Raw genomic sequence first — 72,089 nt, 5'->3', positions numbered from 1 at the left:
GTACACTTCTTGAAACCCACTCATAGATGCACTTGTGAAAGGGGATGGTGTATTCTCTGGTCACTACCTCGTTGATGGCAGAACAACCCTTCTTCTTCTCCCCACCCTTCTTCGTGGGAGCCATTCTGCTGGGCCCTGGTTGGAAAGAAAGCACAATGTACATATAGTCTTAAATTTTTTTTGGAAGTCAAAACATTTCCAAGTACGAAAGCATGTCCAATTTCATGGTTCTGAATCCAACTAAAAAATATTTTAATAGTTACAAAGGTTTTTTTTCTTGTGATGAGAACTTTTTAAGATTTGCTCTTTCAGTGAATTTGAAATATGCAATACAGTATTATTAACTATAGTCATCACGCTGTTACATTATATTTTTATTTAGGAATGGCAAAGGAAGATGTCTGTTTCAAGATAAACGGAATCAAACAATTTACTTTGATTCTTGAGCATCAGTTAACATCTGCAGAGTAAGATGTAGTAGATGTATTACTATTAAGAACCAATGTGTGGTCCTACCTCTGGGAAGACAGGAGTTTGTTGAGAAAAGGGGTGATGGGCACATACCAACAAGGAGACACACTTACTTCTAAGATTTTGAGTCCCTGCACTTCACCAGCCTTGCTCATACTTTTCCATTTATAAGTGGCAAAAAGACCCTTCACTTGAATGTCTGTTTGGCAATTAAAAAAAAAAAAACTACAAACAAAACTCAAGATAACTATTAAAAAGGACAAAGTCATAAAAATCATTTAGAAAACCAAACACTAATAGAGTATTATATGTACTTGGTGCTTTTGCATACGTGATCTTGTTAATCCTTCAGTAAACCTCATTAGATATAAAGATCATGGACAATATCCCCAATTTTTCTGTCAAGGAAACAGCATCAGGGATGTTTAATGACTTGCTGAGGCTGCACAGCTTCTCATTTGCAGGGTAAGAATCTAAACTTAAAATTCAAGTGTTCTGACCAGTTGCCTCTCTTACGCTACATGGCATTGAGATGACCTTCTGTCCACTAATCTAGACCATAAAACGTGTTGCAGAACACATCCAGACTGAAGTAAAGCTCAGCTAAAAAGGTGTAGAAATGGTTTCTTACCTGGAGACCAGAAGCTTGACTGCAGAGTCAGATCAGGTCTATGTAATTCAGACATTTATATGTATCAGCGTGAGCATTTTACAAAAGGATCCTTTTTGAGTGCCCGAACTTACATTCAACTATGGAGAAGTGGAAATAATCGACAGACATATAAAATGAACAAACATGCAATAGGTTCTGATATCAGTCTTCAGTTTTTACTCGTAAAGGGGTTGCTGATAATTTGTCACTCGTGACCGAGATTTGTCAGCAGCTGGTCCTGTGGACCCTCCAGTGTACTCCAGGGAATTCCACTCCTGGCAGTGTGGTTGGCACAGTTCCAGGGCATTTGACTAAGTTTCAGTATTGACTTTTGCAATGGACCCAACTACAGAGAATTGAGTACTGGGTCTTGATCAGTGGACTCCTACAACAGTGACATACACAATGGCAGCATGCATTTATTCCCTATCATGTCCTAAATTGTGTGGTTTATGTTCACAATTGTCCTTCAACCCGTTAGCCAAGATAGAATGACTTACGGACCCTCCTCTCAGCTTGTCTGTGTATTCTCTTATGTCCTAACCAAAGAAAGCTCACCTGGGATTTTTGCCCTAGCAAAGATGTATTGACATACAAAAATACCTCCCTTTCTTCTCTTCTTTCTCTTTTTCACATAGACTTTTTGGCTTAGCTGTGCTTATAATAGACTTCTCCTTGCTTTTACTTTGAATACTTCTCTGCAGGAAGGATGTTTCCGGTCACTGCAGTCAGGCTGTACTGAGAAAATTATCTCTGGGGGCTCTAAGTGGGTCATTACACCTGAGGAAGAAGTTCCTTTTGCCATTCTGAAGTCAGTTTGCTTTTTAATATATTTTATAGGATTCTAAGCCCATCTTAGACACTCAGTTTCTATTTTTTATTCAGTTTTTCACTAAGAATATATTCACCATTAAATAACTTTTTTGTTCCTAGGAACTTTCTAAATTTCCAAATGCCATGCTTTACAATTAAAGATGAAGTAGAAACTGAGACATACACATTTTTCCCCCCTCCTCAAAATGATAGCGGGAGAGTACCCACTAGAGGGTGTCGTTGAGCTGTAATGGCCTGCTATGGCCCGCACCCACAGAGGGCTCACTGCCTGGCAGTCTTGCCTCTCTGGAATGGAGAATGTGGATAGCCCTGCTTGCGAGAGACGAAGTGATGGTTCACAGATATCTAAGCTTCTAAGTGTCCAGATGGAAACAAAGAGAGGGGTTTGCATATATTTTAAATTTGATGAACAAACTCAGAAGATAAATCATTGTTCACAAACAAGCACACACACACACAGAGGCACACACACACAGACACACCTTCTAAAACAAAACTTCACAAAAATCTAAAGATATTTGGCTTTAGTAGAGATAATACTTTCTCTGGAACTTAATGAACTTAAGACCTGAAGTATTGCTTTTGATCACGCAGACAGATGCTCGTTTTACAAGGAAGATTCATGGAACGAAACATTTCCCTGAGCTTTACGGTGTGTTACTTACTGTTACATCACTGGGTTTGAGTGTAGAAATGCCAGTCTAGATGAGCAACAGTGTCGGATCAGCCCAACACTCACGGGACACTGAGATGCCATATAAACATTACCACAGGCTCTTTAAAGGTTTGCATTCAAGACGCCAGTTTGTTATTTTTCTCTTGATCTTTGAGGGCTGTTGGATGTTATAATGATTCAGGGTCAATGCAGTTAAGTAGGTGCTAGCCTGAGCTCTTTTAAGCATCTTAGCCTGCTTCCTTTCATTCTATTTTCAAATAAAATGAAGTCAGCTGCTGTTCTTTACAAAGGTGTCACTTTTGCCCACCACTGCTTTTGCACTAATATAGTGAAAAAGGCAAATATGTTCATGTCTTAGCGATATTATTTAAATAGACCTTGTGAGTTTCCTGAAAGTGTCTCAGAGAACACTCGAGGTCAGTGGACCACACTTTGGGAAGTCTTGCACTGATGCAAAACCCTTTCCTGAGACCTAGACCCATATTTTCCATGGTCTACTAGATATCTTATAGGCACCGTGAACTCAAGAATCTTAATTGGATAGTGGCCACATTTCCTTCCTTTCTTCCAAGCTGCTTCTCTTTCATTCTCCAAGTCACTTAATCAGAAACCTAGGAACCCTCCTTGATTTTTATTTCCCTTTAACCTCTTTGTATTAATTAGTCACTAAGTCCAATTTCTCAAATACACTTCCCATCCAACCATATCAAGATTGTGTTAGTTCAAACCTTTTGTAACTCAGACAACTGCCTGTAGCTAGTATGACCCTAAACAAGTCTTACTCTTCTGTCCACCCTCCATATGCCTTCTAGAGTTAGCTTTGAAAAAAATAAAACTAGATAATGCAAACATGACCTTGGCTCTCTGTGTTAGAATAAAACATTGTAAAACAATTTTTTTTTTTTTTTTACATTTGGCTGAAAAGATAGTTGGATCACATAGCCTGGCATATAGCAAGTTCTTAATAAAGATTTTTTAAAGCAACTCTCCTTCCAAGGCCCTTAACATTTTACTATAAGCTTTAGGTGATATAGTCTTTAACTTATTCCTTTGTTTTATTCCCAGGGCATAGCACAATGTCTGAAACATAGTTGATGATTAATAATTATTGACTTAATGAAGAAAAGTTTAATCTGAATTATCTGTAAATGTAGACTTTCTTAGTTTTATTACCTTTCACATTTTCAGTGTCTTAATTCTTGAAGATGCTACTAATTACCAGATGAAAATATAACATAGTAGTTTAAAATATATTATCTAAACTATAAAAAAGGATTAACCTGTGAACATATTGCCCTCAAGTTGGCAAAATCCCTAGCTCCTATTTCTTCTGAGGTCCTAAAGGAACCCTTCTATGAATAAAATCTGGACTGTGACTTAATGATTTTATTTATTGGCTCTTGTTCAGGGGTCAGGTACTTGAGTACCTGTCTTAACTTGCCTATGGGTGAGCATGAGGAGGGGTGGGCAAAGTCCCTGAAAACTCCTGAAATTATTCACCATATTCAGTGTATGCATTTTTTTTTTTTGGCAGTAAAAGTAAGGAGGGAGGATCCATTGCTTTTGTCAGATTCTCAAAAGAGATTTGTGGTCCAGACAAGTAATAACCACTGTTACAGAAGATGGTAAGCAGCATAGTACCAGGGGTCACCAGGTTCCAGCAAAAACTACAGGGATGTATCTTTCAGCAGGGAAAATTTTTAGAAGATGTCAATTCACACAATGAAGGCAATTGTCCTATACTTAGGACTGAACTTTGAAAATAAATTATCTGAAGTCCATGACCTTGAACTCAAGTACCTGACCCCTGAACAAGAGCCAATAAATAAAATCATTAAGTCACAGTCCAGATTTTATTCATGCTTCTTCAGAGTGTCCCCTGGGTTTGCTGTCTACACTGCCGACAGAACCTGTCATGATCATAACCTTGGGTTTCATTTCTTTGGTTAAGTCTCCTGACTTTTTCTTTCATTCTTTACATTGTTCTCAATGTGATGCCTTTTATTTTTTATTTTTAGAATAGAGATCAGAATAGATCTAAAAGTGGAACATCGTGGCTTCCCCTTTTTAAAAAGCCTGAGTTGAAAAAAAGGAGCTGTTCTATGACCTTACGACATCTTTTGAAAACATGTTTGTTACTAGAATTTTTTATGATGTTCCTTTTGAACTTTGAATTGACTATGTGGATAGTTTAGCTAAAACTTAGTAAAATATTGTAAGATCCCTTGGATGAAATATAGAGTCTAAATATAAGATCATAGCCAGAGAGGACAGGAATGTGTAAAAAGCCTAGAAACAATGAGGAGAATTCCTAAACTACCCAGAGTGGAAGTTTTACCTGGTGCCTTTGATCTAAAGTTTCATATGCATTGTTTGGGGGTACCAGGCTCGGTTAGGATCGGGGATCCAGTCCCCTCTGTATTGGGTAACCGTATGTCTCCGTTTGCCCTAGACAATTCCAGTTTCTACCCACTGCCCTGCAATCTTGGTGGTTCCTTTTACACCCTCAAAAGTACCTCAATTTGGACATGCTATTGCCGGCAGTGTGGAGTCGACTGATGCCTCTAGAATTAGGTACTGGTTAAAACCAAAAGTGAGATGTGGAGATGGCATTATGCTCTTTTTTTGTAGATGCAGAGACTCTTAGCCTAGGGAAAAGGCCATAGATTGTGTTGCCTTACGATTCAGCATTATGTTGGAGACATGAAGCATGACCGCACAGAATAACCTGACCTCATCGTTCAGTGTGTTTTTGGTGGACAGCCCTTGGCTCAGTGGTCTGTGTAACAGGGTTATGATCAAGATCTTGTCAACAGAAAATGGAGAAATGCCTCAATGGATACTATGGTCGGCCTTTTCTCATGTGATGTATTTCATTACCACATGTGTGCAAGTTTGCTGAATTAACCCACACGAACTGGGGCTTTTTTCTTTCTTGGTTGCTCTGGTTTGTGAGTGTCCTTTGTTCCGCTTCTCCCTGTGATGACACTTGTCCCTCAGCTACTCCTGCCGCATGAGGCGGACAAGTAGGTGAGAAAGAAGGATGTGGCTTCTCCTCTGCTGGAAACTCATTCTAAGACCCACTTTACGTGTTTTCTTTTCTCCCCTGTGAAACTGGAAACAAAATGGATGCTTCACTTCAGTGGAGCTCTATGTCTCAGAATGTCAGGCAAGCTTCCTCCCTTCTTTTTTATTTTTTTATTTTTTTGAAGAAAGAAATATCTCTAGACTCAGTGTGTGTGTGTGTGTGTGTGTGTGTGTATGTGTGTTACTGTCACTGGAGTTCACGTACACTGAAATTTAGGTTCTTTGCAGTAAATCCTAGGCACAGACTTTTCAGAAACAAACTACTTTCTGACACAGAGCTTCTGGCTATAGGACTAGATTTTAAAAACAGCTTTTAAAATGGTTTGATTTAAATACCGGTTTTGAGCAGATTTAATGCAGTTTTATGATAAATACTTTGTTTTCTTGAGGTATTCTCTGTATACTTCATACCCTGCCAACAGCCAGGAGTATATTCCTTTCTTTTCTTTTGCTTTAGCCCCACTTATTCATTCTATGCAATACGTTATGGCTGTAAAGTTTGTGACTTAGCATTGTCCTCATATGCAAAGTGTTTCAGGAATAGAAGAATCTTGAGGAAAAGAACAGTGAAATGTAGGAAATATTGAATGATACTTAGTTACATGTGTTCTTTTAGTGAAAGACGGGTTAATGCACATTGAGAAACGCTAAGAGGTGGAGGGGATGCTACACAGGCTTCCCTTGTATATTTGCCCACAGGAATCTTGTCCATGGGATATTTCTCTGGCTTCGAATATTTCATGAGAACAGGGGCCCATGGTAGAGATTTTGGGAAATGCTGTGTTTGTCCTATTGATTGAAAACAGATGTGGTTGCATACGTGTGACTACTTCGGCATGTATCAGTAGTGGCCGTGTGTGTCCGTGCGTGCATATATATATCGATAATAAATGTCTGGCCGTGGGAGGCACTATTGTATCGGAACCCTATCTGTACATGTGGATTGATGTCTGCGTGCGGTGTGTGTCTGTCACTCCATGGAGTGGGGATGCAGGTGGGTGGAGATGAATATACTTTATGTCAGTAGTTCCTGGGTAAGACAAGGTGAGAATCAGTTTTCAGCATGACTGGTTTCAGGCCAGCATAAGATGGTGCCTGGCATTTGGCCAAGATGACGATTTCCTTACCAAATTACATCTACACATCGGCTGGCATAAAGAATGTGCATTTAAAAAATGGCCAGAAAGTTAACTGTGAGCTCAGAGTGGAAATTGGAGCTGTGTTGAAGGGGACATATGTAATTGAAGAGCCAGGGGCTCCAGGACCGTGGGTAATTGTAGCTTCATTGCTTCAACTATGTGAGATCTGAATAGGCTAGCACAGACTCCGTCCTATTTATGTATTCCCTTTTGCTTATATGGGGCAGTGACACACCAATTATCACTGTTCAAATCACTTAGTGTTCCAATTACCATTCACTCCAAAGTGGGTGCTTTTGATTTGAGCGCCTAGATCAGAGGGTAACTTGGAAAATGACGTTTGGCTAATGGCTAAGAGCTCTCCCCTACTCCTCCTTTTGATAACAACGCTGCCCTCATTGTATGCTTTTGTCCAAGAATAAAAACACAGAATTTCTTCTAAGGGGAAGCGAGTCAGTTATTTGACACAAGGGCTCCCAGTGCCTTATCCCTGGTGAAATCTCTGTGTCCTCCTGTATTTAGAACTCCTTGTGTCGATGACAGATTATATAATCACAACTGAATCCCCAGAGGAATGCTTCCTAGATTATCACCGGTTTAAAAGCAGATCCATGTCACGGAGGAGGCAGAGTTAAAGTGACCTGAGTGGAAGCTGACAGGTCGTGAAGGTGAATTAGTTGATTTGGTGTCAGTGGGTGCAAATCCCTGCGGGGGCGGGGGGTGCAGCGGCCACCAAAGGAAAGGTCTTTTCTGGGTTAGCTGCTGGGCCAGTTAGGCGCTCATGGCGGCAGAGAACTATTCTTTTGGTGGCATAAGAAGCCCGCTGAGATCAGTGTCAGCGGGATTGCAAAGATGAACATTTTGTCCTGATGTGGAGACAACAGATGCGTTTTAACCTCCTCCTTTTACAACACGCTCCAGAAGCAACAAGCCCTCGCTGGTGGCTGGAAGTTTTACTTGCCTAAGGACCTCTGCCTTCACTAAAAACAATATGTATCACCTCTTGCTTGTTTTATCTTTGTGTGCTTTCCTTCTTTTACTGTATCTGATTCAGCAACATGCAATTCAGATATGCCCTTGAAAGATTTGCTTTATAGTGAGATTCGGGTTTTGAATTCTATTTTCCCATCCCTCCACCCTTAGAATATTGGATGTGAGTTCTTCTAGGAAATAGTTTGTGCCCTAATCTTAGAGAAGTAAAGTAGATGTGATTAAAATTCGGCAACTCTATTTTAAAATCACACATTTTAGAAGGCAGATCAATTATTTTATCTTATTACATTAATGTCTTACACATCATTCAAATAAAACAGTAATTACGATGCTATACACAAATTCCACAACAAAACGCGATATTTAAAGTAAAATGTGTGTGGTGTTGCCCATAGGCTAAGATTTAATAACATACGTATAGAGCTGTGAGAGGTTTGCTTTTAGGTAAAGCCCTGGCCAAGAGAGTAAACGTTTTACCTTGGATTTCTTTATCTATTGAATGTCTTTTGGTTTTGCACCATCTTGGCACTAAACGTTACAGAAAGGAATCCGATAAGGACCTTAATCTGACAAGGAGTTACAGGCGGTATGAAACTGAGATTATTTTGACTGTTAAAGAGGGACCAAAAAGAAGACAATGCTTAGGTAAGAGGAATGAATCACCGCCCCCCACCCCCCCTCACGCACGTACACACACGACACCCAGAAACAGGTCCTGTGGCGGTGGTGGGGGGAGGGAGTGGGCCTTCCTGCTACCTTACCAATCTCAGGAACACACAACCTACTCCATGTCCTCATTCTGGGCGCACATTTTTGTAGCATTTAAAAAAGAATACTTCTTTCCTTTTGGAAGCTCATAAAATATTTGATAAACATGTGAAATCTTTCTGGTTAACTGGGTAGAGATTGTTTAAAAAAATTCGAATTCTTCAAAAATGTCTATCAAACAATATGTGGAAACACTGTTGAAGTGGGAAAGCTGAAGGGACTCCAAGAGTAATGGAGAACTTCTATTCACTTTTTAAATTTATTGATTGATTGATTTTTTTTACTGAAGTGTAGTTGACACACAATGTGACATTAATTTCAGGCGTACGACACAGGGGTTCGACAAGTCTACGCATAACGCAGTGCTCACCGCAAGTGCGGCCACCGTCTGTCACCATACAATGCTCTTACACGGTTCTGTATCATTCACTGTTGTGAAGAACAAAATACAAATCGCCTCAAATTTAGCAGTCCCACTGCAGCAGAACTTTTTTCCTAGCCCTGGCCCGAGCCAAACTGCATTCTAATCTATTGTGGTTAGCATAATGCAACACATCCCTAACTAATCTCTTCTGTTATAGCTAATCCTTGTTATGAAAATTTAAGCCAATAGAGAGAGACATTTGGTTTTTTTTTTTACTTTTTTCTTTTTTCTTTTTCTTTTTTGAAAGGAGAAGCAAGTTTTCATGACAGACAACATGTGGTAAGTTGGGTCATTTCAGGAGATACAGACAATCAGGGCTTGGCAAAGACCGCTAAAGGGATTGCCAAACTAGACTCCAGAAAATGCTAGCCTGTGGGCTCTGGAAGGGGGAAACCGTTGATCTCCTTCATTTCTGCTCTTGCTTTCATGGGCGCTGTCGACAGGAGGGCGTGTGGGCTTCCCCTGAAGCTTGGGAAAGGGCATCCAGAGAGCACAAAGAGGAAAATGAGAGCAAATATTGGAGAATGGAGACATTGGGAAGAGAAATAGGGATGAACAGAGGTCTGGGAAAAAGAAAAAAAACCGAAAGCAAGGCCTCACTTCCTGTACATATTGTGGTGAAGAATTGGGGGCCCTCTTGTACGCAACGCATCGCTTACTGTCTCTGGATGCTCACTCTTTTTATGTGCTTTTGACAATTTCATCTTGAACTTCCTGTCTTTTTTGTTGCTGGGAGCTGCTGGGCCCCCTCTGTGCTGGTCAACACACAGTCTGTTGCTGCTGTCACTTGCTTGTCACCTTCCTGTGCGCTGCCATGGGCGTTCACATCTTGTCAGCCTCGTCACTCCTCTGCACCTATCAACATTACACTTGTCACCTGCTTGATAGACGCTTTTGGAAGCTGGTTCACATTTCACTTTTGCTTTAAACCACGTAAGAGTGTCACCTTATGGACCAGGTAGGAAAAAGGAATGAATGAAGAGATTAGGGAACAGGGAAAATGAAGATCACTAGAAACAAAATCTTGCCAGGAAAGTGCTAAGCTTGAAGATTATTACAACTGAACTAGATAGATGTAAAGTGACCCCAACTTACCTTTTCATAAAAATTACCATCTTGAGTATCTATATTCCACTTCATACAATCAAGTCGTAATCTTGTCCACCGACCCAGAAGACAGAAGGTTAAGCATGAACAGTGATTGCCCTGGATGGTAAAATTATGGGTAGTTTTGTTGCTTTTAGAAATACTTCTGTTAGCTCCAAATTTTCTACTCTATGAGCATTGAAAGATGCTACTCTATAGTTATAAAAGAAATACTTTTATAATCCTAAGAAGTTTAAGAAACAAAACTGATGAAAGAAGTACATATACAGAGCGGTGTTTGTCACATGCTGTCATCTTCCTATTTTCTCAACTGTATCACTACTCAGTGCTTTGGGTAGGGTTGGGGGAGAGGAATAACACGGCAGTAAACTCTTTTGTGACTAGCCTGAACACATCTTTATGCCAAAGATGGTGCCACCATAATATTTATTGAGAACCATCAGTGCTCCTTCTTCTACAGCTTGCTATTCACTAGACTGTTATCCCCTTCGGGCAATACTGACTTTATTTATTTTCACTTTCAAGGCTCTGAGACAGTGTGTAAGGTAATAGGAAAAATAGTTGTTAGATGATTTCGTGGGTGATTTAAAGCATTTGAATTACTTTTTAGGATTTTGGCAATCTAGAGCACTTTTATAAAAAGAATCTGTATGCTTGAGCTAATGTGAGCCACAGATTTTTTAGTATTTCCACAGAATTTATCACTACCTGGATACTATATATTTATCCTGTATGTTTGTTGTTCGCTTTTTCCTTTCCCACCCAAGCCAAGTAGAAATCAGTAAAAAGTGAAGTCCCAAGATGTCAGGGACATCTTTTTTTTTAATGTGCCAGGTTTGTAGCCCTTATGCTTCCAATGGTGTTTACTAGGTATTCAATAAAAATTTGTTGGATAAATGAATAAAGTATCTTTCTTTAAAATTGTAACTGGAAAGAATGTTTGCAGTAAGAATAATTGGCATATATAAATTGTACAGTAAAGGCAATAAAAATCACTCACAATTCAATTACCCAGAGAGAATCACCATTAAACATTTAATGTATTTCTTTCCAAGGTTTTCCTATGTATGTAATATAAAAAAGATTATAATTATAAAAAATGAATTATTATATATACATACCCAGTTATGTAACCTAATTTTTCCCATTTTAAACATGAGATGGACATCCTCAGTTGCAATGGTTGTGTTAGGAGTTATTTGGACAGTTAGGTAGTCAAGGCCAGGGTCCCCAGCAAGAAGATAGGGAGTCAGGGCAGCTAAGATAAAACAGCACTAACACCCTGTTTTGCAGCTTAGACAGGATCACGCTAGCATCCTGTTTTGCAGCCTTTGCAAAAGCGACTTCTGTAAAATGTCTAAAATAAGACAATTAACCACAAGGTATTTGTCCCTATCACGGGCAAGGGGCAGTTAAGAAATAAGCCCCAGATGTCAGCAAAAAAAAAGACCATCAGCACAGTGATGAGAACCTAATAGGTAGACAGATACGTGACCAAAGCCCTGATCGGCACGAGTCAGCACACCCTGATTGCTTAAGATAGTTTGTGAAAGAGCTCATAAAATCCCTAAACTTCGAAACTCTGGGCGCAACCTTCTCGGGCCTCCTTCCCTCTCTGGGAGCTTTGTACTATTACTCAATAAACTTTGCTTTGAAGACCACCACTCTTCTTCTGGTCTACCTCTTCAATCTTCGAAGTGGTGGGACTAAGAATCAGGGGCACTAAAGGCAGTGAATTCTTGCAACAGTTGACAATAGTTCAATTTTTTCAAAGTCTGCAACATAGGTTTGTATTTTGTGGAAAGAGCAGAAGCTTTGGGATTAGTCCAGTTTTGAATTCTGGTTCTTCTATTTACTACCTGTGTAATCTTGGGTAGGCGACCACTGTTTCTGTAGTTTTGGGGCATAGGTGAAGAAAGGAATGCTAGAGAAACAAGGACGAAAGGAAAGGAGACAGTCCTGCAAATGCGGGAGGGGGAAGGCCGGCGACTGGATCCAACTGGATTCCAGCACCACACCCAGCTCTTCCAACGCAGGGTCTTTCTCCACTGCCCAACACCCCCAGCCCCAGGCAGGGATGCTTTCTGCTCAGTCTCCAAACCTTTTGGGCTCTCAGCTCTCATAGCCAATAATAAACACATCACAGATACAGTTTTAAACACAATCATCTTTCTTGATAGAGCTGTGTGTTCAGAGGGTTCTGGTGTTGATATCTCGCTACACTGGCCTTGTGCTGAGACTATCAGGTATCATTATCAGTAAAGAGCGATTTATGCTCCCCCCCCCAGATGAATGCCTTTTTTTTTTTTTGCACCAGTTTTGCACCAGTTGCTTTTCTGCCTTAGTTATTCATATTTTTGAAGGAGTTCATTATACGTTATTTCATTTGTCAATGGCTTCTTCATTTCTTTCTTGTCTTCTCTCTTCTCTTAAAACCTTTATCATTTAGGACCACATACAATTTTAGAATGTGTTTTTCTAGGGCATTAACTAGCAGGCCACTTCTTTGGAGATATACACACTTCCTAGTAGGTATGGCTAATAGTGGTGACCTTTGCTGTGTATTTTTTTTTTTTTTAAGAAGCTCAACCCTCACCCCTGAAACAAGTAATACATTATATGTGGATAAAAAAAATTAAAAAAAAAAAAAAAAGAAGAAGCTCAACCTTCCCCTCGCCTCCACCTTAGTCCAATCCGCAAAATATCCCTCTTGAACCTTGGTCATTGTAATTTAGGATCCTTTCTGAATATTCTTTCCTTGAGATGAATGCTATCTTAAGCAAATAAATATTTACCATCCTGGGGCCAGGATACATTTTAGAGCCATTACTGTTTGAATGATTCATCAAGAAGCAAGTTATTAAAGTAGAACTTTTATTTTCGGGTATATTTTATGTTCAGAGGTCTCACTGAAGTTTTTTTCCAATTGAGGTATTAGGTGGTAACACCTCTCGAAATAGTTTGTACAGGGAAAATCTTAGGGTGACATTCTACTTGTGCAAATGCTTCAGAGTGATTGAAAGGCCCCCCCACAAAGAACCCTGACTTCCAGTGGAAGCCACATGCCAAGGCTCTAAAAGGTTAATGTTTCATTTGGTAGAAAACATGGATCCAACTCTCGAACTTTCACAACAGAAGCTTTCTCTCTCGGCTCCTTTGTTTTGTCTCCATTTTCAGGAAAAGGAAGTTCTTCCTGAGAGGTGACAAAGTGACAAAATGGCGACCAGTGGCTCCAGGTTGACATCCTACCAGCTTAGTGATTCCAGTGGAAAGAGAAGACGTCTTTCTCACAAGCTCCTATAACAGTTTTGGACGTACATCTCATTGGTCTAGCCTGAGTGGTATGATAAACACATACAGACACACAGACATAGACACACAGACACACAGACATAGACACACAGACACACAGACACCCTCCAAAATCACCAGATTGCCCCCTGGTCAAAGAGAGGCTCATGACTCAACCTCAGCCAACCAGTTTCTTTCCTAGGAATCTAAATCATTTTGTGGAGACACACAAGACAAAGGTAGGAAATGATTTGGGGTGATTCCCTTCTTGGTGATGTGTTTTTGGAGTAGTGTTGTTGGGGTCTGGAGCCGATGGCCAAGAAAGAATTCTAGAGATGTTTTTGGTGCCAGAAGGTGGTTTTATTAAAGCACAGGGACAGGACCTGTGGGCAGAAAGAGCTGCAGTGCTGCCCCAGGATTGTGAGAGGCAACTGATTATATGCTTTGGGGTTGGGGGTAGTAAGATAAGGGAAGTCCCAAAAGGATTTTCATAGGCTAAAGAAGATTTACAGGATCCTGGAGGTCTTGCTATTATCAAACTAAGGTAGTTTTTCCCTCTAGCCAGGCATTAACATTAAGACAGTTGGGAGCTTCTTGGAGGAATGTTGTACTCTGCCTGCCTCACGCATTTGTCAATGGGCTGCCGGTTACAAGGATGTTCAGTTTTATCTACATTTCCTTCTGCCTTTGTTTCCCACATCAAAGGCACCCCAAAAATGGCCCTTTTGTTCCAGTTCCTTCGAATAGCTGAAGGGCTGCTTGGTGGTAGCCTTCTGGTGTTCCCTTGACAATTAAGTGAAAACAGAGCATTTTCAAACTCAGACAACCAGTAGCCTTCCACTACAACAAAAAATTGTGAAAAATACCTAACTATAGGTCTTCGTTTTTTTGTTTTTGTTTTTTTAAGTAGGCTCCACACTCAGTGCAGAGCCCAATGCAGGGCTTGATCTCACAACCGTAAGATTAGACCTGAGCTGTTATCAAGAGTTGGACACCTAACCCACTGAGCCACCCAGGTGCCTCTATAGTATTTAAAGTAAGAGCATGAGATCACTAAATTTCATTAGATATACTGACAGAATCTTTTAAAAACTAATTGTTTTTAGGACTTGGGACCCAGACTGAGTGGTTACTATTATTTTTCCGGGCCGGATTTAGAACATTTGTATCAAATTCAAACCATGTTTATTTGATTAAAAATTAAATAATTATAACAACTTGTGAGAAAACGTCTTAGATATATAAATTTTAAACATTTGCTCCAAAGCATAATTAAACCAATTTTTGTTAAAATGGGATGATAATGAGATAAAGTATAATTCATTACAGTGTATTTGTATTTCTGGATCCCTGGTTTTAAACTGATTAAGATGAAAGCTAAATGTCTGCCCACTCTGCTAACACTAACATACAACCAAACCCATTTGAAGGGTCATTACAAAAAAAGATGGTACACAGGAGAAAAATAGCCCTGAACAGAGATTGTTAGGATAATAGTATGCCACAAAATATAAAGTGGAAGTCAAGATAACCAGTTCTCCTGCAAAGGAAATACCAAATTGTTCTATGCCATTTCTAAATTTATTCTTCAGTCTGATTGCTTCTTTCTGGGTTGTTCATGCACCATCAAACATTGAGCACAGAATTGCTATACTAAGTCAAATATATTATATTCTGTTGTCAGCTGAGCGAGAGGGTTTGATATGCTTCCCCCCATGGCACTGGTAAAGGTGAGGCCAATCCCATCATCTTTCAGTAGTCTGTTATGTCTTACATTCATAGATCAATTCAAACTTTTAGAAATTACTTCAAAAACTTCCTGTAGAAAGTCATGTATATTTATTATTCTCAGTATAAAGTAGGACTCTGTGTTTTATTTTTAGTTTAGTTTAACATTATCTGAGCATCTGATATGGGCTAGGCATTGTACTAGAAGCTGGAGATGGCGACATGGGGAAGATACCCTTGCATTTTGGTGCAGAGTCTGGCAAGAAAGACAAGTTAAGAGATAAATCTGGTATAGTGGGATGAAGGCAGTAATAATAGTGACTACATTTGTGAATGTCCAGTGTCACAAAGCTAGTAGGTGACAGAGCCAGGAGTCAAACCCAGGGTGCCTGGCACTGAAGTCCATCGTCTTAGCCACTCTGATAGTCAAGGAGAGCGGGTGCTAAGACATTTAGAAGGGAGTGTGTGGGAACACGGGGAGTGGCATACACTCAGACTCAGGAGTCAGGGAAGGCTTTCCTGTGTTCCCTAAATTTACCTCTTAGAATAATTAGGAATTAGCACTAGTGAAGGTGGGAGAAGGGCTTTCTATGCAGATGAAAGAGCCCAGTGAAAAGTATTGAAATGAAAACATATGGTGTGTCTGGAGTAGAGCACCAGGAATGATTTAGTACATTAGGAACATAACTTGGGATGGCTCTGATTTCTGCCAAAAACAACTGGGAACACTGTTATCAGTTAAGGGGAGTCAGTGATGGTTTAAACGTAGGGAAGTCTTTTATTTTTTTATTTCTTATTTATTTATTTATTTATTTATTTATTTATTTATTTATTTATTTATGGAGCCCAATGCAGGGCTTGAACTCATGACCCTGAGATCAAGACCTGAGAACAAGAGTTGGACACTTAATCGACTAAGCCACCCAGGCACCCCATGCGTTTATATGCCCATTTTAGAAAATGCAGGGAAGATGATGGGTTTGAGATAAAATTTGAGGCAAGGGAACCAGTTAGGAGATCCCTGCTATTGTCTAGATGGTATGTGTTTAACTAAGAAGTAACAGTGGTGATGAGGGCATGGAGAAAGAAATGGAAAGATATTTTAGGGGTAGAGTTGATGAGCTTTACAAAGGGGTAGTTTGATATTGTAGTGTCAGATGGGCTAGGCTCAAAAATTGGTTCTCATACTTACTAGTTATGTGACCTGGGCAGCTGCTTAAGTTTGAGATTGTTTCTTCGTCTGTCAAATGGGGGTAATAGCAGAACTTATTTCATTGGGTTGCTGTGAGGATTAAATATATGTGTGTGTGTGTGTGTGTGTGTGTGTCTAGTGTGTATAATGGAATATTATTCAGCCATATAAAAGAAGGCAATCTTGCCATTTGAGACTGCAAAGATGGACATTGATGGCATTATGCTAAGTGAAGTAAATCAGGGAAAGACAAATACTGTGCAATCTCAATTATAGTGAGAATCCAAGCAACCACAACAGCAACAAAAAAAAACAACAGGCTCATGGATACAGAGAACAGATTGGTGGTTGCTGGAGACCAGGGTGGGATGGGGAGGTGGAGGGTGGGTGACATGGGTGAAAAAGTACAAACTCCCAGCTGTAAAATAAGCAAGCCCTGGGGATGTAATGTGCAGCATGAGGACTATAGTTAATAATACTGTATTATATATTTAAAAGTTGCTAAGAGAATAGATCTTAAAGGTTTTCATCACAAGAAAAAGATTTTATAACTATGTATTGTGATGAATGTTAACTAGACTTATTGTAGTGATCATTTCACCGTATACACAAATACTGAATCATTATGTTGTACACCTGAAACTAATGCAATGTTATATGTCACTTATATCTAAAAAATTTTAATGTGTGAAAAGCATTTAGAAAAGTGCCTGTGACGTATTATTGTTTCTGGTTGGATGCAAGTGACAGACACGCATTCACTCGTGATTTGGGGGATGTGGTACCACTACTTGAGACAGAAAACATAGAAGAAGGAGCTAGCTAGGGAGAAAAATGTATGATTTTAGTTGTATATTTATTGGACTTTTTTGGTATGAGTTGCCTTTTCTTTTCTTTTCCTTTATTTATTTATTTATTTATTTATTTATTTTTAAAGATTTTATTTATTTATTTGAGAGCGAGAATGAGAGAAAGAGAGAGCATGAGAGGGGGAGGGTCAGAGGGAGAAGCAGACTCCCTGCCGAGCAGGGAGCCCGATGCGGGACTCGATCCCAGGACTCCAGGATCATGACCTGAGCCAAAGGCAGTCGCTTAACCAACTGAGCCACCCAGGCGCCCCTCTTTTCCTTTTTTTTAAAAGATTTATTTATTTATTTGAGAGAGAGAAAGAGAGGCAGAGGGAGAGAGATTCCCAAGCAGACTCCATATCAAGTGTGGAGCCCCATGTGGGGTTTGATCCCACCACCCTGAGTTGGAGGCTTAACCAACTGAACTACACAGTGGCCCCTTGAGTTGCCTTCTCAAGTAAAGATGTTTAGTAGACAGTTGCATATATTGCTCTGGAACTCAGAAGAGACTTCTGAGAAGCAGATGTGGAGCTGAGAGTTTTCAGCATTTCCATGCGGGCACCATTGGAAGCCATAAATATTACTGAGATAGTCCACAGAGAGCATTCAGGTAAGAAAAAAGGAGAATGAAGAGTGATGTAGGCAAATCAGCAATGGGGCTGGAGGAGTAAGAGCTGTTGGAGGGACTGAGGTAGGGCCAGGAGAGAGTGGTGTCTGCCAGTGTGCGACCAGAGGTATTTGCTGACTGCTGGATCACTTAGTTGGAATATCCCCTCTGCAGGGACTGAAAAATAGAGTGAACAGCAAGCATTCTTGTGAAGACCTCAGGAGAAAGCAGGTGATAGGACATGAAGTTTCCATTTCTGGGGAAATTCTGCTATTGACATGCAAGTGAGCAAAATCCCCCCTTTTTCTTCTAGCTCACTTTCTGTTTTCATGCTCTGCCTCAGTGGCAGGGCACCTCTCGTTTCCCCACACCCTTTCTGAGAATGTCCGTCACAACTAACACAACTGTTTAGGTATGGAGGAACCGCAGATCCATGGAAAGAAAGATAATATTTTTTGATTATTTCCAACGCTAAAGACTTTGTTGAGCTCATTTACTGAAGACACATTGTTCTGATTTTGTAGGAATCTAGCTTTCCTCCATGACTCACGGTTCCTTGACTGGATTATACAAAAGCTCTCATCTCTTTCCTCTACATGCCCTTTGCAGCCCTGGATGGAAAACAGATATGACAAACATTTCCTCCACTGCCTCTGAGGACAAGTTCTTCCCTATCCTAAATTTCCCTCTCCAGAGCTTCCTTCCATGGCTGAGGATGTAAAATTACCTACCGATTTGGAAGTCAGAGCAATGACCAGTTTATTTCATCTTTCTTTTCCATGCCATATGGATAACTCTGAACCAGAAACAGTTTGAAGACATACATGAACAAGTGAAAGTGATTAGATCATGCACTCAGTGGTACCAATGACACAGAAAACATTATAAAATGGAACATGTTCCCATTTGCACACATATTCTCTTTGTGTAGAATTAGAGCTTATTGTTTCATTGGCATCACTAAACCAAATCTTGACTTCAGCCTCAAAAATGTTTGAATTCATTTCTGTATTGACTCTAGTACTACGAAAGCTGTCTGTAATCTTCATGAAAAGAGCACTTTAATATAAGGTAAATGTCATCTATGAGCATAAATTGCTTTTTTTTTTCTTCCTTGGGTTTTATTTTTGAGGCAAGAGTAAACCACAAAACAAGAAAACACCTGGGAAAAACTGTAGTGTCAGTTTTAGGAGAAGGATTCCTTTCACAATATAAAAACATTTTTCTTTTGTGAGAACTATTGAATCTGTGTAGTTTTCTGCAGATTATGTACACTTTCAAACTGCGATGGAAACCTTGAAATGTAGGATTGGCAGATGCTCCTTCTTGTTTACCATCACTGAGCGAACGAACACAAATATTGCTTGGCGTCTTTGAGAGACTAGCATGCATATTTACACTATAATTATTAAGGATTTTTTTTCCTGTGGTTTTTATACAATGATGGGTTTACATTTCTCCACAAGGTAAAAAAAAATAGCCTGAAACAAGAGAAGGACAGAACAATATTTAAAGCAGGTTTCACTTGTAAAAGCTTGACATTGTCTGTGACTTTAGATTTTGTGTTATGAAAAATCTAGTATCTCAAGTATCTATTTTTTACTTTCTCTTTTATTTTTTTCTCACTTTATTTCTACTTAAATATGCGGCTTCTTGCTTGTCCACAGTATTGGGACTGCCATATTTCTCCTATAACTGAATAAAGAGGCCACGCTGTAAAGTGCTCATGGGCTCTTTGGCGGGAGGAGGGGTGATAGGGATGCTAAGGTGCTGTGAAAACTAGGCAAACAGAAGACTCTGGCTGCATGCATAGCACTCAAAAGTGCCATCAATTTAAAAATTGAGTTTGTTTCATCTAGGGTTCATCTCCAAGTACTCTCCTATTGAAGTATTTCATTTCATTGTTACCAATGCTTCCCTCTGACTATAGATGAAAAGCTGTTCTTACTTGAACATTTCTTTTAGTATTATGATTTACCAGTCAGTTTTACTCTCCCAAATCCACTTTTAAATGATTATTTTACAAGTATTTCAGTTGGTTTAAGACCGTTTTACCCATGGATTACACATCATACTTCGTAAATGGATAGAATCTCTGTTAGAAGTTCCCTCCACCTACTAACCCATCAAATGTATTGGCTAAATGTAATGACAATTTTGGGGGCTCTAAAGCAATTTCTAACTCAGTGTTCCCCTGTCTTTGTATACTATTCCTATGGCCAAGTATTGTAAAGAGTTGCTTAGGAAAGAACAAAAGTTCAGATGATATAAAAAGAATATGTACACTGAATTCCCTCATTTGAATAGCTTAGCATTAAGAAGACCATTCCAGGGGGCGCCTGGGTGGCTCAGCTGTTAAGTGCCTGCCTTTGGCTCAGGTCACGATCCCGGGGTCCTGGGATCGAGCCCTGAGTCAGGCTCCCTGCTCCTTGGGAAGCCTGTTCTTCCTCTCACACTCCCCCTGCTTGTGTTCCCTCTCTCGCTGTGTCTCTCTCTGTCAAATAAATAAATAAAATCTTGAAAAAAAAAAAGACCATTCCAGGGTCTCGTTCACTGGTAGGTACTCAATAAGCATCATGAATGAATTGGGTAGTAATTCTGCCCTAGGGTCCAGTCCCATTAACTGTCACAGGTTAAAGGGAATGGAACCAGCCACTCAATAAGGCAGCAAACACCCTCAAGGTCCTAACTACAATGCTGTTATTGATTCAGTAGGTGGCTCATCTTTCTACAGTTCAATATCTTTAACTAGCATTCCAGTCCAATATTTTAAGGTAACACATCTTTTCTTTGCTTTTTTCCCTCAAGGTAAGAAGACATCCTGTTTCCATTATAATTTAATATATCTGCATTGGTACAATCCTGAAACAATTAGATGTGAAAGGAAATATTCTAACCCTTGAGGTGTGTACTGGTATGTTTGCTTGTTTGATGGCTTTCTTCCTCTTTATTCCCCGGTGGTATGACTAACTGGTATGATTGTTTTCTTTTTGTTCAGCTGACCATTTGATGGAATTTTCTTTCTCTTTTGAACTTTGCCTGTGCTTGTAATCTGTAACGTAAACAGAATCCTACAGAAGAATGGAAATTCAGAGTTCACTTAGTTTGAAACCTGGGTTCCTAAGCAAGAATTCCCTCTACGTTTTTGAAAATGTTCTCTGGGCTCTATTGAACACTTCCAGCACGGTGGTTCTCATTTCTTCTGGGGGCAGTGAATTTCATGGGTATATATTCCTTCTTATTATGAGCCACAGTCTCCTATATCTTTCCCCTATTCCCACCCCATTGCTCCCAGTTTGGCACTCTAACGCATGCAGAATACGCTCATTCCATCTCCCATGTGACAACTATTTCAGAGATTTGAAATTAGCTCTATTTAGACTCATTTTCAGTTAGGATATCAATAATTCCTACAACCATTCTTCTCATTTCATAATTTCCAATGTATAAAAATCCAGGTTCTTTTCTAAATGTTCATAAGGTTGTTCTCATACTCATTAATCCTTTCCTATATAGTTTGAGGACACTTACCTACTCTAATTCTTAGTGTAGTTCTCTGGAGAGTGTCCACATCTTGTCTTTCTTGAAATTCATTTGAGGGTCTAGCATGAATTGTGTCTTCTATACATAAGTGATTTTAAAATAAATATTTTTTTAAAAGAAAGGATTAAAAGAGTATCACTCAAATAAAATTGTTAACTTTCCAAATCAATGAATTGTCTGAAGCAATTAGTTGTTTGCACATCTACTGAGATGTATCTTCACAGTATGTCCATAAGCTTAGAGAGTTGAAAAGGAACTTGGAAATTTATCTAGTCTAGTCCTGTTGTCAACAGGGCCTGGCATTTGCTGGAAGCCTGGCTTTCATGGAAGATAATTGAATCCCTATGGGTTTAATGGGATTCTTTCTCTTTATTCTGATTTCACCAGATATATAATTTCAGAGTAATAAGGATCAAGTTATATTGAAGTTGTTAGGATTCTGTGTCTCCTTATGAGACTACTATTGTTTTTCTAGCTTGCCATGGTTTATTTACATTATCATGCTTAACCTTCCTATTCTTTTTTTTGATTTGGAAACTGAAACACATACATGGTTAGATTAAGTACCCAAGGTCAAATAGCTATAAAGGGGTAAAGATGGCAGACGCAGTATGTTATCTTTGCATTTCCAGCATCACATTGTGCTTGCCTTACCATATATGTTTGTTGTCTCATACACTAGTGTCTCAATAAATGTTCATTGAAGGAACAAATATAATTGTTTGCATTTAAAATTAAATTAAATTTGTATTTATATTATAGTTATTTATGTATTGAGCCTAAAAGGTCAAGTAGTTTTACAAGGCATATCATGAAAAAATATTTATTCTCTCACCACCCTTCCTTATCCCTAATGATGAATTTCAGGGACAATTTTCAATATTTTTGTCTGCAGTTTCTGGAATTTATCCCCGACTTACTAGAAAGAAAAACCATGTTTATTTTGTAATTTTTAATGTTGGATTTGACTTCTTACCGTGGAAGGTAAGGACCTAGCTTTCTTACCTCCCTCCCCCTACATACATGTATTCACTCCCCCTCTCGCACCCTTCTGGGATAGATATATCACAACTTTTACTGATTCATATTCAGCAGTTACTTTACCATGATGATGTGAATATTTCTGGCAACTGAGCCACATATTAAACTACTAAGATAGGGTTTCCTATCTTGCACAATACTTTTGGTTTTCTAGGAGTTAAGAATTTTCTTACACTTAAAAAATGATCAGTTTTCATTTACTATGTATCACTAATTCACCCCCAAACTCTATGATAGAACTTGAGATCTCTGCAAATACTGTCAAGTATATGAAATATATATTTTTTTCTAAGAAATATTCTTTGAGACAGTTTTAACTTCTTGCTCCTGTCTGAACTGTTTCTGTCTAAACTTGCTGATGAGGTTCATTTAAGAATCTTCTCCTACTGTCATTCTGGGGATTCTCATGTGTTCTCTCTTGTGTTGAATATCCTACTTCCTGGATCTATGTCTTACTTTTTTCTTAGTTTATGCTTTCCTTTGCCTGGAGCAGAGTCCTCAGAAAGAGTACATGGGAAGTAAAAATTTCAAATTAATTATTTGAAAATACTTTTATCTTTTCCTTTCTACTAGAAGATAGCTAGGTTATATATTACATTTCAAATTGGAAATGATTTTAGAAATTAAAACTTTGAAGACATTACTCTCTTGCTTTGTAGCTTCCAGAGCTGTTGTTGAGAAATATTGTTCTTTTTATGTGAACAGATGATTTTTTCTCTGGAAGTATTTAGAAGTTTCTCTTTGTCCCCACTGCTCTGAAATTTCATGATGATGTCTTTTGCTATTGTCTCATTCCATCCTTCATGCTGGGAATTTGATAGATCTTTTTTTTTTTTTTTTTTTTTTGAGAGAGAGAGGCAAAAGGGGGTGGGGCAGAGGGAGAGGGAGAGAGGGAATCTCAAGCCAGCTCCACACCATGGAGGCTGACATGGGGCTGGATCTCACAACCCTGAGATCATGACCTGAGCTGAAATCAGGAGTCGGTTGCTTAACCGACTGAGCCACACAGGTGCCCCTGATAGATCTTTTTAATGTATAGTTCTCCATTCAGTAAAGTTTTCTTAGAATTTTTCTTTGAGGATTTTCTTTATTATATTTTATCTTTGTTTCTGGAACTCCTGTTAATTGCATGTTAGATTTCTTAGCTTAATCCTCTGTTTTATTCCTTTCTTTTTTTTTATTAAAGATTTTATTTATTTATTTGCTAGAGACAGAGAGAGAGTGAGAGTACAAGCAGGGGTAGCGGCAGGCAGAGGGAGAAGCAGGCTCCCCACTGAGCAAGGAGCCTGATGCGGGACTCAATCCCAGGACCCTGGAATCATGACCTGAGCTGAAGGCAGCCACTTAACCAACTGAGCCACCCAGGCATCCCTGTTTTCTTTTCTTATATTTCTCCTTTCTCTTCTTTCTGGGAAATTTCCTTAACTCTATCTTCAAACTGTATTAATGATATTTTAAAAATTGTTTAATTTTAATTTCCAAACGTTCTTTTGTGTTTTCTGATTGGCCCTTTTTAATATCCTTCTGTTCTTGTTTTATGAATGAGGTATCTTCTATTATCTCTCTGTGGATATTCTTCTAGTTTTAAAAATATATTTTTTTCTCTTTCCTACAATATCTCTTATTCTTCAGGTTTTTTTCCTATATATATTTTAAATGTGACCCATGTTTTAAAGTTTCCCTAAATTGATGATGATCTTGGCTGTTCCTTCATTTTCAAGATTATGGAGCTAAAAAGCTGATTTGTGCAATTATGTAGGTTGGGCTTATCAGTCAGTAGCCCCAAATGGGGCATTTTGTTTTGCTTCCCTAAATGGTCAGTATTTGTGGGGAGTTTTCTTGGATTGTTCTCTCTTGGACAGAAATCCTCCAATCATCTGCTGAGATGAAAGAAGTACCTCCCTGTTTGATACCTCTCTTTCTTTAATCCCTCTCTTTTTAGGACAGTGTCCTCAGTAGAGCTGAATCTGGTAAATCTAGTAATCCTTAGTAAAAAACCTCTCTCCAAGAGAGAAACCCTGAGTCTTCAGCTGGGGCCGAAAGAGAACTTGTCCTGTAAATATGAAAGGTGGAGGATTTCTAAGGATCTAAGTACTTCTAATTGTAGACTTCCAACCAATTTAGTTTAGAGCCCATTCTGTAGCCACTATCAGAGGTAACTACTGCCTTTCACTTTATCCCCCTGAGGTTCTGCGATGTGAATCAATGGGCCAGGTCAGGAATGTGTTGGGTGAGGAAAAAGATTGGGGGGCACTTTGAAGACGATTCTGAGCCCAATCACTCCTTGGCATTTGGCTAATATCAAGTGAAGACCATTCCAGGCCCAGAGAATAGCTTGTGCAGTGTGTCATCAAATATTTTTTTATACATATATTTTTATTGGCCTCATAGTATTTCATTGTTATAACCAAAGCTATACTAAACATCTTTTTATGGGTAACTTTGCATATTTTTTTTCCTTTAAGATAAATTTCCAGAAGTGGAAAATCTAGGAAAAATCTTATATAATATTTTAATGCCCGTGATAATCCAATGAATGCATTGAGGTTTTCCTTCCTGCTAGATGGCCTTGCCACTTCTTATCTTGAACAGTGGTCTGAGTTCTTCAGAGAGAAGAGAGAAAGTGAAGTGTAAACAGCTCAATTAATAAGTACTTAAAAGGGGTCTTTGGCCAGTAAGTTCTTGCTGCCTCTTTCCCTGTGTTCTTCCGGAGAAGCTTTTAGGACAGGTAGAAGCCAATTCTACCAAGGAGTTTTATTAGAACTGACAGTATCCTATTTTTTCTAAATCAAAAAGTCTTTATTTGTAACTGTAGGCTCTTTTAAACTAACTTCTTTTGGGGAAGCCAGATGAACCAACACAGAACTTTTTCTCTTGAAAAGGTATTTGCCGATTTCAACCAAAGGAGATTAATAAGAGTTGTTTATTATCCCAGTTGGTGTACTCAATCAAATGGACTTCTATGAAGTAAAATGTTCTTTGAACAAGTTTATTTAAAAACTAGATGAAAGAATTGTCCCTAATTAAAAAATATTTTGTAGGTGTAGAGGTCTGGGCACCACTTCACTGGCCCAGGTGGTCTCGGCACCTGTCTCTGGCAGTCAGTATCTCCTGCTCAAGCCCGAAATACACAGCCTACCTGGAGCTTTTGCCCAGATTAAGAAATCACTTATTTTCATGGAAGACTATTTTAAAAACTCCATAGACGTGCCCGGGTGGCTCAGTAGGTTAAGCGTCTGCCTTTGGTCAGGTCATGATCCCAAGGTCCTGGACTCGAGTCCCACATTGGGCTCCCTGTTCCGCGGGGAGTCTGCTTCTCCCTCTCCCTCTCTCACTCCCCCCGCTTGTGCTCTCTCTCTCTCACTCTCTCTCTCTCTGTCAAATAAATAAATTAAAAAAAAAAACCAAAACTCCATAGGGTGAAAGGGTTTAGATTTAACTTGCAGTAAAAAAAAAAAAAAAGAAAAGAAAAAAGTGTGGTGGTTGAGTGGCAGGGATGGAGGTGTTTCATGTGCATGAAAATACAGTAATTGATTTCCTTGGCAGGGTGGAATTCTCAGAGACTCTGGAAATGTACACCTAAGAAGATAATATGTGACAGAAGAAATAAAATGCAATAAAATAACAAGTGTGGGTTAATGTGTATTGTATCTTATCACACACTAATGCTGCAGCAAAAGCAAAGCAATGATACTGGCATTCCTTGCTTAGTGAACCTGTTTAAAAGAATATGTAAAGGATGTCCTGGCTGGGGGCACCTGGGTGGCTCAGTGGGTTAAGCCCCTGCCTTTGGCTCAGGTCATGATCTCAGGATCCTGGGATCAAGCCCCGTGTTGGGCTCCCTGTTCAGTGGGGAGTCTGCTTCTCCCTCTCCCTGTACACCCCTCGTCCCTCTTGCACTCTGTCTCTCTCAAATAAATAAAATCTTAAAACTTTATTTATTTTCTCAAATAAATAAAATCTTAAAAAAAAAAAAAAAGAATGTGCTGGCCGGCATTCATGCTGCATAAATAGAACATTCCTTACAATGTAATATTCACATGTAGAAAAAGTTCTTTTTCAGATGACCTTCACAATTAGAGAGTTTCCCTGGATTTTTTCCCCACTTCGTTTTCAATTGGTTTTGACATTCGGACTCTCAGGGACAGTTCTGGGTAGCTGTCAAGCAGATAAACAAGAAGATAAACACCTCCAACGATAACAAAATCTAAGTAGAGACAAAAACAAATCCTTCAATATCCTGATAGATGAATGCTTCTTGGAGATGGTTTCCTTCAATAATTGATTATCTGCTGTGGTTTGACCATTTGTGTTGGGGACAGCACGTCTGTTGCCATAATGAACTAATTGAGCAATTCAATTGATACGGCTTCTGGCTCCTGCCGTGTGTTGAAGTCTAGGCATGACTGGGGAGCACAACTGTGTCCTTAAAACCATACATGGGGGAGACTTGAGACTTTTCTAATTCCCTTCACTTGTGACCCACTTTATGGGTTTTAAACTTGTGTGGATCTGATCCCAGAAGGGACAGCTCACTGCAGTACCCTGTCCCGTCGGCAAAGGGAGTGGACCATCCATTACCATCTCCCTCCCATTCTCAAGTTAATGACTACATTAAATATTAAATGAGTTTCCGTCCCCAGAGTGCCCATGTAAGTGATTTTACATTAGCTCATCCACTTTTGGCACTGTCCTTTCTTTGATTTCTGATAAAGCATGTTGCTCTGTGTAACATAACTCAGAGGAAATCATGATTGATTTGACAACTGTTAATGTGATGCTTAATATTAACCTTCATCTTTAAATATGGAGGAGGATGGTGAAGGAGGAGGAGAGGAAAAAGAACGAGGAGTCAGAGAGAGAAATGTGTCTTAGGCTTTTTTAAGGTGACAGGAATGGATGATCTCATTAACACACCACAAAAAAATTAACACTTTTCCCCTACTTTGTTCTTTGAGATATCTTCGCATCTTTGACTGCTCGGATCTGGATTCTAACTCCTCCCTTACCACTGCTTCGTGGAGGTGTTCCAAGAAGGCAAAGATCATTTGGGGACACAAATACCTTGGGGATGAAATCTGTGGGATTTGCCGCAGCTTTTCAAAAAGAGTTAGGGTTTCACCTTTAGCTACCTTCGGATTTAACACTTAATGAGGAGAGGAGGTGTGGAGGAGGCAGCAAGGAGAGCAGAATCAAGACATAATCTCCCCACCGACATTGTTACCAGAGCAGACAGGCAAGCCAGACCCCTAGAAAGTGGAGGGTGGAGGCAGGACACCAAGGAAGAGGGTTGCCTGTGGGACTCTGGCTGAAAGAGTCTGACATCTGTCCGCAGCTGTTTTCCGAATCTTCAACCAATAAAGGAAAGTCTTCCCTGAGGCTTTTCCTTCTAAGGCTAAGCTTATTGTTAAAAAAAAAAAAAAATCAACCTTTTTTTACATGCAGGTGAGTATAGTTGCCCATGCCTCTTTTAGCTGTTGTTGCAGGAAAAGGGCTAGATTTATATATTTTTTCATTTCCCCTCAGTAGGCAGAGAAGAAGAAATCTCTGGGTTGCTTTGGAGCTCAGTCTCTGCAACATGGGGACATTCTCACCCCAGATTGTCAGAAAGAGAGCAGCAGACATTGGGTTCTGTTTATGACAGATTTGTCCTTTGTCACCTCTCAGAGACACTTATACATATTTCAACAGGATTAGGAGGATGGAACATGGGGCTAGCAACATGCTTCACTTTTATTTATTAGTTTGTGTATTGAATGAACCAGGTCTGGATGGAAACTTTTATTGCATTTGTATAAATTTTCTCCCTAAAGAGCCAGTACATGAACATGTGACTTGAGTGTTGAAGATATATAATTGAATACACTTTTACGACAGGAAAGGAGCTTTTAACTAGCTTAACTTCCTCATTTGACCCACGAGGAGCCTGAGATCTTAGCCAAGGAAGTGGTCACCCAAGGCCACACAGCTGGTGGTGCACAGTTTAGGGGGGCCCAGCCACAGGCCCCCAGTATGTGAGACGCCACACTGGAGATGAAAACAGATGAGTTAATAATACACAACAGGGAAAAGAAGTGTGGTTGAGAGCCGACTAGCCAGCTTCCCCCTTGTGAAGGAAAAGGTTACAAATATTCCTACTAGTAGAACACATGGGACCAGAATCCTTTTTTTAAAAAAAGCATTTTGTGGGGGCGCCTGGACGGTGTAGTCGGTTAAGTGTCCAACTCTTGGTTTCAGCTTAGGTCGTGATCTCAGGGTCTTGAGATCGAGACCCGTGCTCACCAGTGGGGAGTCTATTGAGTTTCTCTCTCCCTCTCCCTTTGCCCTTTGCCGCCCCCCTTCAAAATAAATAAGTAATTTTTTTAGAGATTTTATTTATTTATTTGCGAGAGAGAGAATGAGAGACAGAGAGCATGAGAGGGGGAGGGTCAGAGGGAGAAGCAGACTCCCTGCCGAGCAGGGAGTCCGATGCAGGACTCGATCCCGGGACTCCAGGATCATGACCTGAGCCGAAGGCAGTCGCTTAACCAACTGAGCCACCCAGGTGCCCTAAATAAATAAATCTTTAAAAAAAAACAAAACCTATTTTGTGAAAAATCTATCATTTGCTACACAGGCTGGCTCGGAAAATCAAAGTGGTAGAATTAAAAAAAAATTATTTAACACAAAGCTCCCTAGCTGAGAATTCATAGTCTTTTTATACAAATTGCTCCTTCGTCTGCTCAGTATGCATGTAAACAAAGAAATCTGTAGTGAAATTCAAGTTTATGCAAATCAACGAAATATGAATTGTATACTGCAACTTACAACCATGGGCAAGATCTCCACTCCCTGATCACCATCAACAGCTTTGGGTCCTAAATAGTCTCTCTGTGACCCCTAGTAGCTCAGAAGCTATAGCAAGCAGGCAGAAGTACGGAAGTGTGGAGTTTTGTGTCCTTAGATCAGAGTTTCTTAATTGGCTATTGACACTTTGGACCTGACAATTCTTTTTGGGGGGAGGTCTGTCTTGTGCATGGAGGATATTTAGCAGGACTCCGGACCTTCACCCACTAGATTCTAGTATCACTGCACCCCCTTCCCTGCCAACTGTAACAACCAAGTATGTGCCCTGGAGGTGGTGGAGGGCAAAATATCCACTACTTGAGAGTCACTGCATTAGATGATAAAGTCCCTTCAGAATTAACTCACATGGCCAGTTTGCTCCAAATCACAGAAGACCTGCCTTGTTTCTTTAACACAGGGAGACAGCACTGTGAAAAAACTTCACAGTAGTGAGGAGCTTACTTTTCTGGAGCAATTTATGTGCCAGACTCTGTTAAATACATGCATTTTGGATGTTTAATTGTAATTATCCAAAAAGTTTTATGATGCGGGCAACATTATTATCCCTTTTCTAGAGATACGAAAACCAAAGTAGAGAGAACTTAAGCAAGTTGCCCAAGGTCACATACCTAGAAGGTGGAGGAACATAATTTGAATTTGGCCCTATGGTATTGCATACCTCAAAATCTTGGCCACGTGGTTACAGCACCACGTCGTGGAAATATGATGATGATGATGATAGTTAACATTCGTCGAAAAGCTGTAGTGTGTCCAGCTATGTTGTAAGTGCTTTTCCATTTATTACTATTAACTTACTGAAGTCACACACAACTTATTTAGCAGATGCGGAAACGCAGGCACAGATTGGTGAAGTCACCAGCTGAAGATCACAGAGCTAGGTCTTGAACTTCAACGACTGGCTTCAGACCTCTGCTTTTAATCACTAACGTGATATCACTGAAGTGTTTATGTGACTTATTTATTCGTTGTTTCATTTCAACCATTCCATTCGATGTTAGGTGCTTTTTTAGGCCCCAAACAAATAGGGCGGGAGTGAGGAACTTATGATTTAGTGGAACTTACTGTCTAGTGAAGTGCTTACAAACATGTAAACAAATGATGGTGATTTCATGTGACAGGTAAGAGAGGTTTGCCCGAGGAGAGATGCAGGGAAGGAGGAAGACCAGGAATTTTCTCTCCGTGGAATGGAACATGGTAGGTCCATAAACGAGAGCCGCATCGGAGCGCTTGCCTCTAAGATATACTTGCAGTGCACGAGGTCTGCGCGTTGGGTGAAGGAAGTGAAAGGAAAGAAAGTGAAACTGAAAGGATATGCATTTGGCTGGAGCATGGGGTCGGGGAGGGTTGGGCAAGGAAGTCCCAGAAGCAGACGACATCCAGATTAACAGAGGTCTTACGTGATCCTGTGTGGAGCTGAGAGGTTTTCCTTTTGCAGTGCTTTTAAAATTCTTCAGGGCACGTGCTGCCTTTATTTTATATTTTCATTTGCTACCAGTTATAAAGCCACAGTTGCTGGTGCCTTTGAGTGCACTGCATACTGTTGGTGAGAACTAAGAAAATCTTCCTCTGACTGTACTTTGCCTTTGCTGCAATGTGAGTGACACACAGAAACTCAGAGCTTGGTCCATCTGGCACTTAGGCGGCTCCAGTGACCTGAATTTAGAACGGGACTTGACCTGAGGCAGTAAAAGCCCTTATGGAGAGATTGATGCAAGGGAGCTGCTGAAATGTCACTCCGGGCTCGCTCTCCACTTCAGCACCAGCCAGCTAGTCCCCAAATGGCTTTCTTTGGTGGTTAGCTTCATGTCGAGTGTTCAGACCCAACTGACAAAGTGGAAACCTGGAATTTGTGATTGAAATGCATCGTTGGAGCTCTAGCCTAAAGATGTCACAGCTTTTATTCTTAGAATACACCTAACACAGAAAGATAATTAAATTCCACCTTCATGGATGCCATGCTTGGCTCCGTATTTGAGGAGGAGCCGCCCTGGGCAATTTGGCCTCTGCCTTGTCCACTGGGCATTTGTGCGACTTCTCCAGTTTCCAAAGCCCTGTCGGGACATGGATCAATGGGAGAGTGGGGACGGGGACATCTGCTTGAATGTGATTTCCCTGTGATGCCATGAGCTCACTTTCGACAAGTAGAGCAATCTCATGAGCACTGTTGCTTCTTTCCCAAAGTGTAGTTCTTTTGTTCCTTGGTTACTGACAATAATACAGTGAATTAAGGGAAATGTTAAGATTAAAACCTAATAGGGTGAAAACACCAACAGAAGTCAGGAGAATGCGGATCTGAGCGTCAGTTCTCCTGCTTTTCTGCTGTATATCCACTGCGAAACTGTTTCATCTGTAAGTTTGAGTTTTTTCATTTGTAAAGTAATTCCTGTCTCATGTAGTTGGCGTGAGGCATATATGAATTAATGCAGTGATAATGATTGGTGAGCAGTGAAATACGGTACAATTTAACATATTCCTGTTAATTAATTGACAAGATCAATAGCCTGTTAGCCCCAAGTATTTTTATAACATTGGGTATAAATATCGGGTAGTATAGAGATTGAGTAGTATAAATATTGGTATCTGTTAGCAGAGGGTTCTTTTCCATATGAAAACTTTTTCTGAGAGCTCACCCTTATTCCTCCATTTGTAACCATGGTCCAGAGTTTGCAAATCATGGAGAGAATAAAAGTTGTTATTGAACCATGGTAATCTCATCCTGGCAGACAAATGACATGGGATCCCCTAGATCCCCCTGGCTTGAGTCTGCATCTGGAAAAGGGGGACAGTAATACCTACAATGGAGGGCAGTTTGCAAGACTAAATGAGTTAATGCTTACAAAGTACTTAGCATAACAGGTGAAACAGAGTATTCAATGAATATTAGCACCTGTTTTTATTATCATTATTAGAATACCCATAATCTACAGGCCCTTGCGAGAACTTTTCAATTTCATTCTGGGTGCAGTGGAAAACCATTGTGGGATTTTAAGCCACTTCTGAGTCAACAGTTCATGTCTTGAAAATCACCCTCATTTTGCGTAACTCATGGTAATGTCTGAGCACCATGTCTCAACTAGCTCCTATACCTTGTTTTTTTGTAGAAAATACTGTGACCTTGTGAATCTAGTATGAAAAGCAACTTTAACCAAGGTGATTCATATGCTAAACAGTAAATGGAAGCTGACAATTTAAGGGAGTCCTCTTAGGAATTTTTAGAAGATGTTCATAAATTTTTTTGATGAATAACCCTCTGCTAACTTATTTGGGCATGTTTAGCTTTACATTGCACAATTGATCTATATTAATACAGGAAAATTAGAAAGGAAAATTAGCATAGAGAAAGAAATATACAATTTCCTATTACTTCACTATCAAATTTTTTGGTTCAAATTTTCAAAATTGCACTCAATTGAATTGGGCATATGTCTTTAGCATTGAACTCAGAGAAGATAAAAAGCCTGTCATGAGAACTTTATTTCAATTTCAAAAGAAATACAATTAAAAATTTAAAATCCTGGGGCGCCTGGGTAGCTCAGTCATTAAGCGTCTGCCTTCGGCTCAGGTCATGGTCTCAGGGTCTTGGGATCGAGCCCCGCATCAGGCTCCCTGCTCCTTGGGAGGCCTGCTTCTCCCTCTCCCACTCCCCCTCCTTGTGTTCCTCTCTAGCTGTCTCTCTCTCTGTCAAATAAATAAATAAAATCCTAAAAAAAAAATAATAAAAATTTAAAATCCTAATCCAATGCAGAATTACATTTGTTGCCCCATTTAAATATATAACTCAGATGAGAGGTACGGGAAATCTTCTGTGGATTTCTTCTCCAAACTGAAATAACCAACTCCCCTTTGTATATTACCTTATTTGCACCACAAGCAATAAATCACAAATTGTCACTTCTGTATGTCGTGCTTTGTAGCTAAGTTATCCTGAAATGTCCAAAGGGAGAGCCATTCAAAGAATGATTTAAAAGAGAGGAGTATATCTGAACGAAATACATTTCATAAAGTGATTCACAGAACATGTCTTTTGTGAATTCTTGAATGTCGCTCTGAATAAATTTTGTCTCCCTCTTCTTTGTTGGTTTTATCCTTACACTCTTACAAATCGCTGGTAATTAGTATTGACATGCCTGTTCTAATGACTTACTATTTGCTCTTTGTTTGATACAGTAGACAGAAGAAAATGGGCTAGAATATTCTAATATAATGTTTGGAAAAATACATTTTAGAAGCTTAGATACACTACTGGTTCAAGGGAAGCTACAGATGGTTTTTGTACTTGTCTTAATTTGCAGATATACAGACAGCCTAGAAAGTCACGAACCTCTGCTGGATGTCTAGGTATATTAATGGTATCCTTCTCTTCCCTAAACTGCAAAAACCAGTCAAGAGTATATCACATTCAGTTTAATCAGAGCATCTGGATGTGAACAATTATTACTGTATCATTGTAAGAAATGGATGCTGTGGGAAGTTAGAGGGGAGGAGAGGAACACAACCAATTCTTTCAGAAAAAAATTTCCATTTTATATATTTAAGGTTGCTTTTTCAACTGAACTTAATCCCCAGAAGCAGGAAGTAGGAGACTTTTCTCCCACTTTACCCTTTGCATATGACCATGGGATCATAAAGGTGCAGAACATTAACAACCTGTCATCCCAGTTTAAGTCTTATCAAAAGATGATCGTGGATGACACACTGAAACTCGCCTCACTTAAGTGGTCAGCAGCAATGCACTACTAGCTTGCTCAGCTTGTCATGTCAAAGAGAAACTGCGCTGGACAAGTTAAACAGGCAAAGAAGACTTTATTCAAGACTGCTGCAATAGGGGTCAAGACTATTGAAATAGGGGAGAGAGAGAGAGTGAACTCAACTTGACTGAAACAAAAGGCGGAGAGTTTTTAAGCACTGGGGAGAGCTAATGGAAAAGTACCGGCGATGTTAGGGGGAGGTTGTCAGTGTGATTAGGCCATCTGTGTTTGCTAATTGGCACTTATCTAAGTTAGGCTCCTATCCTCCCAGAGAGACTGGGAGATAGGGGTGCTATCTTTCTTAATGATTACATTTCAAGGGGATGGCTCCCAGGGCCTTGAGAAAGACATTCCTGGGTTGTAAAAGTGGCAAGAGGCTGAGAAGATTTTATCTCAAAGAGGCAGAGAAAGAATTTACAGTTGTAAGCTTTCCAAAGTAAATGATCTAAGGAAAGGGAGGTCAGGGGTCTAGAGTCAGGAAGAAGTCTGTCTAAAATTTAGTCAAGCTGAGGGAAATGGTAAGGTTGTCTTAGTCACTAGAGTGAGGTATTTAGGAAGGTGACCCTGTAGTCAAGAATCTCTCTTTCCATCCTTCCAGCTCTTGATTGATTCCATTAATAGGTATGAGATGAGGTGGGTGTGGATTTTCCAGAGGGGATGAATTATATGTATGGGATTGGAATATGTATATAGTATACATACATACAGCATACACATAGCTGTGTAGTGATGTATATGTGCAATCTGTTTTTTGTCTTTGTCTATCTGTTTTTGAGGGGAATGCCTGGAGTTAGGAATCTCTCTTAGGAAGAAGGCTCTCTGCCCCTTTGAACAGCAACTCCCATGTTAATTAGATGCCAATTCTTGGGCACCTGGGTGGCTCAGTTGGTTAAGCATCTGACTCTTGATCTCAGCTCAGGTCATGATCTCAGGGTCATGAGATCGAGCCCACGTTGGGCTCTGGGCTCTGCAATGAGCGTGGAGCCTGCTTGAGATTTTCTCTTTCCCTCTCCCTCTGCCTCTCCTCCCACCTCCCGCTCTCTCTCTCTCTCTCTCAAAAAAAAAAAAAGCCAATTCGTACCCAATACACATCACTTCGGTGTTGAAAAACTTTCTCTTTTCTGTTTATTATAATTATTGCAGAATATGATTTTTTTAAACTTTAGAATGATTAAACTTCTTATTATCACAGTAACCATTGTAACACTATTATTTTTTAACACAATACTTACTTGGAAAGAGAAAGGTAGTGTAGTATGTAAACCTGTTTATTTTATTTATCAGATAATATGCTACAAGGTTTGGAAAGCTTATTTGAGAAGGGAAGTGATAAAGCATTGTGAACACGGAAGAAGGAATGGTTAATTTTGACTGTGGATGAAGAGAAAGGCTTTATGGGAGAGGCAACATTTTGGGTGGGTCTTGAAGAACGAGATCTGGCAGAATGCGAGAAAGCAGGGCAGCCCAGATTGAGGTGGCCATAAGCAGGAATGAAAGGGGTGGACTTGTGCAGGGTGTTTCGGGGGGAGTGAGTAGATGGTTTAGACTGGGTTTGAAAGGTATACAGTTCAGGACCAGATCATCAACAGCCTTCTATGCTAGGCTGGGAAATTCTGATTTTTTTTTTCTTTAGAGAATAGGAAAGAACTAAGCCTTTTTGAAAATTGAAATGTCAGCAACTCTACTTTAAGGAAGTGATGACTGGACTTGTGGTTCCTGGGGAGTGAGGAGGGGTTTAAAGGCAGTGAGGACAGAGAGGGAGCTGTGCACTGGGAGGGATGCAGTGTGACTGGGTAGAGGACACGCAGGTCTCAGAACATCTAGGCATTATGGTCTGTATGTTTTGGCTGAATACAGGACTGCATGAAGATTGAGTATAAAAGACAAATAAAAGGGAGCAATGGGGAAAAATAAATGAAGAGGTTTTAGCTGGAATTATTATTATTATTTTTTAAAGATTTTATTTATTTATTTGAGAGAGAAAATGAGAGACAGAGAGCATGAGAGGGAGGAGGGTCAGAGGGAGAAGCAGACTCCCGATGCGGGACTCGATCCAGGGACTCCAGGATCATGACCTGAGCCGAAGGCAGTCGCTTAACCAACTGAGCCACCCAGGTGCCCTTTAGCTGGAATTATTGAGAGCACAATGATGCAATCATCATACACAGTTATAGAAGGGTTTGCAATATATTATGCTATGGGAGCTTGCAGCTCCCTCTGCCTGGGGGTCAAGGAGGATTCAATAAGGGGGTATCTGATCCTGAGGGTGTTGGGCAGTAAGAAGGAACACATGGTCAAGGCAAGTGAGCAAGTGGGTGCAGAGGCCATAAAACAGGTAGGAGTCAGGTGACAGGAGCACAGCTTATGGTCAGGTGTAGTCAGAGATGGAAAGGGGCCAGAGCTGAATTTCCAGGCAAAGGAGTTTTGTTTTAATCCTTTAATAAGTCATTACTATGATTATTACCATTATTATTTACTATTTACTATTTGCTTAGCTGAGTTAATCCTATTAATTTCTTAAATATCCTTTAAGATGGCACAGTGGATGAGAGACATTCCCTAAACAGCTGTGTTAGTTAGCACATAATAATCTACACTGCTACTCACTCCACTAACCTATAACTCTAGTTGACAATAAAGTAATTGCCTTTCTCTCTTTTTAGGCATCACTGTACATAGTTTCCATTGCAGAATTATATGGTTATCTCTCAATCATTTACAGACCTTAAAAAGCTATCTCACTTGACATATGAATAATGGCATCTTTTACTACTTTAGTTTTCCTAAACTATTGTCTTCTACCCTTATCCTAGGAATAAATGTCATGACTTGAAAGACATTTTTGCAAAATTACTGTAATGATGCTATTGCCATGTTTCTAGTATTATGGATGCAAGAAATTAGCAAACTAAGATGCCTGATCTTCATAGATCCTCTTGTAAATGGCCAAACATCTTCCATTATGAACTTAGAAAGAAACAGGTGAAAAGGGCTCTTATAGGTTGATTTTTTAAAAAAGATTTTATTTATTTATTTATTTATTTATTTATTTATTTATTTATTTATAGCATGAGCTGGGGCAGGGGCAGAAGGAGAGGGAGAGAAAAAAATCAAGCAGACTCTGTGCAGAGTGCAAAAGCCCAAGACAGGGCTTGATCTCATGACCTTGAGATCATGACCTGAGCTGAAATCAAGTGTTGGACTCAACCGACTGAGCCACCCAGGTGTCCCTCTTATAGGTTGATTTTGGGGGATGTTAAAATGAATAGGTACTTTTGTTGCTTTAGGTAAAAATCCTTGAAGGGTAGAACAGTAGGGAACCCACAGTGAACTGTTTAAATTGTTGCACATTATCTTGTCTATAAAACTGATCAAAAGGATTTACCAGGGAGTAAGGTATCCTATAGCTTTCACATACTGGTGTGCATCAGCAAATTAATTTTGACATGAATTCTCTCTACTTGAAAGCATTTTAACTAATAAATATTATTAGATAATCTTCCTAAATTTAATTTTCAATCCAGGCTTTACCCGTTTGAGAACATGGAGACATTTCTGCCTCTTCAGTTGCTTGATGATTATGTATACAATCTAGCTTGTCACTGTGATGCTTTCCCACCCCCTCTTTGTCATGGACTGATTCCTTACCAAATTCATCTTTTCATCAGATGCCCTGTATATAAAACTCATAAATTCTGTCCCTAAGAGGAACTGGTCTAGATAAATTAGTTCTGTTCAGCACTAGTAATATTAGAACATCAGCAATTATGGAATCATTTAACCCTCAGTGCCCAAAGGGAAATAATGGGCTTTAACTGGACACTGAGAACATTCTGGAACATGCCTCCTAATCACTAAGATATTTTCTCTGAAAAGGAGATTTAAAATCATTGCTTTACTGAAGTCCTGACTTTTAGAGAAGAGTTTCTGTTACATCCAAGACTTCTGGTTGATTCTATCCTTTATGAAAGTCCAACCTCACAGGGAACAAACTCAAGCATGCTCTTCTGATTTTAGATAAAAATTCTGATAATTTTAGATAATAAATTCTGAACTTTGTACCTTGTGTGATAAGATGTCTTTGTCCAGATCTTAATCTGACTTCATGATAAAGTATACACACTCACACATGGAGAGATAGATATCTACATTCATGATACATACCTGAACATTTTAAGGTAGCTTGGTTTAATATTTTTTCCTTTAACTTTTATAAGAAATGTTTTGTGGTCTTTCTGAACACTCAGACTTTATAAACTTCTGCTGAAGTAAAATATTTACTATTTAAGCCACTTTTTATTTGGCAACAGTTTCTTGATAACCTGTTTTCTTTTATTGCCATTGGTTCTGTCATTGAAAAAGTCCTGTCATTTACATTCCTGTAATATACATCAGTTTGGCTTCTGGGTATGTAAGACACGTACTTCTCTTTGAGAATGTGTGCAGATGATCTATACAAAGTATGAATAAATGGTATTATTATCTACACAGTCAATACTATGGCTTTAAGAATTTTGTAACAATTTTTTAAAACATTGTCACTATCCCATGCTTGTTCTTTTCTACTGGTTCTATCAGCTCCTCTTCATAGCAGCTAGCAATAAAATCCTAGAAAAACAGATGTGTTCTTGGAATTCAGCAAGGAAAGGCAGGCATGGGAGACAGTGTCCTCAGTTAGTCTGTGAATGGGACAAAGAAGAACTCTGATGGTACATGAGGTATGAATAACTTTAAAGGGTAAAAGAAAGCAAGTTGCATTAATGAGCCTGTTGAACTGATAGACGAGAGAACTGGGGGTGAGTGTGGGCATGAGGAACCGAGGCTCTGGTTATTTTCGACCTGCATGTGCCATGACATAAAATAAGACACCAAATGTGTCTGTATTTCAGAAAGACCCACAAACATCAGAGCACCATCGTCCATCAGTGGAACAAAGCAAAGCAAGAGTCTATGCGAATGGGAACTAAGCATCCACCCAGGCTGGTAACGCCAGCGCCGTCCATTTGCAGGGGCAGAGTTTGAGCTCGCTGGGGGCTGAACGGCCCGGCCTAGGGCAGAATTTGGCTAGAAAGTGCCGAGTCAAGGCACCATTATTCCAAGGAAGTCAAAATCCTTTTAAGATACAAGGAAAGTCACTATTCCAGGTTCAGAAACACAAAGAATAAAATAGGATTTAAGTCCCTAAACTTGGCTTATGAGGGTTCACTTCTCAGAGACAGGGCAAAGGTACAGTTATAAGAACTGCTCTGTGAGGGTTATCAGAGAACAACTAAACTAGCTCTAGATGGAATTGAAACTGAGTTCCAGAGGTTTTCATATTCTGATACAAAGTGATATTTCTTTGTTTCAAAAGCTTAAAAGTATACCTGGGGGCCAAGGAGGGACGTAAACCAGGAAAGATGGGAGTGTAAACTGGATGATTTATTGCCTCAGACTTAATTGTTGTGGGTTTTTCTCATCCTGGAATTCCATATGGATGTTTTCCCACTGTGGTGTGGCTTGTCCAGCCCCCCACGCCCTCAGCTTCCACACCCACTGGGCTGAGTTAGAGGCCCCTCTTCTGTTTTTCTCCTCTCTACTTTTATGAGCTCTCCTGCCTTATAGAACTTTCAAATGCTGTTTGACCACTTTCCAAAATGTTCTCTGTGAAGCTGGTGTATTTATAGCCATTATGCAAAGAAAAGTCTCCATCAAAGAAACCTGGGAATTTGGGGGTTAAACATTATTTCCTTGCTGCATGTTGTTTCAGACACTGTAATTGGCTATTGCCGTTGTGAACCTCTAAGAGTATAGACCATTTCCCACTCTCATTCTCAGGGCATAGACCATTTTTTCTGGGGGGGGGGGGGGGTTGTTGGTGGGCAACATCTCAGAGGCTAGTGTTCTCTAGAACACATCGGAAAATGCTCCACATTCCAGGCATTGGTCCTTGCTTTCCCTTACTAGTTTGTGGGAGTTTTTTGAAGACAAACGTTATGTCCTGTTCATTTTTGCTTTGCCGAAGCTGAGCACAAGTACCTAAATGTAGAAGGGTTCAGCATTTTTTGCCCCCCTTTTTTTTTGTTATGGTGAAATACACAAACATTATATTTACTGTCTTAACCATTTTGAAGCGTACAGGTCAGTGGTGCCGAAACCCTTGTAATGTGCAACCATCACCACCATCCTTCTCCAGAACTCTTAGCTTGTAAAACTGGAACTCTATCCCATTAAGCAATAGTTCCCCATTCCACCCGCCCCCAACCCCTACCAATCAGCATTCTACTTTTCGTCACCGTGGTTTGGACTATTTTAGTTACTTCATACAGGTAGAATCATACAGTATTTGCTTTCTTTTTTTGTAACTGACTTATTTCACCTAACATAATGTGGACTCATTATGAATTATTGAAAAATAAGTTAAAGGGAAAAAAGCTACCTCAGTGGATCTTTGGGGACCAAAAATATTGATACCTTAATTCAAAGGATATGTATTTATTTACATGCACAGTGTAATTACTTTCACTTCTTTTTCTTTCGCTTATGGACTCAATAAACATTCACTAAGCCCCTCCTATGTTCCATGTACCTTGATCAGTCCTGACCTTTCAAGATGAGTAAGACAAAGTGTCTATCTGTGAGGGATAGAGTTGAAGGAGAGTTTATCCCTTTTTCAATAAGAAGAAACTTTTGATCAAAATTAGTAACCCTTTATTTGCTTAGACATCTTAAGATTTTACCAGTTTATAAGACTGGGTCTTTCAGCCTCACATCTTTTATGCAGAAGAAGAACATCTTAAGTATATCCGTTCTCCAGATGAACACTGCTATATCATTTTATCTTTCTGAGAGGTCAGTTAAAAACAAGGTAAGAATTTTTCTGCCTTTATTGATCTGGTATGTGCTGCTGATTCCACAGAAAGGAAGTGTCTATGTTCCAAAGCCTATGATCTTGTTGTAGAATAAATTATAAACTTATTTTGACTCCTATCCTCAAATATTGATAGAACTTGTGTGGGTGAGAGTGGTCTTCAATCTTTTTAAACTTTTTTTTTTTTAAGATTTTATTTATTTATTCATGAGAGACAGAGAGAGAGAGAGAGAGAAGCAGAGGGAGAAGCAGGCTTCCAAGGAGCAGGGAGCCCGATGTGGGACTCGATCCCAGGACCCTGGGATCATGGGACCTGAGCTGAAGGCAGACACTTAACCATCTGAGCCACCCAGGCGCCCGAGTGGTCTTCAATCTTAAGCAGAGTAAGAGATGACTTTGTCCCAGGTTGTCATATCTTAAACACGTGCCTAAATAACTTCGTTACACTTTCAATTAATTGGATCCATGTCCTTCTGCCAGCGCAACCTGGAAAGAAATTAGTTTACTTCATAATGATGTTATTATTTATGTGGTTATTCAGCAAGTATTTATTGAGGGGATATTATTATCAGATATCACATTAGGCAGAAAGATTCAAAGTTAAAAAAGACATAACCTTCAAGGACCTCACATTCTACTGGGAGAAAGAACCAGTAAAGTAAAATGACAATACTTACCATACAAAAAGTCGGGGGGTGGGTATGTGTGTGGTGGAAGTACAGAGGAGAAAAAAAGAAGACTTTGTAAGGAAAAGGACACCATTTGTAGAGTAGTTAACATTTGAGTTCTTAAAAGTAGAAATTTTCCTGAAAAAGAAAGACAATGAAGGGTACTTCCAGTTGAGGGCATAGAATGTGATCAGAGCCTGGGTTGCATGGCGGGGAACGCTGCAGGAGGAGACTGAAATGCACTGCATGTGCAGGAGACTGATGGTAAAAGACCCTTGTGTAGCAGGATACAAGCTTTGGACGGGGTAACAGGAAGTCAAAGAAAGACAATTGGTAGGTAACTGACAAGATCATGTGATGGTTGAATGGTAAGTAATAATATTGATGTCATAGTCTAGGCAAGAGATGGAAGAAATCTCTGTCAAAGCAATGCAAATGAAAAGAAGGGAACAGGGAATTTTGAAACAGGACTTGATGGCCATGTGTGATGGTTGTTGAAGAGGTAAACATAGAAAAAAAAAACCTTCAAACATTTCTCTTTTAGCCAAACATGATAACATTAACCCATATTGTGAATGAAGATATGAGGAGGAGCAGAGTTTTGTTGTTGTGGTTGTTTTCTTTGTGGTTCTATTGTTAACTGGTTTGGGAAGTGGCAGAGTGGATGAGGTTGATATTGATCAAGTGAAGTGTGTGAACTAACCCAGAAGGCTCACGTGCCTGAAAAAGATCAAAGTGACCAATGGTGGAGACATGATAGATGATATCCAAATTGTGTGAAGAGGAGGAATTAATGGAAAAGACCAAACATGAATATTTTGGAGAAATAGGAAAAAGAGGATAGAAGAGTGTTCTAGAAGCCAAAAAAGGAGAAAGTTTCACAGATGACAGGAAAATAATAGTAGTGGAGGTTGAATAGATGAAGTCTGAAAATGGGCTACTGGAGGTTTTTTGTTTTTTGTTTTTTTTGTATTTTTGATAAGTAGGCTCCACACCCAGCATGGTGCCCAATGCAGGGCTTGGACTCACGACCCTGAGATCAAGACCTGGGCTGAGAACAAGAGTCGGATGCTTAACTGACTGAGCCACCAGGTGTCCCTGGTCACTGGAGTTTTTAGTCAAGGGACCACTGGGGCTATTTGTGAGGCAGTTTCCTTGAACTGGAGAGAATGACAGATAAAATGGGGTGGGGAATAAAAGGGATGAGAGCATAGACACAATAAAGTAGCCTACTCCTTCAAGAAGGGTCTTAGTAAATAAAATAAGGAAGATAAGAAAGTGAATTGAGGGAGATATTGGGGCACGGGGAGAGTTTTATTTATTTTTTCTCATATAGAGAAAATTGAGTTTGTTTCTTGGCAGAGGAAAAGGATCAGGAATTTGGAACCGGTTCAGTCTTTTGACTTATCATAATCAGAAAGATCTCAATATCTCCTAAAAATTGCTTGGGAAAGATTTCTTCTAGTGTTCAAATGGAAAATAATGCATAAACCTATCAAGCAGGTTAATATTTTCAGCAGTGTGGATAAATATTCTGCTGTGCTCAGCTTTGGAATCCTAAGCAAATTTCCTTTAGGAAGAAACAGAAGCCTATTCATTGGTCTGGACTGCAAGATAAGTGTGAAGGGAGCCAGGAAACTGAGGGGTGACTTAGCCTACAGAAGGGGGACAAATGACCACTATGGGTTAAGGAAGCAAAGACTAGAACACAAGCAGAAACTGGCAAGAATAAACTATTTTTTTTATAACAGAATGACAACTCTTTCATCTGATTGTCAGGATCTAAACTATATGAATCTCTTAATCAATTGCATAAAATATCTGCCCTTTAAGTAGATGTCTGAATCTTCAATTACATACAACTCAGCTCTTGGTGAAAGTGGGCTTGATACAACAGATATTTGGAAGAGATAGCGTTAGAACTGGGTTCCCAGCAGGTAATGATTTTTGCCCCCCAAGGCACATTTGGCAGTGTCTAGAGACATTTTTGGTTGTCATAACTGGGATGGGCACCTGTACTGACATCTAGTTGGTAGAGACAAGGGATATTACTAACCATCCTTCAATGCACAAGACAGCACCCCTTCCCTTTGCCCCCAACAAAGAATTCTTAGGTAAAAAGATGTCAGTAGTTCTGAGGTTGAGAAAGTCCTTTTTAGAAAGATCATAACTACCATTCTTTTAGGTTATTTAAATTTTATTCTGTGTCAGGTTAGATCATGATAAATACTTATTCTATTTTTTTTTTTTTTAAGAGGGAGAGAGCAGGGGGTAAGGGCAGAGGGAGAGGGAGAGAGAGAATCTTAAGCAGGCTCCATGCCTAGAGTGGAGCCAGCCACCAGGCTCGATCCCATGAGTCACGAGATCATGAGAAGTATGTTTAGTTTTGTAAGAAATGACCAACCTGCATTCCAAAGTGGCTGTATCATTTTGCATTCCCACCAGCAATGAATGAGAATTCCTGTTGCTCCATATCTTCGTCAGCATTTGGTATTGTCAGTGTTTTGGATTTTAGCTCTCTTAATAGATGTGTAGTGGTATTTCGTTGTTGTTTTAATTTGCATTACCGTAATGAGAGATGAAGAAAACATCTTTTCAAATGCTTATTTGCTATCTATATATCAACTAATTTTATAATTGGGTTGTTTACTTCCTTACTGTTGACTTTTAAACATTCTTTGTGTATTTTAGATAATAGTCTCTTATCAGATATGTGTTTTGCAAATATTTTCTGGATCTTGCCTTTTAATTTTCTTAATAGAGTCTTTGGCAGAGCAGACATTTTTAATTTTAATGAAGCCCAATGTATTAACTTTTCTTCCATGGATTATGCTTTTGGTGTTTTATCTAAGAAGTCATTGTCAAACCCATGTTTTCAATATAATGGAATTTGTTGTCTTCTATTTAGAGTCAGTATATGAAATAACAATCTGAAGCATATTTCTACAACTCCTGCACACCAGTTGTTGAAAACATAGTCTAAATGTTTTATTCATTTTTTAAAAATAAGAGATTCCCTTATAGATTCCTCTTCTAATTTAATTCTGGGGAAATACTCTCTTCTAAGATGTAGTTGTAGGCTTTCCTTCATTAATTAATGTGATTCAGGTTATCTATTATTGAGAAATTCTAAACCTATGGCTTTTTGTTTTGACTTCCCCAAGAGCTGGATTTATTCCTCATGGTAGTAATTCTCTCATTCTTAATTCCATATATGTCCCTTTCTCTCTGTGGATATCTGGCTTCTTTTTTCCCCATAAAATTTTAATGTAGCCATCCTGGAAGGAATGTCTTCAAGTTATGTCAATCATTTTTGGAATGGTATGGCATCCCCAAAAGCAGCACCATTAAATATGAAGTTTGTCACTTTTTTCTCTAGCTTGGAGACATAACTGCATAAATCAATTTGGTTGCTTTAACTAGAATGCCCAATTTTAAGTCAGAGATGAATGATCAAAAACCAGATTTTAAAACAGTTTACGTCCATTTTAATCAATAGCCTATTGCAGCTGCCTGACTGGAGGCTCAGGTCACATTTGCCGTCAGAGGATGTGATAGATGAGCAGCTTGTGATGGATCTGAAGCTGTGCAAACCCCACCCCTGTGAAGGCATTTGAGATTTCTTTTGAGGGTTCACTAAAGGAAACAATTTGCAGCGCTTGTTGCATAGCCTCTAAGTAGAAAGTCTTTTCTAAGAGCTTTACAAATACACATGGGCTTGGTTAATATTTGGGTTTACATTCCCATTTCTGTCCTTGTTCTGACAGCTCCCGGCGGGGAAGACAGTGTCAGAAGACTAAAGAACGAATTGTAATCACTACCCCGAGTGCTGTAATGGGACTAAGTAAGGTGTTAGCACGTGTAGTGCTTTAAGATCTTGCTAGAAGAGTGAGGTGCATCTATAAAGAGATCCAATCCCTTAACTCCAGTGTTGGCAATCTACGAGGAGATTGATAATTACAAGAAAATTATTACTGTGTAAGGTGGAGAGAGAAAAAGGAATACGGAAAACCATAAAATCAGAGTACATGTAATTTCATTACTGTGTGCGGAAAAGGCAGCATAGGGCCTTCAGGTTAAAGGCAAAAAAAATTTCCTGGCAGTGAGAGCTGTTAACATTTCATGGGCATGGAGAGAATTTGTTAAATCATCCTGGCTGAAAGGGTTTCTAACATCAGGGAGATTTTCACGTGATGGAGAGTCGCATGGGCTTGCCTGTAGGCTGGGGATGGATCCCATGACCTCTTAGGAGCCTTGCAGGGCCAGGAATCTCTGATTCTGTTAGTGAATTTCAAAGTGGAAGATTCATCTTGTGTATTAGAAGTTACATTAAAAAATGTTAAATCTGTCACAAAGTGATAATCAGTGAAATATTTCATGCTCCGTGAAGCAAGAGCAACCTTGAAGCTCTTTGTGAGCCCGAAGCAGTGGAATGATGGCTTACTCGAGAGTCTGCTGGGCGCTCTGGGGTCCTTCAGACTAGTTAGAGAGATAATAGTTTCTGCCTTGGAACCTGAGATTTTGACATTCAAATGGCAATTCACCATTTGTGCTGTGTTGGGTCATTCATCAACATCAGTGGCATTGGGATTTCTGTGTAATACAATTGCATGATAATAGCATCACTGTACCTTCCGTGATCATTTTTGTCGGGATCATAGTTCACACGTGCCACATCATATTTTTGATCTAGAGGCTACCTTCTTATAGTCACGTACTATATCATGTGGTCTTCCCTTACTTAGGTGTTTCTGCTGGTGGGCAGCCTGATTACTGAAATAGCAAAAAATTTTAAACCACTTTTATATTAGGTCCCCCCATCATAGAATGTAGGCAGCAACAGATAGGTTGTGCTCTTCAGCAGGTGGGAAAGCAAGAACGTGGCTAATCAAGAAAGGTCTGCCACGAACTCCACTCAATGAGCCAGAAGTTATATCTTGAAGAGCTAATGGGACTGGCATGCGGGGGCCTCCACAGGTCTGCCTGGGGAGGTTTATTCTGGGGGAGTCGGCCAAGGTCGGAGCGGTAGTAGACAGGTTAAGGGGCTAGTAGTCTGGGGGAGTTCAGACACAAAGGCCCAGCTGCCAGGAGGCCAGCCACAGAGCAACGAACCTTGAGTCAGGAGCAGGAGTCACTTTCCATCTCCTAGACCTTGACAGCTGGGAGTTTAAACTGTTAGGAACAGGCAGATGGAGGCCAGAGCCTGTAGGTGACTGAGGAAGGGCAATGCGTGTTCTCAGGGACAGGGTGGAGGAGAGTGGCTCAGTGACCACTGGAACCAGCAAACCTGGACAAAAACCCAGATCTGTTGTTTGCTGGCTGTGTGACCATCAAGTGAGTCAACCTCTTGGATGTTCAGTTTCCACCTCTGCAAAGTAGGGAGAATGCAAGTCCCTTCATTTGCTTGCTATGATACAACGTCAGCAGAATGCACAGCACATTGTAAGCGCTCAGTGAATGTTTCAACTCCACACACACACACACACACACACTGAAGAATATTATACAGTGTAAAAGAAACAAATCTAACAAAGTCGTGTGAGCAGACTGCCATTTGTTGGATGGTCCCTACTGCCATGCTGAGGGATTGAGGCTCCCTGGACCACCTGCCCCACACAGCTGGGTGACTGTGGCACATTCAAATCCTAAAAATGCAGTAGATTCATTGCGGCACAGGTTTCCATCATTGTTGTCCAACTGGAATAGACTGCCTGTCAGGTCAGACGGTGCCCTTTGAAACAGGACAAACTCAGAAGTTGTGGTTAGGGGCAGACCACTCCTGGATTCTTCAATTCCAGTTACCGTTGGCAAAAAGAGTTAGAGATTTCCCCTGTAATAACTGGATCCCCCAAACCCCAATTTTGTCGAACCCTTCTCTATTAGTTTCCTATTGTTGCCGTCCTAAATTACCACACACGGTAACTTAAAAGAACCCAAATTTATTATCTTAACAATTGTGTAGTTCAGAAGACCAAAATCTGTCTCACTGGGCTGAAGTCAAGTGCCAGCTGGGCTGGTTCTTTCTGGAGGCTCTAGGGGAGCAGCTATATGTTGCCTTCCCATCTTCAAAGTTAGCCACACAGCATCGTCAACAACTCCTTCACCGGCTCTGCTTCTGTCCTCATCTCCTTTCTCACTCTGACCTTCCTCCTCCCTTCTTTCAGTGACCTTTGTATTAATTATACAGGGTCCACCAGATAATCCAGGATAATTACAAGATCCTTAATTTAACCATACCTGCACAGTCCCTTCTACCGTGTAACGTAACGTACGCACAGGCTCTGGGGATTTGGTCGTAGCTGTCGCTGAGGGGCCAGCATTCTGCCTACCACGCCGTCCCTCCCTCGTACCTATTCTATGAATCTATGCTTAGATGGGCATTTACATTTTTCCTGCGAGGTGAGAACATCTTGGAGTAAAGACCAAATAGAAATTAAGTCACAATAGCCAAGTTGAGACTGTGAGAGTTGTTTTACCTTCTACTTCTCAGATAAAACAAAGCACGTCCTCCACCCCCTCCACGCAACTCTCCTGTCCACTTAGGAAGCCCACTTCTTCCGGTTTGCCTGGGAGTGTACCCTTTGATTACAGGCCAAAGTGATTCTTTTGGCATGCAAATGAACCCCTACTCAGGAACTTCTTTGTAATCTGAACACAGCAATTCCCAGTTGCGGGGCTCCTCTCAGCAATCAGCTCCTGTGTTTGTGGGCACTCAGATGTCAACAGCTTCTCTTCTCTAAGCTGCTGCTACTTTTAAAACTCTCAGCACTTTGTGGCTCACTGACTATATTAATTAACTGGTTTCTTCTTGTTTTGCAATCCGAAATCATCTCTAAAATCTGCTAGCGTACCCACAATGATCCATTGCGTCTATAATGCTGAGGATTTTGCCAGTCTGAGGCTGACTCACAGACTGAGACGGTTTTTGGTGCGACGGTTTCCACGCAGCCTCCTGGAAGATTCAGGGCTGGGGTCCACAGAACACCTGCTCTGTTCCAGGCAGTTCACGTGGCTGTTACGCGGTGGAGTTCCAGTGACCTCACCCCAAAGTGCTATCGTTAGCGCATTTTACAGGTGAGTAAACTGAGGCTCAGACAAGAAGATACGCTTGTCAAAGGTCCGCACACTATGTCAGAGTGGGTTTGCTGTGATTCCAGACCCCATGCTCTTTGACTAAACTGCAGTTCTTCCGAGCTACAATCCGCATAGATGTTTGCTTCCTCCAAACTCCCGTTTACTTCCAGCCTGCCCTGCATTTTGACACTTTGACCTTGGCTGTGAATGTTATCTTGCAGTTCACTTTTCCTTTTGTGCGAGATTGTGATGGTCAGGGACCTGTTTTATGCTCTTTTATATAGATTGTGCTGGACACTGTGCTGGAATGTACTCTGTAAAAAGTGATGATTAAAATGATGACTTCTGATAAAACGTCAATACTCTATAATAAATAGGCATCTTCCTGAGATATTCCAACGTATGTGAAAACTTCCAAGACAAGTTTATGCCAGGCTACTCTTCCCTCGGTGTGTTGGCTCTGTGACCACGCCACAGAGAGTAAAACACACATTCAACCTTCACCTGGCTGTTGTGGGAGGGCAGACCCAGCCTTGTAAGCTGCCAAGTGCTCTGTAAATGACTAAAGAAGACTGAGGAGGATTAACTTAAAAAAACCAACAACAGGGGTGCCTGGGTGGCTCAGCTGGTTAAGCGACTGCCTTCAGCTCAGGTCATGATCCCGGGGTCCTGGGATCGAGTTCCGCATCGGGCTCCCCGCTCAGCAGTGCAATGACCAATTTCACTTCCATGTAGGAGATTTTATGTTAGAGTGCTTCTCCCTCTCCCTCTCCCTTTGTGATCTCTTTGACTCACACACTCTCTCAGATAAGTGAATAAAATCTTAAAAAACAAAACAACAACAACACAGAAGTGCAAAAGGACTGGGTTCAAGAGTGTTTTGGACCGGTCTATCCCACCTCCTATGGGATTGAAGGCAGAGCATTTAATCCTTCTGATTTCAGAGTGTTCATTTCTAAACTGAGATAGTCTCTCTTTATTGGTTTCAGAGGAGGTGAAAATAAGTAAGAATACCTCTTAGTAGAAAAGTATTATAAATTCCAGAGTAATAGTGTTATTTCTGAAGTGAAACCCAAACTGATAGAATACCAGGAAAATGTTGAACTCCATCTTATTTCTGGGAATACTGTCATTAAATCTTCCCTGAGTTCACAGTGAGCAGCTTGGGAAGGCTGATGATAAGATGGAAAAGGACCGAACTGGACCCTGAGCCCCAGACCCCCATCAACTCTTGTGAGAGCATCTGTGTCCCGAAAGGAGCCCTCGTTAGCGGGGTCCCTCCATTAAGTCTTTACAACCTGCTAATTTATAGCTCTGTCAGGGAGGCTCAGGCTTCTCCATATACCTTGATTGAATATGGAAGGAAAATAATTGGTGCTGTTGTCAGTAGTTGGCAGAAAATTTGAACTTGGCGAACGACTCTTTCCCAGGGTGACTATCGAGGGCTCACGGGCTCTCTTCTATCTGCTGGTTGGCTGCCAAATTGGAGACTTTAGCATAAAATCCCCTACACGGATGTGAAATTGGTCATTGCAGAGCTGACTCCAGTAGGCTTTAAAAACTATCTGATTCTATATTTCATTTTAGAGTTCTTTTTTCAGTTTGGAGCTTAGTATTTGAGGAAGCTGGTAAAATAATACAAATGTGCGCTCTTTCCTTACTAGTCTTCTTACATTGTTGCTATGCTTTCCCACATTGTAACCCATGCCAATGTAACCGTTTCGGTAAAACCAACTAAACAAACAACTAAACAAATATTCCTGGATCGTCAGCTTGTCAAAAAAAAAAACCAAAAAAAACCCCACATTAAAAAGCCTTTTGGATTCTGATTATAAAGGAGTTTTTCCTGTACGCTTGAATTTTGGACTCTTATCTTTCACTGTTTCTATTCTGGGATTCGGCAAAAACCTCCAAGGGCCTCAGAAAATGAGTAATTGATAAAGAGAGATTTTTGAGACTTTTTTTTTCTCTCTCCCAGTTTTCAGTTTGCTGAAGTTTATTGGTGATAGCGGGCTAGACCAATTGGGTTATCTGAGATTTTTTTTTTTTTAGGGGAAAGTATCAGCCAGGGTTTGATGAAAGAAGCAGAACCTCTCTGAGTGATACGGCCAGAGGAATTTATCATGGGGTTTAGACATTATGTAATTGTCTGAGGTGGCGCAGAATTCTATGGAAAGCTATTGTCTCTGCATCTGATAAGGCCTGAAGTAACTGCAGGTCTATAAGGCTGGTGGTCAGGTGGGAAAGCTGAATATGAAATGCTAGAGAGCAAGGACATGCTGGAAGCCAGGAGGAGAGTATGGACAAACTTCCCCCTATATCTATTTTTTCTCAACACCTCGAACCTCAGTGATGCAGATAACCAGCAGGAAAAGCTAATGCTCATTTTCCAGACACTCAGGACTCAAAGTCCCTGAGGGATCTAGCAGGAGCCCAAGAAGTTGCCACAGTATCAGGGTGAGCCCTCAGATCATGACAATGTGAGTGAGCTATGTTGGTGCCCTGCACACTCCAGAGATTTCAGAGCTTAATGGTTACTGTCTTTCTTCTGCTTAACAGTTACTGTCTCACATTTCCCTAGCGGTCAACCTGAACTCTGAACCACACAGGGAATGGAATTCCAGGATATTATCATTCCAGCTGATCTGAGTCAACGCAGTAAAAGCCACCACGGGGGATTTCCAAGACGTTGTGGACTGATGGTTGAGATCAACAAATACAGTGGTTCCATGCCAGACACCGTATTAAGTCCTTCGGAAACAGTGGTGGACAAAACAGACAAGATCCTTGCCCTCAAATGAACCATAAACAACACAAAAATGGTTACAATTTTGAAATGCACAAAGAGAGTCAAAGGGTGCTGTGATACAGAATAATAGAGGAATGATTATTCTGGAGAATGCATTAGGTAGGTAGGGCAAGAGTCAAAATTTGGTGAACAGAAAGGAGTCTATTGCTGGGAGACCATGTCAGAAAAGATGATGACTTGGGTTAAATTAGTGGGAGTGAAAATAGGAAGAAATGGAAAGCTCTTTGTCGTATTTTAGAGGAAGAAACAACAGCATTTGCTATTAGATTGGGTGTGGAGGATAAAAGGAAAGAAAATTTAAGGATCATTCTTAGGTCTTTAGCCTGAGGTTATTATTGGGAAGATCAGAGGAGGACTGGTTTGCAGAGATAGAATCAAGCATTAAGTTTTGAACATGATAGTTTAGAGACATTCAGTTGGAAATATCTTGTTTGGTTGTTTATCAAATTTGCAGCTCAGGGAAGTTGGAGAATAATGCAGTGAAGATGAAAATTGGGAGTTACTCTTACAGAGATGGAATTTAAGGCCATGATAACAAGATCATGTAGGAAGGAAAATATAGAAGGAGAAGACAGAGGATCTAGCATAGAGCTCCAAGTAACTCTGCAATTTAGAGAATGGGTAAACAAGGAGGATCTCATCTACATAGAAAAAAGAGAAAATCAGTGAAGTATAAAGACAATTAGTAGAGTGTGCTGTTATAAAAGCAAGGAGGGAATTGTCAGTTATATTGCAGAGGGTGAGTTAGAACAAAGGTAAATTATCAAGCATTTTGGTTTCAGGAATCCTTCACGCCTCTAAAAACTTGGGAGAACCTCAAAGGGCTTCTGATTTTGTGAGTTGTATCTATCAACGTTTACCATATCAGAAATTAAAACTGAGAAGAATTTAAGGTGTTTATTAGTTTAAAAGTAGCAGAATGAGTCAATTTCACATTAACATAAATAACACACTTTCATGAAAAATAACGATACCAAAACAAAAATTATTGAGAACAATGACATTGTTTTACATTTTTGCAAATCTCTTTAAAGTCTGGCTTAATGGAAGATTGCTGGAGTCTCATATCTGCTTCTGAATTTAATCTATTGTTCTCTGTTTTGTTTGAAGCATACGAAATATGCTTTTTTTTCCCCACAAAGCAGAAAATTGGGACAGTAACTGAGAAGGATGTATGACTAAAGGAAGCTTTTGCTTTGTTTTGTGTAAAACACAACCACATATTTGCATGTTGATGGAAATGTTTGAGAAGACTAGAAGAGATGGCTAGAGTAGTAGAAAGAGGAGATAATTGCTGGAACAAAGTCTTTGTGAAGTTGTGAGGAGATTATATTTGATAATATGGATTTGCTTTTAAAAAGAACCTAAGAATAAGAGGGTGGGTTCAGCTGTGGGTAGCTTGGTGATTTTGGATTTAGATGGCTTTTTTTTTTTTTTTTTCTGTGTGAAGTCTGAAGTGAATTTACCAGCTAAAACTGGGACTAAGAGGAAGGGGTTTTTGAGACTTAAGAAAAGCTATAAGGTAAGAAATGTTTGGGAGAGGGAGAATATGAGTTTATCAGAGAAACATAATAAAAATGCATGGTTGTCTGGACAGGGGAGGCTTATGTCCATACATTTAAAGTGAAATCAATTACTTGCTTGTATGACTTTTGTTCAGTAGTGTTCAGCTCTTTGGGTGCAGGCATGGAGAATGCAGATGGTCGGGTTTATGCAGGATTAGGGTTTTTTTTTTTTTTTAAGATTTTATTTATTTATTTGACAGAGAGAGAGACAGCGAGAGAGGGAACACAAGCGGGGAAGAGGGAGAGGGAGAAGCAGACTTCCCACTGAGCAGGGAGCCTGATGCAGGGCTTGATCCAGGACCCCAGGATCACGACCTGAGCCAAAGGCAGACACTTAACCAACTGAGCCACCCAGGTGCCCAGGGTTTTTGAGGCTGATGGAAGGATGGGGAGAGGCAAGTAAAGGCAAGTAAAGACTGATGGAAGGATGGGGAGGATATTTGCAAAGGCTTAATTATGATGATGTGTCATATGATCTAAACTGACCAGTGAGGGAATTGAGGGTGGGAGGAGGTTGATGGAAAATGATAGTAGTTTGAGGTCAATGGATTGGAGATCACTTTTAAAGGAGGACATTGGAAAAAAAAAATAAAAAAGACAAGGAGATGGAGCAGTGGTCCAAGAATGTGTTTTTTCTAAAGATTTAAATTGAATTGGTATCGTAATTTCTGATGATGATGAGTTCTATGGCATGACCATGAGAATAATTGGTAAGTGGAAAGGAGGAAGAAGGTTCATGAAGTAAGGCAGTAAAGAAACTGAGAGTCCAGTGTATTTTATGTTCTCACTGTAGGTCAGTTATGATGATGGTGTTGGATGGAAGAGAAGATGGAGTCATGTACTGAAACCCGATGAAAAGTTCATCAAGATTGTGCTGGGACACTAAAGAGATAATAAGAGATTCAGTAAGAAGCAGAGAGCCAAGACACTCAGCAGGCCAAGACCAGGGAGGCTGACAGAAGATAGAAATGGTGGTGTGAGTGAAAATGAAGAGATGTGAGTGAAAATGAAGAGATGTGAGTGAAAATGAAGCTGTTGAGAACAGCTGGGCAAAGGTGACTCCGATAATAACATTAGAGCTGGCTGGAACGAAGAAAAAATAGCTCATTTCATTGTGATATTTCCTACTCTGGCTTGGCCAGTAGCTTCTAGATGGAAGGTATTCCCACAAATGAATCCACTGACTTATTCCATCAGCTGGAACTTATGAACTAGAAATGCATGCATTCCTTTTTCACTATTGGAAGCTTGATGTCTTAAATTAAAAATAAAGACAAACAAGGCCAAATCCAACAATTAGTTCATATTTCTAGCCTACAATCTCCAAATCTTTGAATAAAAGGGTCAGATTAGATGATTTTGGTAGTTTCACTCAATTATAAATTTCTTTGAATTTAAGGGAAAGCCTCTGGAAAAATGTAGAATAGAAGAAGTTCAAATAAAAAGAATTGCTCATTAAACATTTGCTCTGCTTACGTATCACATTTTAAAGATGTTTAGAATTTAGTAATACCCATACCTAGCAAGTATATAATGCACTTCTTGAATATGTCACTGAAGATGGCTCAATGCTTACGGAAATGTGTTAAAATAGATCTTCCTTGACTTATGATGGAGTCACATCTGGAGAAAATCACTGTAAATTGAAAATATCATTAAGTCAAGGATGCATTTAATGTATCTAACCTGCCACAAACATTATAGCTTCACCTAGCCTACCTTAAAAAAGCTTAGAACCTAACTCAATGGCTTACAATTGGGCAAAATCGTCTAATACAAAGCTTTTTATAATAAAAATAAAGTGTTGACTACTTCATGTAATTTATTGACTACTGTACTGAAAGTGAAAAACAGAATGGCTCTGTGAGTACAGAATGTTGTAAGTGTATCAGTTGTTTGCCCCAGAGACCGAGTAGCTGTCTGGGAGCCATGACTCGCTACCACTGCCCAGCACCACGCAGGATTATCATACCTCATATTGCTAGCCTGGGGAAAGACCGAAATTCAAAATTCAAAGTACTAAAAAACAAAAACAAAACCAAGAAAAAACAAAGTACGGTTTCTACTGAATGTATATGGCTTTCTCACTATTGTAAAGTAAAAAAATTGTTAAGTCGTGGGGCGCCTGGGTGGCTTAGTCAGTTAAGCGTTGGACTTGATTTCGTCTCAGGGTTGTGAGATAAAGCCCTGGGTCAGGCTCCATGCTGGGCGTGGAGTCTGCTTAAGATTCTTTCTCTCCCTCTGCCCCTTTGCCTGCTTGTGTTTTCTTTCTCTCTCTCTCTCTCTCTCAAAAAAAAAAAAAAAGGAAGTCGAACCATTTTAAGTCAGGGACTGTTTGTAATACAAGTGCCATGTATTAACAAGATCTTTCACTCTCTTCTGAAGATTAATACTAAGGAAATAAATATGGAAAAATATGTTATTCAGAAGTGTGGTGGGAATATGGTTTATGTATTGAAAAATTGGAAACAGACTACATGTTTGTTTCTGATGGAAACTATGGTATGCCTAGTACATAAAAAACAATGTTTATGAAAAATATTGTATATTATAATATTGCTCATGAAAAGCAGACAATTAAAGAAAATATGTAAGAGATAGTAAACGAAGAAGGCAAGATGAAAATTATTCATGCATAATGATTATACAATTACTGTATACAGTCAATTATACACCCTATGCATAGAAAATAAAAGACCAGAAAGCAATAACTCAGAACATTGAGAGTGATTATATTTGATAAAGAAAGCTGATTACACTTTTCTCCTTTCTACCTTTCTGTCTTTCCAAATTTTCTTTAAAAAGATGATTCCTGTGAGAGCAAGCGTTAAATAATATTTAAAATAAGAGAAAACTGCAGCTCTTTTAAAAACTGTGAGTGTCAGAGACAGAGACCTTAGCTGGGAAAAGGCCTTCATTCTTTTCCAGAGATTGAAGGTGATTCGCCCTACTTGACAGGTGGCAGTTATACACTATGTCCCTTCTAGAACCCAGGTAAGTACTCCTCCCTCCAACAGACACAAGTCATTGCAAACTCAATACTTCACGTATAATTGAGCAGGTGTAATTAATAAAGTACAGAGGAGACTTGGAGATTGAAATGTGTACTCCATCTATGGACCTTCAAATAGAATTTTTTTTTTTTCCCAAAATACTGAACTGTTCATATAAAGTGCATGTGACAGTCAAGTGGCTTTTGACTTTTAAGTTAGCAGTTACAGATCTAGATCTCTTATTTGTATTCCTGGCTAGATAAATGCTTCCAGGATCGTACACAAAAGGTGGAAATCCTGAGATGCCCACATAGCAAGCCTTGCAGATATCAGAAGGGCACCAAATGTTGCTCTTCTTCTCCTGAATCAGAAGGAGAAAAGTTAAGCTCAGACTTTATTGAGTTCCATATCATGTCTCTCCAGTGGAGTTCAGATCTGATCAGCCAGGGGGTCAAATAAAAAGGGCTAGCAACTGGATTCTGATCCACAATTGTGCTTTTATTCAAAAGCAGCAACAACTTTATGCTTGGGGAGTTAAATTTGCTTTACTATTTGGAATCAAACCTCTGCTCTGTGCCCCTGGGCTAGCTAATTATTCTTTTAGAGAGAATTAGTCTTCTGATGACTCATTAAGAGGTTCTTTCAGAAAACAATACATTTTTAACATTGGACTAAGTCCCAGGATATTTGAAATTAGTGTAAGTAATGGTTGGAAAGCCCCCAAATGATGGCTGTAAATGACATCCAGAGTGGCAGGCTCAGTGGAGGCAGGGACTTAATGGGCACAGAGATAGACACCCTATAGGAGCACAAGGCCATGCTGGAGGATTAAATGACCAGTGTCTAAGAGGCTGGATGCTACAATCTGAGATTTATTGGGGCTATTCTAGAATGATTTCTTCAACACCAATGCTGGCATTTCAAACAGTGTTTCCAGAGGTACTGGCTTACAGTGCAATTTGATTTGGGTTCAACAAAACATTTTCAATATGCTTGTTAGAAATACATTCACCTTCTATTATTCTCTGTGTGTGTGTGTGTGTGCGTCTGTGTATATGTGTACACTTTCGTCCCTGAGGGGTAGATGTTGTGACGCTAAACAAGTATTATCGCTGGATTTGTGAACACGATTCCCATATTAATGGTGTCCCAGATGGGTTGCAAAAATGCATGTGAAGGGCGTAGATGAGAGAAGTCACAATATGCTTTTATATAGAAGAGGTGTTTTACAAACATTGAGAAATATTGTAATGTTATATAAAAAGTAATTTTTCTTGTCTTTTTTTTAGCATTTTGTATCAAGTGTCATGTATTATATTAACTTGTGAGATAATTGATGACTGGATAAAATTCTTACAGAGATAGTCTGTCAAAAATAAGACATCAAAATTGGTCTCCAAAGGAAGCAAATAATATGCAAAATCGTTGGTTATTACCTTTTCATTCTTAGGTTAAAAAATGATCCTTCTCTGTTCCTCTGGATGGCTCTTTTTCTTCTTCCCACTCGCTGTTTGTGAATATTCATTCCCCAGGGCTTTAGCCATCATTCAGTTCTATTTCCTTCTCTGTGTATCCATTCAGCCAAGCTCCTAACTTTCCATTATAAATGCATAAATGGTCCTAATCTAATGCTCTAAGATCTTCATGCCATGACTTAGGGGAAAAATGGAGGGGTGATGAATTTTCTGTCAGTCATAACCTTTGTCCATTTACTTGTCTTCTTTGGAAGAACCTCTTTGCTCTAATATGCATACAGTTCAAACCAATGTGTAAATATATTTATAAGCTATAAAGGGATCTGCCGATACATATCAGGATATAAGGAAGGGACATGAGAGATTGTTGATTCTAGATTCCAGATTCTAGTTGAACTTCCCATGCTAGTTTTATTCATTTTTTTGTGATGGTTCTCTATTCATATTTGTCTTATAGGATGGTTTTGGGTCTGTGATAGAAGTTCAATAAGTATCTTTTATGCGCAGCAACACTTTAAATGATTTTAGAGGAAAAGTCATATTTTCTGCTTCTTCATGTCCTTGGTGCTATATTGGGTCTGCTGTGGGTTTTTTTTTTTTTTAAAGATTTTATTTATTTTTTAGAGAGCGAGTGAGAGAGAAACAGCATGAGAGGGGAGAGGGTCAGAGGGAGAAGCAGGCTCCCCGCTGAGCGGGGAGCCCGATGTGGGACTCGATCCCAGGACCCTAGGATCATGACCTGAGCCGAAGGCAGACGCTTAACCATCTGAGCCACCCAGGCGCCCTCTGCTGTGGGTTTTAAGAGTGAGGGAGACTCAGTGGATTCGTGCTCCCTGAATACTCTACTAGGTGTTAACAGGAAGGAGTGAGAGGAAGAAGATAGGATGAAAATGACAACTGCAACCTAGTTTGAGTGATTCAAAGTCATACACATGAAGCTACAAAGTTGCATCTATCAATGCAGATGGGTTGCAAAGCTAAGGAGTCAGTGAGATCTTCTTAAGATGAAAATCTGATCGTGTTACTTCTTTTGTATAAACCACAGCCTTATGTGCTCATTAATATCAGAAATACCCATATTCTTTGCTTGACTTATGAGGTCCTTTATAATCAGCTATTTCTCTACCTATCCAGGCTAATTTTTTCTCTCTATTCTCATGAAACTACTAGTTTTAATTGCTCTAATGTGGGTGGACCAAAAGCTGCAGAAGAAATGAAAATTATTGGCTCAACAGATCACAGACTTGCTCTTAGGAATTATCTACTTCTTTAAAGAAAAAGGAGAAACATATGCACCCAATACATTTACCTAATGAAGGTATGACTTCAGGATTCAGTTGCTAGAAGGAGATATGATCACATTTGGCATTGAAACACATTTGTATTTTTAACTATAAAAACAACTGTATCAGCTATTCAGGATCATAGAATAACATCATCCTACCCCATCATAGGGCTAATGGGGTTACTAACTTCTAATTGAAATCGTGGTTGAACTTCTAACCAGTTCTAACAGGGAACTTTGTGATTGATGCTGTGGAAAATTTCCAGGGTGATTAGAGTCAGCTGAGGGGAGGGGATTGGAATTGGGGAAGAGAAGTTTGGGCAAGAAGTTCCAAAATGGACTGTGACTGAGGCCTGACCTGAATACCCCCGAGTGATCGCTGGAGAGGACACACTGAACAGCTAGAATGGGTTAGATTAATTTGTCTGTACCAGACAGCGTTGGCTCAGAGTCAGAAATGGAATCCCATTCTAACAATATTAATGCTTTTTCCACCCTGAACAGTAACTAAAATTTTATAACCACATAAATACTTACCACTGCATAATATATAACTACTTTTTTTTTACCTAACACTGTCTAATAGTGGTAATAATCATAGCTAATATTACTGAGTGCTTACCATGTGCCAGACACCACTATTCTTTGTACTTTACATGTATTAACACAATGCTCACCAGAACTCCATAATGTAATTATTACTCCATTTTTACAATTGAAGAAACTGAATCTTAGGTCAAGTGTCATCGATGTTCCTTCATTTCTGTATATTAGTTCACTGAGAATACAAGTGTTTAAAGTGGAAGTAAATTCACGCAAAATCTAACTAATTTTTTATTTTACAGGCAGGGGAACTGAAGCCTCGAGAAAGCACATATGTTTATCTGACATTACATCGAGAAGGTAGAAGTGAACCAGAGCACTGTTTCATCATATCCAAGCACTGTATACTGAACATTGGTTGTCGGCCATGGAAGCAAAAATCTCCAAGTCCTGATTCTGGTGATTCTTTATTTTGTTTTATGTATGTATAAATATGTGTGCATATATGTGTGTATGGAAATACATATATACACATACATATAAGATATATGACAATACATTTAAAATATATGCATACACACATATAAAATAGAGATTTTTTTTCTTAAGGCATGTTTTTCAAAGGTAGAAGAATGCCTTAGCACTTCCTCATCCCTCCACCTATCCCTCTCCTTGCAAGCACCATGCATGGTGATGTCATCAGGCTTCCAGGTGTTCTTACGGCCTAACTGGGACTCTGTTATCTTCAGCCGCCTCAGGCCCATCCACTCATCTTTGTTTCTTTGGAGTTGGATGGAGTCAGAAAACTGAAGACCCACATTCTTTTTTTTGTAGTTGTTTGTATCCTGCTTTGATGCTTAGCATATATCTATTCAAACACAAATGATCAATAAGTATATATGGGATTATCTGGTTTCAGATCTTACCCATGTTAGAAGATAAAGTGAACTTGTTCATTTTTTATTCTGAAGCAAGAAAATCTATATTAGTATTTGTTTTGTTGGGCAGACTTTTATTATTTCTTTCTCTATCCAACTGCAAGCATCTCGACTTGTTCTATGATATCCTTACGTGATATTGGGTTCTCACTTTCCACTGTATCCAGGGCAGATTCTGTGATATGTTATTATTCTCAATACCTTGACAACCACTCAACTTTCTTATCTCTCCTTCCTAATATCAGACTGGTTTTAGTCAAACTGGAACCCTAGTTAAACCCAACTATCTGTCTAATCCCTGTCCAGGAGAAAGAACTACCAATCTGCTGTTTGCCTTCCATCAAAATCATGAACATATATTTAAAAGGATACTGCACATTCTCTTGCATTTGTAGTTTGCTTGCCTTACATGCTTTGGTCCTTCTATGCCTCACAAAGATTACATTATACTTTCTTTAAAATCTCCTAAACCCTTACCATGACTCTCTCAAAGTTTGACCTTGCCTCACACATCTACAGATTGAACTTTCTCATCTTCCCCCAGTAGATCTACCTTACTGGCCAGTCTTCATCTAACCCTGCAAACTGTCTTTTCTCCTATTGCAATAGGAGGCCATTAAAGGCCAATCCTTCCATTAAAGGCCAATCCTTCCACATGTGTTCTGTATTCCCTTCTTCGGTGTCTTCTCAAGGACTTGGCTCCTATAGTTATCTCATGGTTCTTCAGCATCCTAAATTACTAGATCATTCTTTCAGCTTACGTATCAGTTAGCATAGCTACAGGAAGCAGATGACAGATTTCAGTTGGGTAATTCAAGAAAGTATTGATAAAGAGGCTATTTATACAGGCATGGATAGGGTGTGGTAGGGACACCGTGACAGGCAGTGTGGTACCAGTGAAGTAAGACTCTCCCAACTCCCCACATCTACTTCTTTTAGTCCCTAGGCCTGAAGGGTGAGGGGAATGAGCCTTTACCTGGAGTCAGAGAGAGAGCTATGTGGAAAAAGTTGCCTAAAAGGGCACTGTTTCCTATTTAAGGGATGGAGCAGAGTCAACCCCTGTGACCTCATGGGGAGGACTTGGGGTGGGGCGATCAAAATCCTTCTTCCTCTCTCCCCTCCTTCCCTCTGGAAGGTCCTGCCTGTCTGTGTTCTCCATCGGCAGACAGAGGGCAAGAGAGCACATTCAGTAGGTGAAGGAAGTGGAGAGTGAATCTGGAGGGTGAGTTAGTGTCAAAGCAAAAATTGCAGTAGATAAAATTAAACAAATGAGGAAGAATTTAGTCCAGGCTCTTGCAATAGGAAAGTGAGATTAGAACTCAACTCCACCAAAACAAGGAACAGTAGGGTTTCGTTTTTTAACGCTTCTTAAAATTTTTTATGTTTTATTTTTTTAAAAAAATTTTATTTATTCATTTGAGAGAGCGAGAGAGCACAAGCAGGGGGAGAGGCAGAGGGAGAGGGAGAAGCAGACTCTCCACGGAGCTGGGAGCCTAATGTGTGACTTGATCCTAGGACTTGGAGATCATGATCTGAACTGAAGGCAGACAACCATCTGAGCCACCCAGGTGCCCCTTAATGCTTTTTTTTTTTTTTTTTTTTAAGTAAACTCTACCTGCAATGTGGGGCTCAAACCTCATGACCCTGAGATCAAGAGTCACAGGCTCTACCAACTGAGCCAGCCAGGTGGGTTTTTAAGGGCTAGGGTGAGCAACTGGAAAAGTGCTGGAGGATGTTAGGAAGAGGCCATAGGCCACCTGTGCTTGCTAATAAACTTCGTGTATCTTTATGACAAGAGGTAGTTTTGCAATTTGGAGCAAGGTCCCCACCAAAGTTAGGTGATTACCTCTCCTCAGAAACTAAGGAGACTGGGTTACTATCTTTCTTGATTATATTTTAGAGAGATGGCTCCCAGATCCTTGAGAAAGACATCTCATATTATGAAATTGACAAGAAGCCTTTAAAAAGATTTACATCTCAAAGGGTCAGAGAAAGAATTTAATTTTACAAGTTGTTGTTGTTGTTGTTGTTTTTAAATAAATGCTCTCAGAAGAGGTCAGGGGCCTATCAGGAAAAAGGTTGAAGTTTAGTCAAGCTGAGGGGACCTTAAAACATCATGGTCACCAGCTAACATCAGCATAGCATATAGGAAAACAAATAAAACAAAGTAAAACTGTTTTTCCTGCTGCTATTGCCCGATTTCTCTGCTTGTCTTCAAGGCACAACTTCTTGAAAGAGTTGCTTCTAGTCAACTGTCTCTGATAGATCACCTCTAGTTCACTCTCCAATCCATTCTATTACTCCATGTCTGATATGCTCCTGTGACTGATCAACATATTGCCAAATCCAGTGGCCAGTTCCTCCTCACTTGACCTCAACAGCATTCTTGAAACTTTTTTCCCTTGGCTTCTGTTTTTTTTTTTTATCCACTTCACTGGATGTTCCTTATCCTTTGCTGGCTTCTCCTCTCTGATGTCTAAAAGTTGGAGTACCTTAGGGTTTGGGCTAGACTTCTCCTTTTTTTTCCTTTTGGACAACACATTCTCTCTAGGTAGTATTTTCCTGTTCCATTAGGTTAAATACCATCCTTTGCTGATGACTCCTATGTCAATGCCTTAGTCTTGACAGTTTTCTTACACTGACTCCAGAACCAGATATCCAGCCAATTCTGTTTTTCATAGGATGTCTACAGGCACCACACGTTTAACTCGTTCCAAAACACAAACTTGTTTCTCCCTCATTTTTATATCTCAGCCAAAGCAGTATTACCAACCTCATGCTCAAGTCAAAATCCATGAGTCTGGACTTCCTCTTTTTCACTCACTTCCCACCTCCAAATCATTAGCAAGTAAAATTGATTCTACATGCAAAAACGTATCTCCTCTATTTCCACCTTTACTTGGTCCAACCCATCATCACCCCTCCCTGGAGTACTTGTCCCTATTTCCCATTTCTGCCTCCGTATAATTCATTCTCCACAGAGTCAGCAGAGGGATCTTTATAAACAGACATTAGATCACTTAACTTCCCACCTCCACTTAGAGCAAACTCCAAATTCCTCCCATGCCCTACAAAGCCCCACAGGAACTGATCTCTGCCTTTGTTTTGGATTTCATGTCTCAAGACCCTCCTTCTCGTCCCTGGTCCCCAGAAACTTTGGTCTTCTCTCTGTTCCTAAAATTCTCTTTCTGCTGATTTTTTCATGGTGAGCATTCTTTTGGTAATTCAGGTCTCAGCTTAGAGGATTTCCCTGACCACTCAATCTGAGGTAACCCTCGTCACTGTATTACATTACTCTAGTTGTTTACAAAACATTTATTCTAGGACATTTTCTTGTTCAGTTTTTATTGTCTGTCTCATTCTGCCAGAATCATGAGATCAGCTCCTTCACTTTATCTGCTGCACTTGGAACATGGGCTAGCTCATAATAGTCACTATATATAAACGTGTTGAATTAATGTTAATAGAGGAGTGAAGGCTACATATTCAAGCAGACTAGTTTTCTGACTATGTCTGGATCTTGAAGCAAAGTCTGTATCTATAAACTGATATCTTTTTTTTTTTTTGGATTGGCAGTAAATCAGTGTATTTTAACTAAGTCAGAGAAAACACTAAGAATAAATGATTCATCAACAAAAGAAATTGCCAGATCGATGGACTGTTTCATGTGACATAGAGGTTCCTTTTTATAAGGTTTTATGATGATGGTGTTTTCCTTGATGGCACATTACAAAGAAGTATGTATGTTTTAGGGTTAGGCCTTGAGGCTTACATGAATACCATATTAATTAATTATCTGTAGCATTTCAAACATCGAAACAAATAAGAATGAAACAAGTTAATGCTAAGTATCTATTTTAAATGACTAGGATAAGAAGCTAATACTCATAACATTTAATTAGGTTGAACAAATTCTTTTTAAAAATCCTTAAGAGAAGTGCCCATGTGTTATGGTTTTGGGGATCACTGAGGAGGATTCTCCCAGAGATTTACTTATCCTTTCTGACTAATGAAATTAATCTTGATTCTCAATAAATAACAGTAATTCACATACTGGCAAATATCAAAGGATTTTATAAATATAAATTGATCATATGGATAATCAGTCTTTACAGGGTAGGTGATAAGATTTATAAAATCTTAGTTGGCAATAACTGACATGGCCACAAACATTAGTGGTCAGGAATATAGTATATTTGAAATACTCAAGTCTAGCACTGATCAGGTTTACAATGTTATATTAGGTTAGCCCTATTTTTCTTGACTTAGGCAATATTTTCAAAACTGAAAATCCAGATTTTTGTCTTCTCTCAAAGAATTGGAATATCTGTCCTTCAATGAGCCTTTGTTGCTACATGGCAACAATCAGTTGAGCAGAGTAGTTTCTGATCTCTTCACCAGCCCTTATTGTTCAATACATCGTCAGCTTCTCACTTCACTCCTTTGTTTTTCCTGCCTGTGCCTTGGTTACATTGTATTGTCAAATCTGTCAGCTGTTCTAGATGGTAGTTGATTAATTAATAATACCTAATTCATACTAGGGAAATATCAAATTGTTTTACCTGTCTTAATATCACAGAAAGATTATATATTTTTTGCATAAAATATGGCACAGTTTTGAATTAAATCAAAAGGTAACTGAAAATTAACTATACAATAATATGATAATATTATTAATTTTGTATTTAAAAAAAAACTGGCCCAATTTTGTGTTAAGTGGTATTAACCTGACACATTCTTTTTTTTTTTTTAAGATTTTATTTATTTATTTGACAGAGAGACACAGAAAGAGGGGCAACACAAGCAGGGGGAGTGGGAGAGGGAGAAGCAGGCTTCCCGCGGAGCAGGCAGCCACATGCGGGGCTCAGTCCCAGGACCCTGGGACCATGACCTGAGCCGAAGCCGAAGGCAGACGCTTAACCATCTGAGCCACCCAGGCACCCCAACCTGATACATTCTTTTACCTAAGATTGCCTAGTAAAAATGATCAATGCAAGAGTATTATCAGAATATATTAGCACATCTCTTCCATATTGGTGAATGAAAATTTACATTTATTTTGTAACATTTTCTGATTACAAATACTACACATATTTACAGTAGAAAAATTTATATGCAGAAAATTCAGAGAAAAACAAAAATTACCCATAATCTGACTATATTATAATAATGGGTATGTATGTATGTGTGGGAGGTGTATGTGTATGTTGTATGTAAATATACATATCCAAGTGTGCATAAAAATTATATATTTATATTGTATAATTTTTTAAAGCAAAATTTAATATTAATATTTTGAATAGTATTTGTTCATTTTTAATACATTGTCAATAATCTCCTATGTCACTAAATTTAGTAGACCTTTCTGAGAGAAGAAATAGGTGTAGTTTTTTTCTTTTTACTTGTAACAATATTTCATTTAATTTTTTTTTTTTAAAGATTTTATTTATTTATTTGAGAGAGAGAGAGAGCAGGAGAGGGGGGAGGGTCAGAGGGAGAAGCAGACTCCCTGCCAAGCAGGGAGCCCGATGTGGGACTCGATCCAGGGACTCCAGGATCATGACCTGAGCCGAAGGCAGTCGCTTAACCAACTGAGCCACCCAGGCGCCCTATTTCATTTAATTTTTAAAGTAATCTGGTTAGGGTCAGTCTTGCTCAGTTCAGTTGAAAGGGGAAAGGTCTATAAAGAAAAGTAAAAATTCATAATAAATAAATAAATAAATATATATTTGCTTACAAAGAAGTAAAGATTTATTTTCTTCATTTTATATTCTTTAGTAAGTTTCTGATTTGATTTGGCATCATAAGCAAGACTTAGAGCTATTTTTACCAGGTTAAAGAAAGGCAAGACAGGCTATTTTAAGAAAACTGCTATTAACATCTGAAAGAGTCCCCATTTCTCCTTATTCTAGTTTGATAAAAACAGAACAGTAATTGAAAATGAATAATTCAAAGACATTATGTTATCCTTTGCTAAATAGGGTTTCTTTTCTTCCTTCATTTGATTAAGCAGAAGAACTAGTCAGTAGGATTTGGGGGAACTTTTAATGACCCTGTATATGTTTGGAGCTAAGTATGGGCTCCTTCACATTTCACAGCACTTAAATTCACAGCTCCACTCTATTGCTAATAATTGTGTCAGCTATGAAATGATTGAGTTCTGTTCGGTACATCCAATAAAACCCATGTAACATTCCATTTTTAAACAGATTTGATAAGTTTTTAATTTTTATAATTGCACTTTATAGATGAGAAAACTTACCCAGAGAAACAAATATTTTGACCAGGTGACATGGGAATTTAGCAGGAGGGTGAGGGAGAAATCATAGCTCTGTATACTGTTTAGCCATTAAATCACCATGTTCCTGGAAGCTCAAGTTGCCTGGTTTACTAAATTTCAAAGAACGTCCAGATCATGTGTTTTGCAAAATAGTATCTTTAAGCTTTCTATTCTATTGAACACTGTTTTTTTTTTTTTTAATTTTATTTATTTGAGAGAGAGGAAAAGAGAGAGCACAAGCAGGGGGTAGGGGCAGAGGGAGAAGCAGACTCCCCACTGAGCAGGGAGCCCAGTGTGGGACTCCATCCCAAGACCCTGGGATCATGACCTGAGCCAAAGGCAGATGCTTAACCGACTGAGCCACCCAGGCACCCTATTAAACACTGTTTTAACCTACCATTCACTTTCTTTGTTCTGACTCCAGGGCTGTGGTTTTGGACTTGACTTCATATACCAACGAAGCATAATATTATCAAAATCTAGTTAGCACTTTTTTTGATTAATTGTGCTAAGATTGAGTTATTAAAAATAGAAATAAAGATAATTTTCATATTGCTTTATGTACCAAGAAACACATTCTTATTTTAAAAGTAAAAAATTAACTTGGAACAAATGACTTTCTATCCTTGCTGCTTCTTAAATTTTCTCTTTATAATGCAAATAATAGAAACTGCTGAATATTACAACTAACAATGCTTAATTACTATCTAAAGCAGAAAGCATGCAAAGGTGACTTGTTTTTGTAAATCAGTGACTGTAAGGATGTTAACACTTAAAGAAAAGCTTTGTCCTGAAATAAACACAGCATTGCCATCTGAGATATGTAATGATTTAAGTGCACGTCTCAGTTTGTTAATAGAACGATCTTTCAGGCAACAGAGACATTTCTCTCTTTAAAAATGGTCATTTATTATCATCCTACAATTTATAATCCCAGATCTTAGTAAAAGATATTTTAATCTCGTAGATTAAATTGCAGCCATCGGATCATCAAGTGGTTTTCTAGAAGTCACTCTTTACTGCTCTCTTTGCCCTGGCTACCACCTGTCCTCCTGCTCATGTTTGCATTTTCAGCAGCTGTATTATTTACTTGGTTATTATGTTGATATCAAGGGTCCAGTGATCTCGATCGGGCATTAGGAAGTTAATCACAGCTGAGATCCAAAAAATGCAACCTACAGAGTGCAAGGTACCACTTTGCCTTTCTCACATAATAGGTTATCTTGTCGTTGGCCTTCCCATGCTCCCCAAGGCTTAACAACTAAGCAAAAATAACTGCATTTGTTTTAGCCACCCTCTGACTGTTGAAATTTGGAACAATTTTGCTTTCATTTCTTTCTAACCCTCTAGAAAATAAAGTTATTTAAGTATAGTTCTGGGATTCTTATTGTCTCTAAAGGTCATCTGCTCTGGCCAGAAAAGTTTCCAGGCGATGAGAAATTGATTTACCCAGAAAACAAGGAGCCTTGTTTTTAACTCTTCCTAATGGTCTTCACGAGGGAATTAGAACATCCTCCTCAGAAAGGCTGACATGCTCTGGCACAGATGGGGGGGCTGAGCTGCACTATAAACATGTTAGTGTCTTGACTGTGAATTGCTTGCCACCTAGATGAATGCTCATCACACTCTCCAGGAGACACTTGTCACAGCTTCGCGGGGACCTGCTTATCATTCATGTGGTCACTTCCATTACCTCTGCTCAGACTGTGCTGACCGGCTATTAGTGACTCTAATTTAATTTCCCTCACTAGTGTCATGGGTTATTTCTTCCATTACTTGAGAGATTTAATTTACAGGGTAAACTCCATCAGATGAGAGAAGGAATTTTTCATGACAGTAAGAACAAGTATCTTTGAAGATTAAGATGATGCTGGTTATTTATCTTGGTCATCTCACTAGCTGGCAGCTGAAACTTCATTGAATGGTAATATATTCCTGTACTGATGGTACCTCTGACAGGAATTAAGCAGTGTATGTTTTACTGATTTTATGGAGTCACTGTTTTGGCGCTCTTCATTCAGAGAATCTTAAGTAACAGGTAGAGCATAAGTTCTGGAAGATAGAGAAAGAATAAAAGGATATTATTTCCCTCTTGTTCCCCTATGGACTTCAGAATATGACTTCCCTCACTTTTATTCTATTTCAAAAGAACAATAGTGTGGGGGGGAAAAGTCTCAATTGTTTAAGATTAGATTAAAGCCTTAAGAGATGTTATTTTCCCTGTTTTTATTTTATTATTTTATTTTTTAAAGATTTTATTTATTTATTAGAGAGAGAGAGAACGAGTAGAGGGGAGGGGGGGGACAGAGGGAGAGAGAGAAGCAGGCTCCCTGCCGAGCAGGGGGTCAGAAATGGGGCTCGATCCCAGGACCCTGGGATCATGACCCGAGCCAAAGGCAGACGCTTTACCAACTGAGCCACCCAGGTGCCCCTCCCTGTTTTTAGATTTGACTTCAAGAAATGCCTAATAAGAGGCTCCCTTTAGAGTACAAATAATGAAGGCAGAACTGATGGTGGGGCATTGGAGAGTATGAAACAATTTAAATGCATTCATTATTTTGTCTATTTTTATCACTAATTGCCAGAAAGTTTAAATATTTTCACTCAACTTTTCCCCTTATTCTTCATCTCAGGACCTTGTCTACATGGATTGTTCTTTTCTCCAAGTTCTTGGCTTACAAAGTCTCAGCAGTCTTGGCGGATAATCACTGCTTTCCTTGGTCTGAGTTTTGTCCGCAAATGAGTGGTGTCTTGTGAACTTTATTGAAGTTTATTAAAGAAAAAAAAATCAAATGGAGAGCTTCATGTCTCTGTGAGAAGAGAGTGAGAGAGAAGGAAAGAGAGGGAAGGAGGGGGAGAGAGAGAAAGAGAGAGGGAGACATGAATGTCTATTGCTATCATTTCCCCCATCTTCATTCTTGGCTTTCTTCTTCAGGCCCCCGAAGCCTGGGTTCATCCTCAATTCTTTTCCTTCTTTCACACCTTAGATCCAATCCTTCAGTAATACTCTGCTTTCAGAATTGATCCAGAATGTCACCACTTCTCCCAAACATAAATTTCTTTGAGGCCCAGAGCAGGCATCCACCCTGCATTTCTAGGGAGCAGTGGGCCGGCTGCCATCAGACAACAGGACTGGGGTGGGGAAAGGAGATGGAAGGAAGACTGATGTCAGAGAGCTCATCTATTTCAAAACTTCATTCCTAAGAAAAAGGGAAAGATTTTTCTTCACATCTCTCCTTTTTTTTCAATTTTTATCTCAACTCTTCTACTGTCTTCTTTTATCTAGGGGATGAGTAATATTTAATTTAAATCAGTTAATATTTTCATTCCCCTTTTCCAGTAATTGGTCTGGCTTGGTCATGTGACCTCATTCTGACCAATGAGTCACACAGAAACTGTTGAAAGGATTTTATTCCAAGATAATAGCAAGAAAAAAATCTTCCTTCAAGTCTTCCTTCTCTCTTGGAACACTAAAATGATATCTGAAGCCAGGGAAGGCATAATGTGGCAGAAAGGGAAAGCATGGGGATGACAAACCAATAGGAGAATGACAAACAGCTTGGATCTTTAGTGACTTTGCTAAGTGACTGAAATAATACTTCTGGAATTCTAGTTGAATAAATAATAAAAGCTGCAAATAGCTGAGTTGGGTTTGCTATCTGCAGCAAAAACCATTTCAAACTGATGTACTTCCACATAATTTTGCCCTGATTTCCTATTATCATGATGCTCCATCCAGTGTTGAGATATCTCATTCTTTTTGCTTGGAATCCTGGTGCAATCCATTTGCTTAAACCAGGATTGGAAAGAGCATTTTTGGTTCCTATGTCTTTTCTGCCAGATAAACTTAGTTCATTTTCTACATTTAGTGCTTTTCACTTTCCCTGGGTCACAGGTTGGGGTATTGTTTAGATTGTTACAAGGTCAGGTTTTCAGCTGTGTTCTCTATCCCATTAACCAGCATGTACTGTTCTGAGGTACCTGGATGCCCTAAGTAGTCCCTAAAATATAGTATCGCTGTATTTTATTCCTCCTAAATGAGATCATGTGTGTGAATACTTCTTTGTCAATTATTAAGAACTAAACACAATGTGTGGGCACTACTAATATTGTTATCATCATCATCATCATTATTATTACTGTTGTTATTGTCCTCTTTCTTCTTCATGTTCATGATGACCTTTTTACTCCCAGAGCTAGAATTCTGACTAGTATTGCCATGATCAGTGTAGGGGGTTTCAATGAGATTCTTCTAAGGTGTTGGAAATAAGAAAAACATGATTGCCTTCTGAGAGTTTAGTTGGAAAATTAATGTAGGAAGACCAGAATGTGTCAACATAAAGAATCTCCAAGGCTATAAAACTTGATTATAACCTGAATGAATACATGAACATATATAAAGTGAAAGGATATCACCTAAAGAGGGGCTTGGTCTTCCATGGAAGCATAAATAAAAAGAGTTACAGAGTCAAACACTGGCAGTGCTCTTCAATATCATCCGGGAAAGAGAAAACCCACAGAATGTGAATATTCTGGCTCTTGAAGTTTGTTTGAATATTGTCATTTCTACTCCTTCAGGGACTTCCCAAATCTTAAAATAGGATTTTTAAATTTGACAAAACCAGTTTCTTCCTTAGGGGGCCTTCTGAATGAGTTTTATGACCATATGCAGATTTACTTCTTTTTGGTGGTTGAATTGGGTTTATGGAGTGTGATTCCTTAATAAAAAGAAAATATTTTTATTGTTTCTGTTTGGAAAGAGGGAAATGATCTTTGGGGTGATGGAGTGGATTGTACCTTGGTAGAACTTGATTTGGCTCTGACAATTGGACACAGAGTCATTGACCTTGAAACTATGACAATTGAAAAATTGCTGAGCTTCAGAATAACAGTAATTTTAGAAAATTTTAATAAATCTGTAATTTAATTATGTACCTAATTTAGGGTTTCTAGAGACAAGATGTTTAGTATTGTTGCAACATATATTTGCTAATTATTTTCTATTAATGTGTGTACAATATATTATTTAAAATGAATAATTCATTGTGGGTTTGTTTGATTAATTCTTCTGTGCACTCCTTTGTCCTTGGAAACCCAGAGGAGTAAAATATTACATCTACTCTTGTGTCTGTCCATGAATGAGTGGATCTAAACGCCTAGTTGGGCAGTGATTAATCAGATCCAGCCTGCCTTGGAACAGCTGTGTCCAGGACGTCTCCCCCTGGAGTTGGTCAGAAGAATAATTTACCTCTAGCGATGGCGTATGTCTCAATTTATTTTACAATTTTCTCCAGTGATTTTTTTTTTTAAGCTTTCAAATGCAGGTGACATTTTGGTGAAGTATTAAGAGAACCAGACTTGTGGTCAGAGATCAAGGTTCTAGGTCTGTCTCACCCCACTGATTAACAGATTGACTTTTGGGAAATCACTTGTTTGCCCTACATTGTACTCCAGGGCAAAGTTTAATATTGTCTTCTTTAATTACCTTGCCATGCTGTCAGGAGCAACAAATAAAACTATATATATATGTATATATATGGAGAGAGAGAGAGAGCCTCGAAATAAATAGTTAAAATGTTTTTGTGTTTCTAATACATAATATTTAATATTTTTC

The sequence above is a fragment of the Mirounga angustirostris genome, unplaced genomic scaffold (assembly GCF_029215605.1).
Source record: "Mirounga angustirostris isolate CCGP_5_RB_7025 unplaced genomic scaffold, mMirAng1.0.hap1 SCAF_8, whole genome shotgun sequence".
In the NCBI taxonomy this organism is placed as follows: Eukaryota; Metazoa; Chordata; class Mammalia; order Carnivora; family Phocidae; genus Mirounga; species Mirounga angustirostris.
This window is presented reverse-complemented; position numbering follows the sequence as displayed.